The sequence below is a fragment of the Coffea arabica genome, chromosome 5e (genome assembly GCF_036785885.1).
Source record: "Coffea arabica cultivar ET-39 chromosome 5e, Coffea Arabica ET-39 HiFi, whole genome shotgun sequence".
Lineage (NCBI taxonomy): Eukaryota > Viridiplantae > Streptophyta > Magnoliopsida > Gentianales > Rubiaceae > Coffea > Coffea arabica.
In genome coordinates, this window is record NC_092318.1 from 35,219,382 (window position 1) to 35,291,470 (window position 72,089).

At 36.6% G+C, this 72,089-nt stretch overlaps 1 protein-coding gene and 1 pseudogene across 4 annotated transcripts; both read right to left on the reverse strand.

Annotated features, from left to right (window-relative positions):
* Positions 1-24,464: 24,464 nt before the first annotated feature.
* On the reverse strand, positions 24,465-31,673 carry LOC113743778 (triacylglycerol lipase 2-like). 4 transcript variants are annotated; one of them, XM_027271877.2, is made up of 9 exons: positions 31,472-31,673; positions 30,643-30,750; positions 30,033-30,173; positions 29,846-29,956; positions 27,861-28,004; positions 27,701-27,741; positions 26,873-26,952; positions 25,702-25,797; positions 24,465-24,874 (listed from the first exon to the last, which is right to left on the reverse strand). In XM_027271877.2, the coding sequence occupies exons 1-9, from the start codon at positions 31,655-31,657 to the stop codon at positions 24,555-24,557; spliced, it is 1,227 nt and encodes a 408-aa protein (XP_027127678.1). In that variant the 5' UTR covers positions 31,658-31,673; the 3' UTR covers positions 24,465-24,554. The 4 variants fall into 4 exon arrangements, with proteins under 4 accessions (XP_027127678.1, XP_071904607.1, XP_071904609.1 ...); XM_072048506.1 differs by having other exon boundaries at positions 27,701-27,759; XM_072048508.1 differs by lacking the exon at positions 30,643-30,750 and having other exon boundaries at positions 27,701-27,759.
* A 23,637-nt stretch (positions 31,674-55,310) lies between these two features.
* Positions 55,311-60,338, reverse strand: LOC113687242 (triacylglycerol lipase 2-like; annotated as a pseudogene).
* Between the last annotated feature and the right edge of the window lie 11,751 nt (positions 60,339-72,089).

Sequence of the window (72,089 nt, forward strand, 5' to 3'; positions counted from 1 at the left end):
TAGAGATTTTGGAAGTCTTCAAAAAGGAGAAGCTATACGCCAAAATTGGCAAGTATGAAATTTTGCTTAAAAATGTAGCCTTCTTAGGACATGTTGTATTTGAAGAGGGAGTTTGTGTAGATCTCAAGAAGATAGAAGCAATAGTAGATTGGTCAAGGTCGACTAGTATGACTACAGTAAGGAGCTTTCTCGATTTGTTCAGATATTATCATAAGTTTATTGAGGGATTTTCCCTGTTAGCCATACCATTGAGTAGGTTATGCAAAAATAGACTAAATTTGTTTAGATGCTTAAGTAAGAGAAAAGTTTTCAAGAGTTGAAACTGTTGGATTGTGGTGGGCTCTACTACCAAATTAATGGATTAAATCTACTAATAAAGGAGACAAACAAACAATTTTATTACACTTAAAGTGTATACAATAACAGCATTCGCAAAATAAACTTATATTAAGTACTACTAAATTGAGCCTCACTCTAAAAAATATCTACTCTAATTTTATCAGAGCCTCACTCTTGAAATATCTACTCAAACACTTACTCAACAATTGAGCTCATTTATTTCCTATGTTCTTTCAAGCTCTAGTGCATTTCAACTAAAGAAATGAACCCTATTTATATTAGTAAAGCCACGACATGCAGTTACAATTTTCCTTTTCTCATTAATGCGTAGCTCCCCAAAAATCTAATAAAGATAACAGCTAGAATGGCTTCTCTATTTGAGTGTGATACAGCAGCAAAATTTTCTTACATTCATGCCATAAGAATTGACTTTTACAGTTGTCTATTCTTCCATGTCAGACAACTACTACACTATTGTAGGTTGCTTGTGCTAAATAAATAAGGCTTAATGGTGGGTCTTGGCATTAAAGTCAGTGATGACTTTCAACACTCTTCCTTAGCACAGATTTTCTTTAGAGAGCAATAGCTGGCATTGACCTCCATTGGAGTTGAGATAGGCCTACCCTTAAGCATTCCAAATTTCTCCAACAAGTTTTTGGCATACTTCTTATGACACAAGAATAAACCTTCATTGGTCCTATCAACTTCAAGACCAAGAAAATGTTTTAGCTCCCTGAGCTCTTTCATTTGGAAGTGTACAGATAGGTTTTCTTTAGTTCATAGAATTTCTTCATTATCATCACTTGTAGTGATTAGATCATCGACATATACAAGAACAATAACTAATCTTCTACTACTCGCTTTCATGAATATATTGGAATTTGCAGGTGCTATAGAATATCCACTTTGAAGCAAAAAATTAGCTATCTTGCCATACCATGCCCTTGGTGCTTACTTTAATCCATGTAAAGTTTTCTTCAATTTGCATATCTAACCTAGTCAAACCATGTTTTCAAACCCATGTGGTTGATCCATAGAGAACTCTCGATCTAGCTCTCCATGAAAGAAAGCATTTTTTACATCCATCTACCAAAACTTCCATGACTTGCTAGCTGTAAGTGCAGATAGGACTCAAATTGTGGTCAGCTTTGCCGCTGAACTGAATATCATAATCTAGCCCATATTTGAGAAAATCCATGAGCAAATGAGGCATGACTTGTATCTCTCAGTTGAGCCATTTGGATGAATCTTAACCTTGTAGACTCATTTGCAAAATATACGTTTAACATCTCTTGGTTTTGGAACAAGATCCCAAGTCTTATTTTGCTTGAGTGTTTAAATCTCTTCCTCCATGGCTTTCTTCCACTTAGTGCTTTGAGTTGTCATCTAGTAAGTAGATGGTTCAACTACTTCATCACCTTCTGTCAAAGCAGCATTGGCATATCTGAAATTTGGCTTCCTTTGTTTGGTTGATCTGTGGAGTTGTACAGGAGAATTATCATTACCTTCAATCTTCTCTATTGGTTTGGCCTTTCATTTTCAGAGGTTGGAGCATGTACTCCTGTTCGCCAAGGACTTTTGCTCTTTTCAGGTGTAGAAACATTGGATATATCTTCGGATCCCTCTTGATTTGCATCTGGTTTATTGGTTTCAGGTTGATCATCAGATCTCTCCTATAGCTTCTATTCTAATTCCTGTGAGTCTGGTAATAACGTTGCCTAAGGTGAATATGAAGATGATATGTCATTGAATACCATATTTCATGAGACATAGCATTCTCTAGTTGTAGGGTCACAACATTTCTAACCTTTTCATTGATTATTATAACCAACAAATATACAATGAATGACCTTTTTTTTTGTATCAAACTTAGTTCGGAGATGATCTAGCACAAAAACATAACAAACATACCAAAATAGTTTAAAATGAGTAACATTAGGTTTAACATTTCATAACTTCTCAATGGGAGAAATAAAACCTTATTTGGACTGAGGTAGTCTATTAGTTATATGGACTATCATTTTCATGCACTCAGTCCAAAAATGCGAGGGTACATTTTTGGCATGTAGCGTATTCCTACAAATCTCTACAAGATGTTTGTTCTTTCGTTTAACAACTCCATTTTGCTGTGGTGTACTAGGATAAGTCAGCTGGAATTTTATCTTAGATTTCTGCAATAAGCAAGTGAACTTTTCTAATGTGCATTCACCTCCATTGTCTGTGTATAGGCATCTTATCTTGTGACCTATTTCTTTCTTGACTTTCTTCTTGAACTCTTTGAACTTATTTAAGGTTTTGATTTTTCCTTCATAAAGTCAATCGAAACACATTTAGAAAAATCATCAATAAAGTTAATCACGTACCTCATACCACTGATGGATGGTTCTTTCACTTGATCAAACACGTCTGAGTGAATTAGCTCTAGAGGCACATTGACTCTGAACTTTGACTTTTCGTATGGAAGTTGATGAGTCGTCAACCTACAAAAACACTGACTTCTTGTGACGCCCGAAAGAAGGAAAAAAATAAAATTTCTGGTGAACAGTGATTTTTGCAGAATCCGGCCGCATATCCGGCCAGTTCTTGGCCGGATACTTGGCTGGATTGGCAGGGCCATTTGAAAAAAAAATTGGAAAACCTACTGCCTTGAATCCGACCAGCAATCCGGCCAGATCTTGGCCGGATTGTGACGTGGCACCTCAGCAGCCAGGTTTGACCGGCTGTTTTCCTTCATTCTTATCTTGTTTCTTGATTGATATTTCTTCATTTCTTCCCCTTGCTTGGCCGGCCACTTTGAGAGGAAAAACCAAGAGAGTTTCCTCAACTTCAACTTCCATTTTTGCTCAAATCTTGAGTTTCAACCGTTAGTTTTGGAAACTAATCCATACAAGTGTGTACTAAGGAAGAATAAAGGCTTTGGTGGAGTCTTTGGTGAAGGGAAAGCACTAAGCTACCAATTTTCTTGAAGTTTGAAGGTATCTTGTTAAGAACTTCTTATCTACTTCAATTGATTGTTAATTGGTGGATTGGAAACGTTATAGATTCTATTTTGTGGATGATTTCATGATTTTAAGTAGACTTTGACAAATTTCTGATTTATTAGTGAATTTTCTGATTTTTATATGATAATTATTGGTTGGCCATGAATGTTAGCTTGATATGGTGTAATATGGAGCCTTTGTGTGTTAGTTGTGGTTGTTTGCGGAAAATTTCAGATTTGTGCGAAAAATTTCAATTTTAGGGTTTCAAATTTGGGGCTTTCTTATGGTTGGTTATTGAGCTCTTAATTGGTTAAGATTTAAGGGGTATTGTGACCTAATTAGGTGTGTTGTATGGCCTATGATTTGTACGTGTAATTATGATTGAATTGAGATGTTATTGGTAATGTATTGTAGGATGGGAAAATAAGGAAATTAAGAGGAAACGCTGTCCAATCTTTGAGGGCATTTGATTGCTTTGAGTTTGAGTTAACTCTTGATATTTGTGATCTAGGGCTTGGACTTGATCAAGAAAATTGTCTATGATGGATGAGGTTCATGAGCTGTGGTTGGTGAGTAATCCCAAACTATTTCCAAAGTTACTTATGAACTGTTTCTTGCACTGGTTACTCGATTGCATATCATGAGTGCTTGCATATGTACCATGACATGATTTGGCTCCAGTGAGTTCTTGGGAAGTCTTGTACTTAGACCCAACGTCTCCTCCATTGTTTATTTGGAGCACCGATGGCTCCCTTGTACTGTTTAACTTACTGGATCTATTTGAGCGTTGGAGTTCTAAGTACGGTGATTTCACTGGCTTAAGAGCAATAAACGTACATTTGATCATTGATTCATGATATCATTTAAATGCATTATTGTGAAACTGGTTGATTACTGATTTTACTGGACACTCGTTGAGCTTCTAGCTTACCCCAAAATATTTTTTCCTCCACAGGGCTCGAGACAAAGGAAACGCGTGTAATGAGTTATTAGTGTGTCTGAAGAGATATGTCATGTACAGTTTATTTTAGATTCATCTTGTGTAATAGTGGAGCTTGTATGAATGTTTGGAATTGGAACGAAGGTATATGTACATTCCACGCTTGGGAATTAGTATTCGCTTCGCTTGTGATATGTAATTTCATTGAATATTTGATATAATATTTGAGATGTGCATTGTAATTTAATTGAGGACTGTAGTGAGTGAGTGAGTCCTGGCGAGAGTTGGGCAGGCGGTCCGCCGAACCCTTTGGTTCGCCTTAAGAGGAGGTGGGGCTGTCACACTTCTCATGCATCTAATTGAGGAAGTTCTCTAAACATCAATTTCATCATCAAAATTTTTAACTTATGATAACTGACAAGCCCAAGTTTGGCATGCCATAAATCAACTGTCTCATTTTTTCTCGCCTTATCAACATAGGTCTTTTGAACTGACATTACGTATACTGACTCCACTAGTCTTCCTTGTATTATTAGTGTACCCATAACTTTTAGATGTTGATATATCTTGATATCATCAGGTCCGTACAACTCTTAGTTGCCAGATGCTGTTAGTTGAGAAACTGATAGTAAATTCTTCTTCATTCTAGGCACATGATACATGTACTGCAACTCTATCTACTAAGTAATGTATCGAGATAGTATCATTATATTACCAATGTGAGTAATTGGTAATCTGAAATTATCAGCTGTTAATATCACTCGACTGCCTTTGTACTCTGTCAAATCTTTTAACCTTTTTTTTGTCTCCAGTCATATGGTTAGAACAACTTGAGTCAATAATCCAATCATCAATGATGGATAGGTTTAGTACTCACTGCTGTAAAAGCGAGCTCTTATTGTAATTCAGAAGTGCAGCAAAATGTGAATTCTTCTATTGCAAAAGATACTTGAACATCCCAATTTTCATCATCTCCATTCACCTTTTTGAAAGATATAGCAACATTACCTTCTGCTGGTAGAGATCTACAAAATTTTGCATGGTGCCCTTTCTTACCATAGTTATAGCATCATTATTTCACCATTTCTGGTTGCTTTGCAACCATTGACACCTTCTATTTTGGCCATCTACTCCTTGACTTTGACTGGCTCTCCCTTGATTGTTGCTCTTCTATTTCTTCTGTTGTTATGGGACTCACTTGCTATTTGAGTTATTCTGATTATTCATTGGTCACCTATTTTCGACATGAGATCCTCCCTTTCTGGTAAAGAGAGTTTTTCTTCTTCTTTAGTAGATACTTTAGACACAGAACTGTCTAAAACTTCCTCTTTGGTAAAGTAAGCTTTCCAACTCATTTAAGGTTGGCTCCTTAGCCCAACCACAGGTGGCAGTAATAAACTCTTGTACTCTAGTCTTAAACCATGGACAATAATTCTCGACATTCTGATCTCTATAATTAGATTTTGGGAATCTTATTTGGATATTTTATAACAAATTGATTTTATCTTGGAGAAATATTGATCTACTATCATATTTTGTTAAGAAATAGACAGTAATTGATTTTTGAGCTTTTGAAGTTTTGCATCTTTAGTTTTTACAAAGAATGTCATGAGTGTGTCCCATGTTTCCTTTGGTGTTTTGGTATCTTTCATCTATTGTAATAAATCATCTTCTATAGCCATCATCAAAGCATACATAGATTTGTCAACTTTAATTTTTCACTTTTTAAGTGGCTTTGCCTCTGTTGGCAGTGTTGTGTCATCTCTATCAACAACGACTGACAAGTCTTATGCCAACAGGTAGAACTTCATACAAGTACTCCATGAGCCATAATTGTTGGAATTGATACTTAATTTATCAATATTTTCAATTGAAATAGCAACATCTACCATAAATAATTTTTATGATTCACATTTCAATAATTGTGTGATATTAAAAGATTTCACGATGTTTTACTGTGCTTTTGGAGCATCTACTCTCATATTAGCCCAACTAGTGTATTTGCAAATCTTGTTTGAATTCTAATTTTTTGCAAAACTTTTTACGTTTTTTGTGAACACATTTTTCAATCACCTTTTTACCTTACATACATTAACTCGTTACCTATATTTTTCCATAAAAATTCCTAAAACTAGCAATGAAAATGGGACCTTTAAATTTTATCAAGGGCAAGTCTAGGATAGATCTATTATGATACTAGTTTGTTGGATTGTGGTGGGCTCTAATACCAAATTAATGGATTAAGCAGACTAATAAAGGAGACAAACGAACAATTTTATTACACTCAAAGTGTATATAATACCAACACTCATAAAATCAACTTATATTAGACATTACTAAATTGAGTCTCACTTTTGAGAATATCTGCTCTAATTTTATTAGAGTCTCACTCTTGAAATATCTGCTCAAACACTTACTCAACAATTGAGTTCGTTTATTTTCTATCTTCTCTTGGGTTCTGGTGCATTTCAATTGAAGAAATGAACCTCTCTTTATACTAGTAAAGTTTCAAGATATTGTGAGGACCCGAAAATTATTTTAAATTTTCTCCTATTTTTGAAAATTTAATTTATATTTTTTTTATTTTACTTTACTTGCTTATTTGTCAGCCTTAATTTGATAGTGATTTTAAAGGTTAAGTTAAGAATTTTATCATTCCATTTTTATTATTTTAGTGTATGTTAAGTTTTGTAAAGTATTAAGGTAGTATGACCGACTAGTGAGATGTGTGCGTTATTTGGTGGACGAGAACGAGTGTGGTACTATAGGAATTATGTGATTAAAAGTGTTAAGAGTACATTAGAGAAACACAAGATAGATTGGTTATTAGAGACACAAGAGAGACAAAGGATAGACATGAAACCCTAAGTCGCCAAGTGTCAATGCTTGAAGCTTCCATTGACCAAAACTTTTCTCTAGTCCTTATATTACATATTAACCAAACTTTCCTCCATCCGAAAATTTGAGACCAAAAAGGGGAGTGGAAAGCCTTCAACTTCTATCTTGATTTCTTGCTTGATTCTTGAAAAAATCAACGTGAAACTCGAATCCACTCCGATCAATCTTGGGGAAAGCTTGGAGGTGAGCTTGATAGAACTTTCGGGAGGAAGAAAGTTCTTGTCTTGCAAATTATTTTGGGGGTTTTGAGGTATTATACTAGAAACTCTCTTTTTCTTTCTTATTTTTCCATTTAAATAACACATGACTTGATTGTGATGGATTTTATGGAAGGCTTTATGGTTTTGCTTAGTAGATTGAAATTTTCAACTTTGGAATGTGTTGGCAAGCCTTGATATGAATGGTTTAACTTTGATATGAGGTGGGATAAACCTATAAGGTTTGAATGAGATTTTCTAGCTTCTAGGTACAATTTTCCAGCTTTAGTAGTTAATTTCCAGCTTTGAGATAAAAATTTTCAGCTTGGATGTATGTTGAAGATATGCTTGGCACATGCCTACTTTAGTTGGTTTTATGGCTGAGAATAAGAATCTCTTGTATCTTATCACTTGTGGCCTTGATTGAGGTTTATTTACTATGAAATTAAGACTTGAATTGGATGATTAATTTAAAGAAGTTTAGGGACATATGTGGGATTTTTCTCCTTGTTGGTTAAGAGAAGGTTAAGGTGTGAATTTAGGGTATTTTGTCTTCCTCTTGCATATGATTTTACTCAAAACACTTGTTACAAGCTATTTCTTTGCATGTGTGTTAGTTTTGATCCAAAACAAAGAGATTTAAGAAAGGAAAGAACATAGTTTTCCAAACTATTAATGTGCTGAAAATTTTTCGCAAGAGGCTTTGCGCAGCTTTGAAAAATCTATCATATTTTGGTGTAGAAAAATCCAATTTGAGTTCTGTTTGTTGCGTTTGAAACCAAATTTAGAGTACTTTCTACCGTACAAATTTCAGAATTTTTTACAATTCCTATGAATATCTGTGATTTTCTAAAGTTGACTGAATTTCCATTCTTGTTCTATCTTTCTACTAGATAAAGCAGCCGTTTGAGATTAGATTTTGACTCACATGTGGACAGAATCTTGCAAAGGTGTCTTCTGAGAAATTGTAACTGTTTGAATATATTTTCCAACAGTATAAATTTTATAAATTTTGGATTTAAGAAACTTGAGATATGATTTTTCAAATAGCATCGCGCAAAACTGGAAAAAATTATATTTTCCTAAAACTATCCTGACTTTCAATTCCAACTTTAAGTTGGAGTTGTTAAACCATTTTGAACTTGGTTTTATGATTGGAATGAGGAAATTCTTGGTTACTCATGTCTCTTGGGTCTAAATGTTCTTTTTTCACTCCAAAACCATATTTGCATCTTTGCACTAGTAGTTACTCGAATTTTTTTTGGTTCACCTAAACTTTGGATGGTTGAACCATAATATTTTCTCTTGGTTATTCTTAGGTTTTGTCGGTGATCAAGAGCATAACCTGGGAGCGAACTTTTGACGTTATTTTGCTTAAACTGGTGAGTGTTCTTTGCATGTTGTGCTTCCAATGACTGTGAATGTTTGTTTGAATGTTAAACGGTTTTCAATGATTGATAAATGGATTTTCGATAGGCGAGTGTGTACTTTATCACACTTAATCTAAGTGAACGTGAAATTTTCAATGATTAAATGATTGAATGCTACTTGTGCATGAATGTAGGCCTTTTGGCTGAATTGGACCTTTGCCCTACGTTGCTAGTCGACTCGAGCTAGAAGTGTACTCGGTCGGGCGGCTGGTGACCCTGGGGCAATGTTTGGTATACTCGAGTATTACCACGAAGTCTGGTGGAGAACTGCCAGTGAATTTAATGTAATGATATCAATGAATGAATGACAAGATCACTGAAGGAGTTTTCAATTGCAAATATTTTCTAATGTTGGAGGGATAAGTAAAATGGTTAGCGAATGAATGAATGAATGAGTTGAATGAATGGTTCCAAGTAAGCACGTATCCTTCCAATGATTGAGTGTTTATTTCTTGAATAACTGGACATTACTGTGCAAAGTATGTAAATTATTAAATATAATGTTTCCATGGTTTTCCTACCTGATTGCTTGTTTAGGAACCTCACTGGGCTTTTAACTCATTACTTTAGTTTTTGTTTTCCTTACAGGACTGGAGTCCGAAGCAATTGAATGTGAATTAGAGTGTGTAACCCTCTTGTACTTATACTTTTGGTTGATAGGATGTATTTTGACACTTGATGTTGTATCATACGTTCGGCTTTTGGGTTGTAAATAAGTTTACATTTTGGTTGAATTGTAGAACTTAAATGTTATTTTGGAGGCATGAATGATTAATCTTGAGAGTTGATTAAGTGAGTGAGTGAGTCCTAGTGAGAATTAGGCAGGCGGTCCACCAAATCCTTGGGTACGCCCTAGGGGGAAGGTGGGGTTATTACAGGTGGTATCAGAACTCTTATTGAACTCATGCCGGGAGAGGGTTTTCGGACTGTAGGAATTGACTTGTAAGTGTGGAATGAATTTCTATTATTGAGGAAAATTAGATATGTATGTTGGGTAGGAATCTCAAATGTGGTTGAATTCCTCTTGAGACTGACCAGCTCGAGTGGTGAATTATCATATTTTCAGATTCTTGTACCTGAGTACCAAAGAGTTGATACCTTTTTAATAAGTCGATATCACGAGTATTATTGGGCTAAGTCTGGATGGCGAAAATCAAGGCACGGGGATGCGAATAGTCTGGATTTGGGATATATTTAAGATATTAATGAGATTTAGAACCCTTATTATTCAAGTGTATATACCTCGTTGTATTTTTTCGAGTTTTGATTAAGAGTAGTGCTTGAGCAATACTTAGGATCAATGTCAAATAGGGTAGAGACTTGAGAATTACGGACGTGAGTTTAGGTAGTCGAAAGGACACGTATTTCCTTGTTCTACCACTGTATGTATGCTACTAGTAACGTGTCAATGCTAATGTGTATAGTATCTGTTTTGTTTTACGCACTTGGTTTTGATCAATGAATGAATTTGGAATGTTATAAATATACTAAGTGTATTTTCATATCTTTGATTATGCAATTTAAAAATGTCTTTCTTTTACTGCCATAGTCAATTGATTTTGTTTATGTGCTACATATCCTTTTGAATAAAAAAAGAAAAAAAAGAAAAGAGAGAGAAGAGTATGGAGGGTAGAGGAAGTCAAGAACGAGGGGCTAGTCGGGGACGTGGGGTTAGCCATGGACGTGGCGGTAGGCAAGTACAAGAACCAAGAGAAACAAGAGACGCGGCGGCAGAGCAGCAACAGGAACCAAGGGTCGAAACAGGGGACCAAGTAGCAACGGCAATATAACAAATGACTAATATCTTAACAACAAGGCTGAGCTCTTGTGAATCAGTTTAGGAACCCTGAGATAGGAGAGGACAGGGCCTTAGAGCGTTTTCAAAAGTTTTCTCTACCGAAATTTTTTGGAAGGTCTGACCCGGAAGTAGCTGAAAACTGGTTGGAAACAATGATAAATATTTTTGTAACCTTGCATTATACGGAGGAAAGATAAGTGGCTTTCGACGTCTTTCAATTTGAAGGATCGGCTAAGGCATGGTGGAATGTTATTAGGGCAAAGTGGAAAAGAGAACAGATGGCATGGACTTGGGTAAAATTTATGAGAGAATTTAATGAGAAATACTTTCCACATTTGGTCCTAGAGAAAAGAGAGGATGATTTCATTAGGTTACGCCAAGGAACCCTAAGCATGGCCGAATATAAAACACAATTCACTAAACTGTCCAAATTTGCTCCTGAATTAGTAGTTATGGAGCAAAGGAGGATGAGGCGATTTGTACAGGGGTTAAATGTGAAAATGCAAGAGGCTTTGGTGGCTGCACAAATTAATACATTCACGGAAGCCCTTGAAAAAGCTCAAAGAATTGAAATTGCGATGGCGTAAGTAAATGCTTTTCATGCGAGAAAGAGGAGTACATCTACTAGTACACCTGAGGAACCTAAGGAAAATGTAACGCCCTTCAAAGTAAGAAGAATGGACTTTCCGTACTACCCACCCTGGACATTAGGACAATTAAAAGAAGGTTCTTCAAAAGGAATTAAAATAGGAAACGGGCAACAAGAGCGAATTCCTCGCGAAAGCCAAAAAGTGGCTCCTCGCTTGGCTTGTGGATATTGTGGGAAAACAAATCATACTAAGGATGAATGTTGGGTGAAGGGGCAAAAATGTCTGATTTGTAGGAGTACCGAGTATCAAATTAACAACTGCCCGAAGAAGCAGCCACGAGGGAATAGTGCTCAACAATTGGATAGAACCAAACCTAGACAAGTTAATGACAGAGAGAACCGACCAAAAGTACCAGCAAGAGTATATGCCTTGGACAAGCAACAGGCTCCGGAGTCATCTGAGGTGATGGAAGGTAAAAATTTTGAGAACGAAATTTTCTTATGGGGGAGAGAGTGGGAGGACCCGAAAATTATTTTGAATTTTCTCCTATTTTTGAAAATTTAATTTATATTTTTTTATTTTACTTTACTTGCTTATTTGCCAGCCTTAATTTGATAGTGATTTTGAAGGTTAAGTTAAGAATTTTATCATTCCATTTTTATTATTTTAGTGTATGTTAAGTTTTGTAAAGTATTAAGGTAGTATGACCGACTAGTGAGATGTGTGTGTTACTTGGTGGACGAGAACGAGTGTGGTACTATAGGAATTATGTGATTAAAAGTGTTAAGCGTGTATTAGAGAAACACAAGATAGATTGGTTATTAGAGACAGAAAAAAGACAAAGGGATAGACATGAAACCCTAAGTCGCCAAGTGTCAATGCTTGAAACTTCCATTGACCAAGACTTTTCTCTAGTCCTTATATTACATTAACCAAACTTTCCTCCATCTTTTTATCATCTTGGCTGAAAATTTGAGACCAAAAAGGGGAGAGGAAAGCCTTCAACTTCTATCTTGATTTCTTGCTTGATTCTTGAGAAAATCAACGTGAAACTTGAATTCACTCCAATCAATCTTGGGGAAAACTTAGAGGTGAGCTTGATAGAGCTTTTGGGAGGAAGAAAGTTCTTGTCTTGCAACTTATTTTGGGGGTTTTGAGGTATTATACTAGAAACCTCTCTTTTTCTTTCTTATTTTGCCATTTAAGCAACACATGACTTGATTGTGATGGATTTTATGGAAGGCTTCATGGTTTTGCTTAGTAGATTGAAATTTTCAGCTTTGGAATGTGTTGGCAAGCCTTGATATGAATGGTTTAGCTTTGATATGAGGTTGGATGAACTATAAGCTTTGGAATGAGATTTTTTAGCTTCTAGGTATGATTTTCCAGCTTTAGTAGTTAATTTCTAGCTTTGAGATGAAATTTTCCAGCTTGGATGTATGTTGAAGATATGCTTGGTACATGCCTACTTTAGTTGGTTTTATGGTTGAGAATAAGAATCTCTTGTATCTTATCACTTGTGGCCTTGATTGAGGTTTATTTACTATGAAATTAAGACTTGAATTGGATGATTAACTTGAAGAAGTTTGGGGACATATGCTGGATTTTTCTCCTTGTTGATTAAGTGAAGGTTAAGGTGTAAATTTAGGGTATTTTGCCTTCCTCTTGCATATGATTTTACTCAAAACACTTGTTACAAGCTATTTCTTTGCATGTATGTTAGTTTTGAGCCAAGACAAAGAGATTTAAGAAAGGAAAGAACCTAATTTTCCAAACTATTAGTGTGCTGAAAATTTTCCGCAAGAGGCTCTGCGCAGTTTTGGAAAATCTGTCATATTTTGGTGTGAAAAAATCCAAATTGAGTTCCGTTTGTTTCGTTTGAAATAAGATTCAGAGTAATTTCTATTATGTAAATTTCAGAATTTTTATCAATTCCTATGAATATCTGTGATTTTCTAAATTTGACTAAATTTTCATTCCTGTTCTGTCTTTCTACTGGATAAAGCAGTCGTTTGAGATTAGATTTTGACTCACATGTGGATAGAATCTTGCAAAGGTGTCTTCTGAGAAATTGTAACTCTTTGAATCTATTTTTCAATGGTATAAATTTTATAAATTTTGGACTTAAGAAACTTGAGATATAATTTTTCAAATAGCATCGCGCAAAATTGGAAAAAATTCCATTTTCCTAAAACTATCCTGACTTTCAATTCCAACTTTAAGTTGGAGTTGTTAAACCATTTTGAGTTTGGTTTTATGATTGGAATGAGGAAATTCTTGGTTACTCATGTCTCTTGGGTCTAAATGTTTTCTTTTCACTCCAAAACCATATTTGCATCTTTGCACTAGTAGTTACTCGGATTTTTTTTGGTTCACCTAAATTTTAGATGGTTGAACCATAATATTTTCTCTTGGTTATTCTTAGATTTTGTCGGTGATCAAAAGCATAACCTGAGAGCGAACTTTTGACGTTATTTTGCTTAAACTGGTGAGTGTTCTTTGCATGTTGTGCTTCCAATGACTATGTGAATTGTTGTGAATGTTTGCTTGAATGTTAAACGGTTTTCAATGATTGATAAATGGATTTTCGATAGGCGAGTGTGTACTTTATCGCACTTGACCTAAGTGAACATGAAATTTTCAATGATTAAATGATTGAATGCTACTTGTGCATGAATGTAAGCCTTTTGGCTGAACTGGACTCTTGCCCTTCGGTGCTAGTCGATTCAAGCTAGAAGCGGACACGGTCGGGCGGCTGGTGACCCTGGGACAATGTTTGGTATACTCGAGTATTACCACGAAGTCTGGTGAAGAACTGGCTAGTGAATTCAATGAATGAATGACAAGATCACTGAAAGAGTTTTCACTTGCAAATGTTTTCTAATGTCGAAGGGATAAGGAAAATGGTTGGGGAATGAATGAATGAATGACTCGAATGAATGGCTCCAAGTGAGCACGTATCCTTCCAATGATTGAGTGTTTATTTCTTGAATGATTGGATATTACTCTGCAAAGTATGCAAATTATTAAATGTAATGCTTCCATGGTTTCCCTACCTGATTGCTTGTTTAGGAACCTCACTGGACTTTTAACTCATTCCTTTAGTTTTTGTTTTCCTTACAGGACTGGAGGTCCGAAACAGTTGAATGTGAACTAGAGTGTGCAACTCTCTTGTACTTATACTTTTGGTTGATAGGATGTATTTTGACACTTGATGTTGTATCATACGTTCGGCTTTTGGGTTGTAAATAAGTTTACATTTTGGTTGAATTATAGAACTTAAATGTTATCTTGGAGACTTGAATGATTAATCTTGAGAGTTGATTGAGTGAGTGAGTGAGTCCTGACGAGAGTTGGGCAGACGGTCCACCAAACCCTTGGGTACGCCCTAGGGGAAAGGTGGGGTTGTCACAGATGTAGTTGCAATTTTCCTCTTCTCATTAATGCATAGCTCCGTAAAATCTGCTGAAGATCATAGTTAGAACGGCTTCTCAATTTGAGTGTGATACAGCAACAAAAGTTTCTCACGTTCACGCTATAAGAATAGACTTTTACAATTGCTTATTCTTCCATATCCGACAACTACTATACTATTGGAGGTTGCTTGTGATAAATATATATGGTTCAATGGTGGATCTTGACATTAAAATCAGTGAAGACTTTCAATAGAAACAAAGATTGGTTATTGCTTTGGTTTTGATTTTGCTTTCAGGATTAGATTGATTTGTGATGTATACTATAGTGATACATCTAAGAATGACTTAGTGAGTTTGTTGATACCAAATGATGGACTAATAGTCTAAGCATTGTGATAGTTGAAACCTTACAAGCAAAACTACTTTTTGCATGATTTAGAGCTAGCAGCTATAGTATTTGTCTTGAAAATATGGAGGCATTATTTGTATGGCGAACAATGTGAAGCGTTTACAAACTATAAGAGTTTGAAGTATTTGTCGAATAAAAAAAAGTTGAACATTTATTAAAGAAGATGGTTGGAGTTGATCAAGGATTATGACTTAAACCTTTAGTTGTCATCCCTACAAGGTTAATAAGGCTCATAAGGTACCTAGTGTTTGAGTAGGAAGAGTATGAGTATACCCAAAGGGAAGTTAGAGAAGTAAATAGAGTTTATTGGATCACTTAAGAGTGAATTGTCAATACTAATACTGCAGCCAGAATTAATGGATCGTATTGATAAAACTCAAAAATTAGACCCTAACTTGAAAAATATTAGGGAAAGGATAAAAATGACCCCTATTGATGACTTTCAACTAAGTAATGATGGAAGTATAAATATAAGAGTTAGACTTTGTGTACCTGTTAACAAGAAGTTGAAAAATAGTATTTTAAGAGAAGCACACAATACCAAATACTCAATTTATCCAAAAGTACAAAAATGTACTATAATTTCCAATGGCAGTTTTGATAAAAGAGAATGAAAAGAAAGATAGCTCAATTTGTACCTAAGTATTTGATGTGTCAAAAAAAAAATGAAAGTTGAGCATCAACAATCTGTAAGATTATTAAAAGCTTTAGATTTTTTAATAGAATTAGGAGCATATTATTATAAATTTTGTGGTTAGACTGTCTAGATATATTGACTAAGATAGCTCACTTCTTATTCACCAAAAATACGATTTCAATAGAGAAATTGGTAGAGATATATATTATTTCTACACAGAATACCTGTTAGCATTATGTCAAATAGAATTATGAGATTTACATCTAGATTTTGGATGATTTATCAAAGGGTGATGTGAATGGAACTAAGATTGAGTTTAAATTTTCACCCATAAATGGATGGATACTTAGAAAGTATAATTCAGATATTGGAGGATATGTTAAGAGCATATACACTAGATTTTAAGGATAATTAGGATGGAATGGTTAAATTGATAGAGTTTTTCTATAATAGTAGTTATCATAGCAGTATTGGTATGACTCCATTTGAAGTATTTTATGGGAGAAAGTGTAGGTCCTATGTGTATTAGGACGGTATTGGAGAAAATTTTGACTGGATCTGAGATCGTTCAACAAATGATTGAAAAAATTAAAGTCAGTAGAGGATTATTAAAATTCACTCAAAATCGAAACAAGAATTGGGTTAATGCAAAAAGAAAAAAGGCCTTTAGAGTTTCAAGTAGAGGATAAGGTATATTTATGAGTTTCACCCACCAAAAAGGTGGTATGATTCCACGGAGGAAGGTTGAGTCCATATTTCATTGGGTCATATGAAACGCTAGAGAGAGTTGGTTACGTAGCATACAAACTCGCATTACCTCCGAACTTGTCAAGAGTATATAATGTATTTCATGTGCCTCAGTTATGGAAGTACATGACAAATGAGAGCCATATATTGGGAGATAGTCCTATTGAATTGAGGAATAGTTTCAGTAATCTTGTAAAACTCTTAGAGATCATAGGATGTGAAGAAAAGGTATTAAAAAAATAAAACTGTAGCCATGGTAAAGATCAATGGTCTATCTTTGACCTGAAGAAAATTAAATGAGAGATAGAGACTGAGATGAACAAGAATCACTCTTAATTGTTTAACTGAAGTATGTAAGCTTTGAGGATGACCTGTACTTTTATTAGTCTTTAATGAATGGGAGAATTGGAGTTTTGATCCCAATTTATAACCCATGTACAAAATTAGTCCCTAATCTATTTTTAAAGACAAATGTAGTCCCCAATCTATCCAATTTTGCTCGAAAGTGAACAATTGATGGGTTTTCTTCAATTTTTGCCAGAAACAAGTCACGTGAGAGCACATGCCGGCAGTTAAGATCCCTTTCTCAATTTTTTAAATGTGAAAAATCGTAAAAAATTATTTCAAACTTTCTGGTCCCCCTTTTTCTTAACAAAGACAAAATCACAATTAGCAAATATATAACAAAAAAAAGGTAAAAAAAAATAAAACACCTCTTTCTTCTCTCATTTCGGTCTCCAGCAACAAGAACATAAAACCTTAATACCCTAAGTTCTGTGCATAAAACCAGCAAATCGGTGGAAAAATCTTAAAGAACTCAATGATAGTGGAGTTGTTCATGGATCTGTGAGGAAAAAATAGCACTAAGACCAAAAGATTTGAATGGAACACTGTCACCGAATTATGGTATTCAATTTTGACCTCATCTAGCATTATGCATACTTAATTCATGCTTATATTATAAGAATGTGATGATGAATGGTGATATTTTCATGTGGAAGAAAACAAATCTGTTAAAAATTGAATTTTAAATGAATCTGAGAAAAGTCCTAAAAACAAACTTGTCTACTGTTGTATGTGATCCCTGTGCGTCTTTCTGGTGTGGGTTGTCATGCTAGACAATGTTGGATTAAATGGGACTTTCTAACGTGCCTTTGTAGTCATTGTCTGAACTTTATATGACAATCATCCCATTATATATAATTATTGATTTGCTGATTGGGTGCAAATTATCTACTTATATAATTTGATTTGTCACTTGTGCTACTTGTTTATTGTGTTTGTTTTATTTTTTTATCCCTAAATTCAGACAGCAATAGCACTAAAGTGACTATGAATTGTTATATATGGAAAAAATATGAAACCGAACCTGATGTGCATTATGAGGAAGGAGAATTAAGAGTTTTTGATCATGTAGAGACTATAGGCATTAGTCTATTTGAGATGAATAAAATGCTAGAAAATCAACTTCAAGTTGTTGGTGACAAAAAAGTACCATATCCTAATGGAGGAATATGGATTTCGTTTGTTAAGGCATGATAGAGAATTACATACTTATTGTACTGATCATTTTGACTATGGTAGGATGGTTGATTTGTATGTAGAGGTTTCCTTTAGTGATCTGCTAGCATCACAATAGGGGGTTATGATGAATATATAGTTAGTTCAGACTTTGATTCGAGAGATCTCAGGAAAAGACTCAGATTATGATCAAAATTCAGATGATAATTATTATGATGAAAATATTGATGAAAATTCAGAATAGTTGGGGATAGAAAATAGAAAACAAGAGCAACTGAATAGGGATCTAAAAAAGAAGTTTGCAGATGCTAGGATGAGACACATGCCTAGGACACAAATGCCTAGTGATACTAAAAGTGATGCTGACAACTATGACATAGATGTTGCCCCAAATTTAGGTACTGATATTGGTAGTATTAGAGGATTGGATGAAGAGGATAGATTGAGACCCCTTATATTTGATTCCAAGGATGAAAATAACCCTAAAATTAAACTTGGACAACGTTGTTCCTCCTTCAAGGAGTTGAAAGAAGTAATTAGAATCTAGAACATCAGAAGAGGGAGACCATTCAAATTTATCAAGAGTGATAGCATAAGAGTTAGAGCAATATGTCCCAAAAATTGGTTTGATTGGTGCATATATGCTAAAAGGATGAAAGGGGATGGCAGATTGGAGGTTAGAACATTTCAAAAGAACCACAAGTGTGGATTTTCATTCCACAACAAGAGTGTGAAATCTAGGTGGGTAGAAAGAAAATATATTGGCACATTTAGGGAGAATCCAAGGCTGGACTATGTTAGTTTCAAAATTTTGATAATAAAGGAGAACAAATGTTATCTTAGTAGACATCAAGGCTATAGAGCTAAGAAAATTGTAGAGAGTTTGGCCAAAGATAGTGAGATAGATCAATGTAATAAACCGTCTCAATATATCAATGAAACTGAGAGAATTAATCTAGCAGCACAGTAATTATGAAACTAGTAGATGACTATTGTGATGCAGTAACTAGGCAAGGCAAATTTTAGAGATTATACATGTGCTTTGCTGGGGTAAAATAGGGGTTTTTAGTAGCTTGTAGTCGTGTGTTTGGATTGGATGGAACTTTTCTCAAAGGTTCAACAGGAGGTGTATAATTGCTAATAGTTAGAGTTGATCCAAATAATGGAATGTATCCTATAATTTATGCAGCAACTGAGGGAGAAACCAAAGACTCTTGGATTTGGTTTCTAGCATTGCTCAGAGAAGATTTGAAAATTGAAAGGGACTATGAATGGACAATAATGAGTGATAAGCAAAAGGGAATAATCCGAGCATGTGATAGTTTTTCCTAATGCAACTCACAGATTCTGTGTTAAACATATGCACAACAACATGTCATCAGCTGGGTTCAAAGGGACAGCAATGAGGAAAACTCTTTAAAAAGCAGCCAAGGCAACTACTCCAATGTCATTCATAAGAAGAATAGAGGCAATTGCAAAACTTGATGCTGAAACTGCTAAGTGGTTGGATGACAAAAATCTAGTAGAGTGGAGTAGATCACACTTTAGCACTTACCCAAAGTGTGATATGTTGCTAAATAACATATGTGAATCCTTCAACAACAAGATCTTAGATGCTAGAGAAAAGTCAATTGTTGCAATGATGGAGTCATTGAGATTTTTTATGATGTCAAGAATGCAGGAAAACATAGACAAAGCCGGGGAAAAATGGAGCAAATATGCAATCTGCCCAAAAATCAGGAAAGGAAAGAAGGAGAACATAGATAAAGTAACTTACCGTGTGCGTTACGAATCCAACAAAGTTAACTAAGAAGTTGTTGATCTCTATAGTGAAAAGTATGCAGTTAATATTGAAGAGAAGACATGCTCATGTAGAAAATGGGACTTGACAAGAATACAATGCTATCATGCAATTTTAGCACTTTGGATTGCAATGAAGGATCCAATGGAGTATGTTGATGACTGCTACAATATGAAAACTTATCTCACGTGTTATGAGCCATGCATACTACCTCTTAATGGAGAGCAAGATTAGGCAGAGATGAATGTCCAGCCACCACTCCCACCAACATATGGAAGGGCACCAGGAAAACCCAAGAAACAGAGGTGGAAATTTGTTGATGAGGTGCAAGTAATGAAAGATAAAAGAGTAAAAGTAAGAAGATTTGGGCAAATTTGTAAATGTACATACTGTGGGCAAAAGGGTCATAACACAAGAACATGCAAACTTAGGCAAGAAAAATATGGTATATCTAGTTAAAGAAGTGCAAATGTTCATGAGAGTGAAGATGCAAGTCTTTCACAAATTCATGATGGATTGCATGAAGTACAATGTGTAGGTGACTTGTCACAAATGGATACAAACCATAGCATCTCTATAAGTGATAACATCTAATATATTTAAATTCAAGTACTATGATTTTCTATTTGCTTAATGATAATGATTTTATTGTCATGTTCTAGGTTGAAAATATTAGCTCTAATGCTAAGAAGATAGTAAGAAGAGCAGTTAAAAAAGCTGTACAATTTTCTTATATCTTGAAATTGATTTCATATTCTTACCAAATTGATACTGCACATACTCATTCCTCATACTACTATTGTGTAGGGAAAAGGCACTAGACATGCAGAAAAGAACGCAGCTTTATCACAAAATAGCCAACAACCTACTGAGAACAACTTAATTTCTTCTGCTCCTGTTGCTGAACCAAACTTATATGAGGTTTTTGGAATTTCAGGTTCACATGTGGCACATATTAGTCAACTAGTTGCTCCTATTGTTTCTGTGCCACTTAGAATCAGGGATGTTCAACTTCATCTCGGACTCCCAAGGACCTCTTGGCTAGCTTCTAGCAGTGAATGTGGTGACAAGTCCAATGTTAAAGGAAAAACAAAAGTGAATTAATTATGTATTTCTTTTGTTGGTGACTGTGTTGTATGTATGGGTACACTTGTACTTCTTTTGTTTTGTTGGAAGTAATGCAACCAGAATTTATGGCAATATAACCATGTCTATTTATATTTTGTAATGCAGCCAATTGGTGCTTTTTTGATGGTTATAATAATTGAATTCCAAGATTATGTTATGTTTCCATAGTTATTAGTGACTTCTGGGCAGAATTGTTGCAATTTCCTTTTTCAATTGAGTTGTGAATATCTAGACATCATTTTATGATTTAGCATTGGTGTTTTACAAGGATAATTTCTAAATAATGCCTTTGTTTGGCCTCTAAATTGCCGTCACTTTACATGTGTAATGAGATGCTAGACAGATATTTACTAATCCGAATGTTAAATCACAGTTAAACAGAGACTCAAAAGATCCTAAAAGGCTGATCATTTTGGCATCAAGAAATGTCTATTATAGTTTACAATACATCCTAGCAAGATAATACATCCCAACCTACACATTCACCCACTCCAAGCAAAAACTATAAAATTCTGAATGAATGTGTTCTAGCTATTAGCTTGAACCACACAATGATCACTAGCTGCTTGTCACAATTAGCTAAAACATAGCTATTCCATCCTAATTTCTGGTCATTTACAGCAACAAAACAAACGACAACAACAGTACCAACAACACAATTGCACTGACTAATTTTCTTTCCCTTGCTCTTAACTTTTCAATTGTGGCATCCTTAGCATTCATGCTTTGCAGCAAACCAGGTATCAAAGGAGTGGATCTTTGGCACATTACCGGATCATACCATTCAAAATATTTACAACCTTGTTCATCTCTTTTGCCTTTCACGGTCAAGAAAATAATGCTTCAGAAAAAACTTCAAATTTGAAAGCTAAAGCAAGAATTTGAGATAGCCTATGCCTTCTTTCATGCCGTACTTGAAATACCTTCTTTCAAGGTTGCTGTGTGTCCAAGATGTAATCATCATTGCTTGCACCTTATAGTGACAAAATTTTTCTGGTATCATGACTACATAAAATTAGATATTGGACAAATCTGTCAAAATTTTGCCACAAGTGTGAATGGATGAAGGAAACCCGAAACTCTTCAATCCTGATCTCTACAAGTCTTTGTCACTGCCTGATAGAATTCGGCTACAAGGGTTTTTTCTTTAGTTGGAGAAGAATAGAGAGAATGAAAGAGAGAGAAAGTCTTGGTTGATTTTGTTCTTTCACACACCAATCGCCTAATTATATAGTAGACTAATACTAATTAATATAATTAACTCCATTTGCTGATTGTGTTTTGTCTTCATTAATAAAAAAGGGGACCAGATAGCTGGAAATAAACTTTTTACGAGTTTCCACGTTCAAAAAATTGAGAAAGGGGTTTTAATCGCCGACACGTGCTCTCACGTGGCTTGTTTCTAGCAAATATTCAAAAAAAAAAAACCCGTCAATTATTCACTTTCGAGCAAAATTGGATAGATTGAAGACCACATTTAGATTGGAGACTAATTTCGTGCATGGGTTATAAATTGGGACCAAAACTCCCATTCTCCCAACCGAAATAACTATAAAAACTATACAATATTTAGGAACAAAGTTTTTGAATCTTGAGACAAGCTAGCCGGTAGACATTTAGTATTAAATCGAAAGGGAGAATTGCATCAATTATCCCTCACATATTGCAAATGTAAAAATTTAGTCCTTCAGAACGGAAATGATCAGTTTTAGTTCTTAACAAATAAAAAATGATCAATTTTAGTCCCTTTGCACTTTTCCAAGCAATTTTGGCTGGAATGTGTCACATGCGCATCACGTGCCCAATGTATAAAGGCTAAAAATGGTAGACCACTTTAATGTTAATCAAAAAAATGTGAGGGACTTTTGATGAGGAACTTTTGTTTCCTTAGTGGTTAAATGACCGCTTGTATAGTTTCATCGAGCCTTTGCTCGTACTTGTACATCTTTTGAAAAGAAATACAACCATATATCGTTTCGGAAAAAAAAAAATGTGAGGGACCATTACTGCTCAACATCCTTCAACTCTTCCAAACCCTAAATCTAAGCTTTATCACCAATGGCAGAAGCATGAAAAATTTGCTAGTTCAGTAGTTTGAAAGGAAGGAAAAAAATGCTTGTTCATTTTTGATCCTCTCACGTCTTCTGGTGTTAATTAACTAGACTTAAACAGAGGGCTTTCCTCTTCATATGTGGAAAGGAAGAATTTGGATGAAAAGAATTGCAACATTTGAGATATAAATAAGGACCCAGAAAACCAAGATGCAGAACATCATGCAAGAATCTTAGACCCCAACCTTTTTTCTTCCAAAAATTGGAGGAAAAGAATTCCAACATTCCAGATATGAACAAGAACCTAGAAATCAAGATGTAGAATATCAAGCAAGAATCTTAGACCCAACCTTTTTTCTTCCAAAATTTGGAGGAAAAGAATTGCAACATCCCAAATATGAACAAGAACCCAGGAATCAAAATGCAGAAAATCAAGTAAGAATCTTAGACCCCAACCTTTTTCTTCCAAAAAAAGGGATAAAACAAAGAAAGGGGATCCCAATTAACTCTTGCTGCTAGCATCCTCCCATAGCTTATCCAATATCCAACAATAGCTTCTGAAGATCTCCCATAGGCCACCAAATATTCAACATCATTAAAAAAAAAAATTTCTCAATGTCTCCATAGTTTCGTATGCTTTTAACTCTTTCCCCACCTCTAGCAGAACATCCACCATTTATTATTCATTATTGGATAAGGTGAAAATCTATCCATGAAGAGCAACTCAATTTTACAATAGAAAATAACCATTAAAAAGTAGTACTTCTCGCTTGAAGTCTTCAGCATAAATTGTATCAATGAAAGTGCCTGAATGCCCCCAATTTCAGATATGAAGATAAGAATCATCCTTGATATAAGACGAAATAGCAGGAAAAAATTAATTAAAAGAGTTAAAAGCAAAATCAAGATCTGGAGAGGGATGTTTCTTGGATTCACTCTATCTCACTTCAATCTCCTAGCCTTTTATTCTCCTTGGGTTCAAACTCATCTTTTCTTCCCTAGGCCTTCTCTTCATCCCTTCCTGAATCCAGATGGTCTAGAGACTGAACAATTATTGCTTGAAAGTTTTTTGATCGTACATTTGATTTCTTTAGTCAAACTCCTTTTACTTTCATTTAATCAAGAGTCCAGGTTGATCATAACTTTTGAAGACTTTTTGAATATTATTATATGCAAAGTGTGATGTGGCTATTTTCTGTCTAAGGGAGGTACAATCTAGGTGGTCGACCAAGTTCATGCAAGCATTTGCCTACACTTTTTGGTCAATATTGAAGTGGTCTGCCATTTTTACCCTTTAAAATTTGGGCACATAATGTGTGCATGACACATTCCGGCCAAAAATCATTTGGAAAAGTACAAAAGGACTAAAATGAATCTTTTTTTATTTGCTAGGGATTGAAACTGATCATTTTCATTCTAAGGGACTGAATTTTCACATTTACAATATGTGAGGGATGACTGATCCAATTCTTGCTCACAAAAAAATTAAACTATCTTCCGATGTTGACATAACTCAATTAAATTGGATCAAAATATTTACAAAAAAGTTTAGATAAAAGTTAGAATTTTGACTACTAGAACTTAGAGAAAGAAAAGATATTGCTTAACATAGTATAATCATATGGAACGTTATACAATACAAGTACATCCATTTCCTTTTTCTTTTCACAATCATTGAAGCATAAAAAATGCCATGAGTGGATCATACACAACTTGCTTAGCATTCTCACCAAAAACAAAGTCAGCATGTGCATAATCCTCCCTATATTGGGTTAAAAGTTTGTCAGCATCATGATCCTTGAGAGCGTTTAGCAGAGTTTTTACATCATCAACATCCGAGAGATAATCTTGGCCACCATAGCTCAGGAAAAGAGGAAGATTTTTTGGAATACTACTCATATTATATACAGGAGGAGTGGGCTGTCCATAATGTTTGTTATTCTCATCTGCGCTGCCATAGTCATACATGGCTATAGTTCCTTGTCTAATCACTGCATGAAAACCATGATGTAAGATATGTTTGCCTAGAAGAAAATGAATGATATCAACTGAAATTACAATGTTATGATAGACGGATCAATTTGTCTTTTCTCGTATACTCTTTACACATCTATATTTATATATTAATGCATAGTCAGAAATAAGATTCCTGATATCTCTTCATGCATGAATAGAAACTTTTCCTTGGTTGTGTGTCAACTATATATTTACTGTGATGTGTAATGTGTGCATGGAAAATTAATTGATTTCCTAGTTGGTAATTAGGTATATATTACATGTTTGACATTTTTAAACTTTTGCTTTTTTTTTTTAATGTAATTACACTCATCTTTGAAATTAACATTAAAACAATTTATACATAAACTTTTAAATGATTAAAGCTTTGAAAACCATAAAATATTCTTTTGGTAAGAAATTTTTTGGAATTTTTTCTGGTTAAAATCTTCTCTAACGTCTTTAACTGCACTTACACACTTTTTGAAAAATTTCTATAGTAACATTTAAAATTAAAAAGTTGCAGAAAATGCAAGTTTTCCATGTGTTGCCTCTACCACTATTCACTAATCCATATAAACAACTTTTCACATCTTGATTATATTGAAAAAAGTCATTCAAGAAGTTCTTAAAGTTTAGAAGTAAGTTCTGAGAAAAACAGGATGAAATCCAAAATAGGTCTTTCTAATTCTCCCTTTTAACTATTTTACTAGAAACTGCAGTGTAAAATGGCTTAAACTTTTTCTGGGGAGTTGTATTGTACTTCCCTAGTTTTGGTGACAACATGTATATTCTCGTGTCATTTCTGGTGAAAAATACTTACTCTGAGCTAGATGGATCATGTTCTTCGTTGCTGTTGACTGAGGTTCGTGATCAAGAAAATCATTGGTCTTAGAAGAGTTCACACAACAATTCGGGCCTACGAAGAAAGAAGTTTAATGATTGATTATAAAACTATACAGGCCTTAATCATTTGTGAAGAACCCAAGGACACATGATAGAAAGAGAGGGTTTCGGCAATAAAAATTCAACGCACCTATTAATAGAATATAAAATGTTTTACATGCACATACACACATATACATACACATATATCCATACGCACATATATACACCTATACATGCACAAATATGTATACACACATATACATATGTATGTATGCACACACACACACACACAAGCATATATGTATGTGTACACACATACATATGCATATATGCATATATACACATATACATATACATATACATATATATACACATATACATACATGTAAAATGTTTTACATGCACATACACACATATACATACACATATATCCATACGCACATATATACACCTATACATGCACAAATATGTATACACACATATACATATGTATGTATGCACACACACACACACACAAGCATATATGTATGTGTACACACATACATATGCATATATGCATATATACACATATACATATACATATACATATATATACACATATACATACATATACACATATACATACATATACATACATATACACATACATGTGTGTATGTGTGTGTTTTGTATATTTTCTGCTTTAAAACTGTTCGCACAAACTACATTTTTAAATTGACATTTTATAACTGTGGATTAGGGTGCAAATGGGTTCAAAAAACAAAATTTATTAGTCATAATGGAGAGTGGATATATTTTAAATTGACAATTTTATGTGTGTGGGTATGCGTATATATATTGCTTTACTAGAGAGTGGATAGAGCACCAAAAGGCAAAAACCAAAATATATCGAGCATTAAAAGGGTACAGAAATAGGTACAACTATCCTGATGTACTTTGAACTTATATTCATATACTAAAAAGGATGCATAATTTTTTTTTTAAACTATCACAGGAAGAAGATAAGAAAACAATTTTTCTAACTTTAGGTGATAACCGAATTCGACAAGTTTTCCATCAAACCTCAGTGGATTCAAAGACGGGAAAGGAAAAGGAAAGTCAGATACCTGTAAAAGAAGTCATTAAGTCGGAGCAATTGTTTTCTGGATTTTTGCAAATATCTTCCAAAAGTTTGACAGCTGCCTCCCTATTTAACTTGAAAAGAAATGTCACGATGAGTAAATTCAGTTTTATGCATACAAGGGGAACACAACAAGAAACTTTAGAATATAAAGAACAAAGACAAAGAACAAAGAATATAAAGACAAAGGCTTTGTTCCCTAGGAAAGATAAGCACAAAGACAGAGAACAAAGAATATAAAGAGGGCAATAAAAAAAACGCAGAATGGAGAATAAAACCAGATTATATATAATTATTAGGAGCTCAAATGTCTTTTTTAAGTTCTGGTTTTTGATGTTTGAATGGCATAGGTAAACCAGGAGTAGACAAGTGATCAAAATAAACCAGTTAAAATATAGCCAGTAATATAGGTGGAATTAGTAAAATTTGGAAAAATAATAACCAAAAAAAAAAAAGAGAAGTCGATGGAAAACTGATCATGATACAATTATTTTTTCCTTCTCAAACCATCTTATACTTTGAGACTTATTAACTTCATATTATTCAGTCTCAGAATTCCATTTAGAAACATTGATTCCCATCCTGATTAAAGCTACACTTATTTGATATCACTGGCAATGGTTATGTATACAAAATTTTAACAAAGTGACCAAAACAATGTCTTTTGGACAAACATAGATTGTCTAATTGTCCAGAAATTTTCTACTTTCTTGATTTTCCAAAATTTGACTAATTACCAGGTTAATTATGCTAAAATTTAGAAGTTGTTCTATTAAATGGTATTCTCTTGTCGAATCTTCAAGTTGATACTCACCCTCTTGGAGCGAATTCCTTAATTCCCAACCAGTATAAGTCCTGGAAAATGATAAGAAACTTTGGGTTCCCAGACCAAAAATAAACAGAAAAATCAATTAATGAATACAACATTGCGAAAACGAAGGCTTTAAGAAAATAAGAGATTTTTTGTCCACTACTTCAGCTATAAACGCATCAGCAGCTGTTTTTGCAAGAAATGAAGACATTTGAGCCAAATAAGCAATAGGGCTAAGCAGAGCAGCAGATCTTATGGAGTTCAATAACTTCTCTTGAGAAAATGCGGCAAAAGCAATCAATGTTCCCTGCAAAATAGCGTATTAATTATGTAAAACAATACTAGGATAGGAATTACTCTGATCTAAGATAGAATTATGCCTAACTATTTGAATGTTTTATTTAAAATTCATGAACTTAAGTATGATGTTGGATTGAAACGATGCTGATTAGGATTCGGACTAGATTGAGCTTTCGTGTTTCAAGAGTTGATTAATGAGCTTTAACACAAAATAAGTTGTTCTTCGATTCTGTAGGTCCAGTACTATTTTGTCGTATTACACTCTACGTTGAAACAATTTAAGGAGTAGATAATACGGGAAAATGACTCGTTTCATCTCTCACATATTACAAAAATATTATTTTCATCATTCACTTTTAAAATGAAACAAATTAGCCCTTGACATTTAAAAATTAAAACTATTATATTCCCGAACTCAACTTTCAATATGAATTAAACCATCCAATAACCCAATAACAAATTTCGGGGGCAAAATTGATGGATCAATTGGTCAATTCCATCACATTTACGTGACATTTATTGAAAAAAAGGAAAAAAATAAAAAATTATAACATAAAAAGGCTATTCCTTTGTCCTGAAATAGTAGGGTTTCTTTTGTGAATAAATCTTTTCGTGCACCAATAGTGTATACACTTGTGAATCTAGATGTGTACCATACATACAAGTTTGGTATATAAATTGAAATTGAAATGATGTGATAGGTGTCTAGACCCGTTAGTATATACAATGACAATATAGGAAAGATTCATCCTTCTTTTTTATGTTATAATATTTTATTTTTCCTTTTTGGGTTCATTAGCTTTCACGTGAACATTAGATTTAGTTAGCGAAATGATCAACCAATTAAAACCCCAAAAATTGACAATCGGGTTGTTGTGTGGTTGAATTCAGATTTACAGTTGAGTTTATGGATATAATAGCTTCAAATTTTAAATGTCCAAGATGAATTCATTTCGTTTTAAAAATGAGGGACAAAAAGAATATTTTTGTGAAATATGAATGATGAAAATAGTCATTTTCTTAGATAATAATGTCAGAATTTTGTGACGGACCCATCCCCTATTTTTATTGTGCTTATCTTACACTATTTGGGAACAAATTTATTAAGAAAAAAAAGTAAAGTCCAGACTAGATTCATTACTTGTATATACAACCCCATAATTGCTAATTAATGAAATGTAGCGAGTTCTAGAGATTGAATTATTGTTGGACTTCAATTCCATGCCCTTGAAGAATTTAAAAAATTTTGTAATTTACCTCTAAGGCTTTTGAAATTTTCATTTATGGATTAATCTTTCCAACACTAGATTTAGATGCATGTCACATCATTTTAATTTAAATTTAAGCACCAAAAAAATTATAGTTCATCATCTAACATTTGGAATGCAATATACATGCAACGCAAGTCTTATGTGGCCCAAGCCACATTTCCAGTTTCTGCTCGTGCCAAATTTGATCAATGAGTAGAAAAAAACCGAATTCCATGTGTTATATATATGCATAAAAGTTTTAATAAGAAAGTTTAAGGGTAGAATGTGTGAATATAAGGTAAATTAGTGGAGCAATATGTAATTTGACTTTCTTTTAGAACAATGGGAGGAGTAAAGTTGAACAGATTTTCTTAATATTCTAAACTTTCTTTAATTTTCTTAATGTGGTTAATAGTTCAACTAAAGTCGGACATATTTGAAAGTCTAGAGCATAAGACATTCAAAATTGGAATTCAGGCGCAAAATAAGAAATGATTCAGAAGTTAGTGGCGCAAAGTTTAAAGTAGTTATAGATTTTTAAGATGAGTTCTTATGTATTTGATTAATGTGGGAATGCAAAATTTGATGGACAAATTACCAAGGAATGGCCAACATAGTGCAGTTTCTGCCCTGTTTGGTCATGAACATACTGGACGGTAGCTGGCAGATCATAGGCAACCAATTCATCCCAAGACCAATCCCAATAAGACTGCAAAAACTTGCAAAAATATTAGAGGACTAGAATCTAATGTCAGGAAGTAAAAAATGCTTAGAGATTGTAAAACCGGATCATTTGGGTCAACTGATGTGTGTCCGCGGCTATAATTAGTGCCTCGAGTGTTAGCCAGCCAAACATCAAACCCGTTATCAGCCAAAATAAATGCTAGAGATTCATCTGGTGAATTTATCATCCATGAAACTGCATCCTGAAAAGAATACCAGCATTTTTCTAACTGAATTTTACATAATATACAGTTGTTCACAACCTAATAACATGAAGAGCAAATTGAAAGATGGTCATTAAACAGTTTAAAATTCCTTGTTTTGTTCATTAAACTTTTTTATTTTACCAAAATGACTCACTTATCTAATAAAAATGCATACCTATTAGTCTCGAAATACAGTTTTAGTTAGTTAAATGACCATTTCAGATAAATAAAAAGTTCAGTCACCAGAATATGAAATTTGAAATAGTTTAGTGACAATTTGTGGTCTTTGCCCAATAATGAAAGTTTTTTGACTAAGCATGCATCAGCAAATAATTGTGCAAATTTTGATTTTAATCAGTTATTTGGAATCATTTTTTTGTCAGTGACAAAGATTACAAAATTCAGCACACTAGTTATCCAAAACTTAATTTGACAATGTAAATTTTCAACTTGGCAAAGCAATGACCATCAGAAGCCCATGTTGTAGAAGCACTGGTATCTTATTGGCTGCCTTGCCAGCCCGTCCCTCAGGGATCCTTTGCAGACTTAAGATATAACCATCTTTCGTTATCACCTGAATCATTTCCAAATAAGTTAAATTATGAGTCACCAATATCTAGACAAAGGGCCTACCTTTTTTTTTTTTTTTTTTAAAGGGCCTACTTTATATTACCCAATTTGTCTTCTAGAGAACTGTCATGTGAAATGGTGGCTTACAACATTAATTTATATACTCTTAAAGTTTCAAAATGTATCCACGGACAGAATTTCGTATAACCTTAAAATAATCTTACCAAAAAAAAAAGTATAATTTTAAAACAGGTTCAAAATCTTTTGCATAAAACTATTATTGGATTTACAAATCCATTTTTCAATTTTATCACAAGCAAGAATCAATTTATTACTGCCTAATAAGCAGCAGCAGACTGAAAAGCTAAGAAAGAATTTCAGTTGTATATATTACGTGGGACTCCTCATATTTTCCAAAGTCGCCTTATAAGGTTATAACTGTACCTTTAAAATTTTTACCTCCTCTCAAATTGCTTGCAAATTTTACCTTATGTATATCCTCATGTCATCCAAAACTACATTGCTATTGTAAAACTAACCATGTACATAATATAAAGGAGATAAATTCATGAAAATTGAAGTATAGGGGGAAAAAACTAACAGGGAGATGACTGTAATTACTAAAAGCGGGAGGGGGATCTGCCCCACGATTTAGTAAAACATGACCATATTTTTTTGTTTATTAATAATCAGTAGCATCCTGGACTGCAATTTCATAGACATACCTTATGCTCTTGGCAGACATAGCCTTGTTTCTCCACCACTAAATTACATATACCATCTTCATCGAACAAGGGTAATATTTTAGATAGGTTGAAATCACTAGATTGCTTGTCCAAGTTGGTTCTTGCTACTACTGCCAAAACACATAATAGCACAGCTAAGACTGTGTGAGTTATTGTGCTAGCCATCGACAAGAAAGGTGAAAACTTGTTTCTTGCTTAGACAAATTAACCATTTAACGTCCATTTTATAAGGGATGAAGTCCAAATAATGACAGAATTGAGCATAGTTTGTCACATAGTAACATTTGGTCGGCTGTCTTTTTATGAGGGCATCTTCTAGGCTACTTAGGTAATTAATCCATAATGAGGGAATTAGACTTTCAGGGCAAAATTTTTGTGACAGTTGGATTATCGTTTCTGCTACGGTCCTCCGTTTGATTATGAATTCTTAATGTGTTCATACAGAGTGATTAGACAACTGAGTTGGACATTAAATGTATTTGGATCCAGATTCGGATTAAGATGAGGATCATATGTCAATAGGGTGTAAAATGAAGCTGAATATGCCTACAGAATTGGTGCAAAAATTGGGAAATTTAAACAAGGAAAGGACCTGAAATTATAATTTGATTTAACATTTTAATATTTGTTTAAGTAATCATCTCTGCATCTTTTGTAATACGAGTAAATTATAGTGGGCACTAAGCCATTTCATCGTGTTGGAGAACTATCATGAGGTTGTTGATGATGCAGAAACCTGCTTTTAATAACTATCATGAGGTTGTTGATGATGCATAAACCAGCTTTTAATATAAAGTTAAGGATTAACAATCATTAGCTTAAAATCTTAATTCAGTCAGCATAAACTTTGTGTTTCTTTTGTGGTTTATTTTATGTTTTCTCCCTTACAAGGCTCTTGCAAGTTACTTTGTACTTTCTTACACCTGCTGTAACTAAATTTAAAGGACAAGTTATATATCTGAGAAAAGTTTAGAAATGAAACTTGTACTTTAGTATATTATTGGAGACAAAAACTGTGTGATGATTAAAATAGTTGACACAGGTTTAATTATAAACAAACTCACCTCTATAAAGGTTAGAGGTTGCTAAGAATGGTCTCTTTTAAAAGGATTGTACTATGCAGGAATTGTATGCAAGCGTTTAAAGATTCAAACTTAAGGAAGTGCTTAAGTGGTCAAGGTGAATAACTTTTTCTATCTTAGGTTTCTCTTTTATGATTATTGTACTCAAGGACATGTGGAAATGAAATTAGTTTGTGAAGTTTGTAGTTTCTCTAGTTAACACTTTGCCATGAAAATTTGGACCAAATATGCATTTTTTTTGCTTGTATTTTGTTATAATAAGGAAGTTGATGTGAGGGATTGGCTTTCAATAAGAAGTGTGTATATGTTGATATGTATGTTTTCTAAGTAACTCAATCATATTCAAGTCCAAATTGTCGATTTATACTTCACTCGAGGTTATGAATGAAAGAACGATTGTAATATATGTACGGGTTAGGGAGTTGTGAATCAAGTTTTTTTGTCAACCCTATAATGGGGCTTATTCGTTTGGTTGATTACTCAATATCAAGTGAAAATATGATTCACATTCTTAAGCTACAAGGATAAGATTAAAATGAAAATAAAGTTCTCATGGTGCAAACTTTGAATAAAATTTAAAGTTTTACCCCACTCAAATATATAACTATATATATGTACAAGCATGTGTTATTAGAACCTTTTTTTCTTGCTTCCTGCGATGCTATGGACAAAGTTTATTTATGATTCCGCAAGACATATATCTACTGGTAATTGGTGAAAGAAAAACTATTCGTAAATAGCTACTGGTAATCAATATACGTTAAACGTTACGTAACCGATGATACATGTTAATCGTTAATATCCTGCGATGCTATCGGTTACGTACGTATTGGTGAATCAATTACGTTCCCCATCAGCTGACAAACTATTTTTTTGTCAGATTCCAGGTGTTGATTATTTGATCAAGCCACTTATTGGTGGTTGCAAAAGGTTGAAACTTGTGATTTTGGGATATGCTGGTAAGACTTTTTTTTTTTTTGGGTTAGCAATGACAATTATTTGATCTACTCCTACTCTACTGGGGAGCTAAAAAGGCTTGTATAGGGGTTGGGGGTGAACCACTAGACTAGAGTCACTAGACAAATGCACCATTGCACCCACTAGTGTATGGAAGAATTTTAAGGGTTCTTCCTGACCATTGGACCAGGGCCTAATGGTTGGGACGTGCAGGTAAGACAGCTTATGACTTTTACTTTATTGGTGTTTGGGAGGAAATAAATTAGAGTAGAGTATGTTTTCTTTACTTTATTTTTTCACCTTTGAGGGCCCTATAAGGCATTGAATGGGTAAGAAGGTTGCTATTTTGCTGCAATTTGATTATTTCTAATAATTCATTCATGCTTCATTCCGATTATTTTCTTTTCATTGACCTTGCAAAGCCATTTAGATGAATGCAAGAACTGATGATTTGGTAAAGTCTTGTCTGGAGAAGGGTTGGATCGGATAGTGAGACTCCGATTGTAAGTAAGAGATCCTCGATTCAATACCTCTCACTTACCAAAAAAGGAGAAAAAAAGTGCCGACGGTTAATGGGTTAGAAGGTTCCTACTTATTGCTCCTTCATTGTTTCAGATCATTCGTCATGAACTGCTATATTGTCATAATATTTTTGCATGACAACGATTCAAGTGATCATCCTTTTTATTTTTCTTCTTGTAGTCATCAATTACAACTAATTAATATTAACACATTTACAATTTTTTCCTTTCATTTGCTCAGCAGGTTTATCAAGAAGGGAGATCATGTAAAATATACACACACATATATATATACATACCTCGCCCCACTCTAGTATCAGAGCCAGAGGGGGAAGTAAGATGATGAGTGTGTTACTTAATATGTTACGATGCTATTAGTATGTATCTACGAGTTCAGATCTTGCCGACAAACAGCAAGCTTTTGGAACCTTTGAGAGAGGTCCTAGCAGTAAGACTTGTAGATTTAAGGAGGTTCTTAGAGAATGATAGTAACCAAGGCGATGAGTTGTTTTATAGTTCAAATCTGATCTCTTAAATCCATACTATCTATATTATAAATTGTCTAAATGATACATTTTCCCTCATGGATCCCAAAGGATTTGTACCAAGCGGAAGGGAAATCCTACTTATATGTGATTATTCTCTATTAATTAACTTTGTTTTCTGCTTACCTGTTTAATTTTTATTAATCTATTTTTACAGCCTCTTTCTTTAGATTTAGCTCTAAAAACTCTATTTCTTCAAACATCTCTTCTTCAAACACTTGTTTAAAGGAAGAAATAAACATACAAGATATTAATCAAGAAATAGATAACTAGGAAATTCCTAGGTATCAAGAACATGAAATATATCAAAGTAGTAAACGATGGAAAATCACGTCTGATTATACAATTAAAATAGTTGAACAAACAATTGCTCTAAATGTTGACCATGAAGAAATCAAACTTTTATCAAAGAAAACCATTGAAAGACATCAACAAAAATACAACTATATCCATTTTGGACTTGTACAAATTGCAGCTAAACCATTGACAAGGGGAGGGACTCGACACATCCTTACTCCTTTGTCTCCAAGACTACAGATTCCTAAACTTCAATGACTCCTTGCTGGGAATCGCTGAGATAAGCCTATGCGAAGGATCAGTATATTTTGATTGCTTCCCAAACTTCACAGTATCTCTCCGTAATAGAAACATTTTAGATGCACTAACTTTAAACATCAAAACAGCTAACTATAAAACAAAATTTGGAACTCTTCCTATTGCTATTATTTACAGGATCCAATACAAGGTGATGAGCTCAACATTCAGCACTGGAGCCTTGAAAGCAACCAAAAAAGAAGAAAAAGTCCTTTTCCAAACAGACTAGGATATCTATTTCTAGAACAATCACTTGGGATGAAGTATCCCTTGCAGATGATTGGATGTTGCCGGAGATGGTTCTTAACATACCAAGTCAAAATACAATAGTTTCAAGGACAGTTCAAATTAAATTTGACAGATCAGGGAGTTTTAGGGTATCTTTCTCGACCAGTACCAGTATGGACATTCCAAACACTGGAAGATGCTCAACTTCTTCCATCTCTACCAGATTCCACAACTTGGATCTATCTTCAAAGATCCCTCAAGCAAGATATACAGTCCAAATTGAAGCTGCTTTAGAAGATCAATGTGAATCCTCTGAAGAAAATATAGTCCAACGAGATCTCCTTGTATCTGTCACATATTCAACCATGACAAGTAATCCACTACTAGAACTAAGAGTTCTTACTTCTGAGTATCATATCGACAAAGAGTCTCAGAAGACAATTCTATACATAAAAAAATCAAGTCAAGAGATAGTGGTTCTTCGACAACTTCGAAGGAGAACCACGAAAGGCAATCTAGGAAGCTTTCTACAGTTTCCTAGAAAGAACAAAACAACATATCCAATTCTTTGACTGGTTCGAGATCTATGCTCTGAGAAATGAAATGGAGTATTCTTTCTCGTCATCAGTTTATGTTTCAAAAAAATGACAAACATCAGAAGGAGAATTTCAAGCTGAACTTCCTCCATCAAAATCCATTACCTTTTCAGACAAATCCATAGAAATTAGTGCCAAACCCTTTAAACTCAAAAATGCCCAAGAAGAGGATCTTGTAGATGCGGAGGATATACATGGGCTCTATGAGCAAAACAACTATACCAATAAATACCTACAAGCCCTAGGAGAATACCTGAAGATATTCCACTAAGGTTAAGGTATGTACTGTAAACATAATTTTTTTTTTCGAGTTACCATGTTCTCTCTTGATGTAGGCAAATAATTTTTAAAGTTACACCCACATGCATTTGTGAAGCCAGAGAACACAAAATTTTGAGGAAATTGTTTGTTTGACTCTTGACTACTATGATAAGAACAAATTAAAATGAAATTAGGGTTAGTTTCACTTTACACCTTTTAACTATGTCTAAATTCTCACTTTGGTTTATAAACTTTAAAATTAGATAATTTAGTCCCTAAAATATAAAATTTGTCCCATTTAAAATACAATCTTTGAAGAAAGTCAGACAGATTTTATACTTAAGTGGGATAACTTTTATAATTTACAAACTAAAGTGTGATACATTTTATATTTTGGGGACTGAATTAGGATATATTTTTATTTTAGGAACTCAAGTAGAATAAATTTTATACTTTAAAAATTAAAGTATCCTGTTTTAAAGTTTATAGACTAAAGTAGATTCCACTGTCAAGTTGTCTCTACATTCCTGAGTTTACTTTGTTGGTGTAATTTGCTTTAGCTTTTAAGTTATCCCTCATTTACAATTGTTATTTCCAAAATATGAAATGACAGACACTGTGATCTAGGAGTTACAGACAACTCTCTAACCATTAAATTTGTTAAGCATTATCTTATCTATTTATTCCTATCTTTTAAGTATTTCCACCTCCTGATTTGTAGATATTTGCGTAATTATTTAAAAGGAAAAATCATTCAAAACGTCCCTCACATTTTACAAGATGACTTTTTTTGTCCCTTACTTTTAAAAGTGTAATTTTACGTCCCTTACAAATTCACATTAATCAAATTTAGTTCCTACCTAGGTTTTCGACTAATTTTTAACCGGAATCTACTATATGCCTTGCATGTGATCATTTTTAAGGCAAAATTGTCATATCAAATTTTACATAATCTGATTCATAATCCCTCACATTTTGCAAAATAAATTTTTTTGTCCATAACATTTTACAAAATGAATTATTTCGTCCCTTACATTTTCAAAATGAATTTTTTCAACTCTCATTGATCATGTGTACGAATAGCTTTTTTTCTTTAAATCCATGTATATATCTATTTGATTTCACCTGAACAGTACGAATAGCATATAATATATCTTTATTTGATTTCATTTAAACAGGTTAATCGTAATTGTACATATGCTATTCAACATATATATACAGGGGTTTAAAACTAATAATTTTGTTTTAAACCATATATATATCTAGATGATTTCACCATGTGAACCTATTCAATATTTGTGACGTTTTTCTTTTGGTAATAATTTATTTATTGAGTTGTATAATAAGGCCATTTAATTAATTGATCCTAACTTAAATTCTATAGTCGTGCTAACAAATTGCAATTTAAATCTGAAATTTTACTCACCACTTTAAGACCAACAGTTGAATTACTTGCCTTGTGATTGTTTTCATATTTAAAAGTGCTAATCACTTACTTCTTTTTATCATACTTTTCCTTTGTTTATTTTTTCTATCCAAATTTAATTCGATATAAACGCTCGATAATGTTTAGGCTTAAATGTCTTCTTTGTTTTCAATTTTTGAGTAATGAAATGAATATGAGTGAAAAACTAATAATTTTTTTTAAAATCCATGTATATATCTATTTGATTTCACCTGAATAATATGAATAGCACATAATATATCTCTATTCAAATAGAGATATATTATGTGCTATTCGTACTACTTAGGTGAAATCAAACATATATATAATGTTTAGGCTTAAATGTCTTCTTTGTTTTCAATTTTTGAGTAATGAAATGAATATGCCCCATTTAGAGCATTTCATTAGGAACTTTGCTATTTTTTCGGACAAAACTGCATCTCTCTCGGCTGCCTCGCTAGGGTAGCCGCCCATGGCTGTTCTTCAGCCCCCGGAAGAGGGGGCTTCACCAACAAAGAAGAAATCTTTCTCCCAACTATTCACACAACCAGATACATCTCCAATTCAGATTCGGCAAAACACCACATACAAGGGTGAAGCGGCTGTGGTTTTCTCCAGGGAAGAGGCGGACAGATTGGCAGCACCATACCGCCTGGCTTTGGTGGGTAAGTTCTCCCATGGCAGACCACCATTGGAAGACATCAGAAAATTCTTCATGTCACTAAATCTCAGAGACCAGGTTTCTGTGGGACTACTGGACTACCGTCACGTCCTCCTCAAGTGTGCAGCAGAAGCAGACTTCAACCGCATCTGGACACGAGGGCTATGGCAGCTTGTAGGAACACCTCTTTTTGTGGACTCAGCCACGGCATCAGGAACAAGGCCAAGTGTAGCTAGAGCTTGTGTAGAGGTTGATCTGCTGAAACCGATATGTTCACGGGTGTGGGTAGCTGTGGCAGGGGAACAAGGCTTCTGGCAGAAGGTTGCGGTGGATGATTTGCCAAAATATTGTTCCACCTGCTGGCGGCTGGGGCATGCGGTGGACGAATGCAAAAAACCTGCGGAGGACCTGGGTACGATGGCACAAAGGAATGCACGAGAGTATAAGCAGGTGGAGCAGGGAACGGCGTTGGAAGGAAAAACAAGGGCAGCAATTGCGGTGGAGCAGAATACGCAAGTGGAGAGACAGCAAGCAGCATTGGCAGTTGACGTACGGGACGCAGGAGCTGGTGCCATATCTGCCCGGGACAGTGCTGCGCGATGTCTGGGTGCGGAGGTGCGGCAGCAAGTGATGGTTGCTGATGCAAGAGACGGTGGGCAGGTGTTGGGGACCCAACGTGCAGCAGATATTTTTGCTGCAACAATGCAGACAGCGATGGCAGATGATGATCCTAACTGTGGGCAGACGTTAGGAGTCCAAAAGGCAGCAGAGGCTGTTGCCGCACCTGGGGCATCAGGGAATGCAGTAACAGTCACCGCTCCAGCATCTGGGTTGACAGAATCTGCTGCCGCAACTGGAGTAAGTGAGGATCGAGCAACAATGGGGACGGTGGATGTTGCAGCTGCTAATTTGGCAGTGGTGGAGTTGGTTCCAAATGGGGGAAGAGAGCAGGCAGCGGAACTTGGAGAGAAGAGGGCGATGGACACCAGCGGCACTAGCAGCAACTCTGCTCCAAAGGACTTGAACGAAGCAGTTGCGGGTATCCCAAGTGAGCCGCAATGGCAGGAGCAAGATATAGGGGATGGGGCTATGGTGCCAGCTGAACAAGGGTCTTTAAGTGCAGCTGAGGAGGAGGACTTAATCGGCGCTGCACATCCGGTATCCGCCATAATGGTGGAGCTCAACATCGATCAAGCCGACGTACTGGACCAACGGGATAGGCGAACAAGGAAAAAAGGCGCTCGGGCTCAATTCCCATCAGATAGGCAACTGCGGTCATCGGTAACATTATCTCAAAACTCTTTCCAACCTTTATCCCATGATTAGTGGGATATTTTGGAATATTAGAGGGGCCTCCAAACCCCCCAACCTGCGTCGTCTGATTAAGCTAGTTCGTTTGCATAACTTGAAATTTGTTGCTATTTGTGAACCGAAGCTAGCAATATCCCAAATAGATTCTATTAAAATGCGGTTACCATTTGATTCTGTAGTGGTTAACTTGTCTGCAGACATATGGGTGCTGTTTAGTGCTCCGATTGCATGTACTATAATAGGTAATTCTTCACAGCACATTACGTTACTGGTGCATCACCCGTGGCTACCAAGGTCGCTGTGCTTCTCGTTTGTGCATGCCCGGTGCACGATGGAGGAGCGGCGAATTTTATGGCAAGACCTGTTGACTGACAAACCCACATCACTTCCGTGGTGTGTCTGTGGTGATTTTAATGTGATCATAAACCCTCACGAGAAGCGAGGGGGGAGACCATTTGCTAGAGCAGAGGGTATGGAGCTACTGTCATTCATGGAGGAGGCGGAGGTCTTTGACGCGGGATTCTCTGGATCCAGCTACACGTGGTGTAATAATCGGAGAGGCCGCGAACGAATTTGGAAGCGTCTAGACAGGCTACTAATTAATGGAGCTTTCTCAGATGCCGTTTCATCTGTGTCAGTAGCCCATCTGGCTAGACATCCGTCAGATCATGCCCCGCTGAGGATTGGTTTGGCATCACGCATGGATAACAAGCCTAGGCCGTTCCGCTTTTTGAATCTCTGGACAGACAGAAAGGATCTGCTGGAGGTTATTCGAAATGCATGGCAGTTAGAGTGTACGGGTTCCCCCCTACGGAAGTTATGTTCCAAATTAGTAAAGGCCCGACGGGTGATACAGGAGTGGAATAAGGAGGCTTTTGGAAATATTTTTATTGCTGTTCATAGGGCAGAATCGGACTTGTTAGCAGCGGAAAATCGAGTGGAGGAGGATGAATCGGGGGATGCTCAAGTTGAGCTGCAAAAGGCTCAAGCAAAATTGCGGCTGGCGTTGTCCAACGAAGAGCGATTTTGGAGTCAAAAGGCTCGCGTCAAATGGCTCCGGCACGGGGATAGGAACTCTAAGTATTTTCATGCTACCGTACAGCAACGAAGGGTGCAAGGGGCGATTCATAGGATGCAGAATGAGAGTGGAGCATGGGTTGAGGACGATGAGGGGATTGCCTCCATGGCAGTCCGGTATTTCTCGGAGCTGTTCTCGGAGCCAGGAGGGGCATCAGGGGACTTATTGCACCTGATTCCGCGTATTGTCACGGGGGATGATAATGAGACACTTGAAACATGTCTATCCCTTGAGGAGGTGAAAAGAGTGATCTTTGCTATGGATGGGGACAGTTCGGCAGGCCCAGACGGCTTTACAGGTAAGTTTTTCACTTTTGCATGGGAGGTTATTGCACATGATGTCTATCAAGCAGTGCTGAGTTTTTTCTGTGGGGCGGAGCTGCCTAGATTTATTACTTCTACATCTATTGTTCTAATCCCGAAGGTATCAAATCCTCAGGACTTTTCGAAATATCGGCCTATTAGCCTTTGCAATTTTATTAATAAATTGTTATCTAGAATTTTGGCGGATAGGCTTGCGGGGATATTGCCAAAACTGGTGTCATCGCAACAGACGGGTTTTGTCAAGGGTAGGAATATAACTGAGAACTATCTACTGGCCCAGGAGTTGATGTCGGGTTTTAGACACCGGGCTAGAGGGGGAAATGTAATTTTCAAGTTAGACATGGCTAAAGCGTATGACAGAGTCTCGTGGGGTTTCACTGTCGGTGTCTTGCGCAAATTTGGGTTTGGGGAACGATTCATTGACATGGTCTGGAGGTTGGTCTCAAACGTGTGGTTTTCAGTGATTATTAATGGGGCATCACATGGGTTTTTTAAATCTAGTAGAGGTATCCGTCAGGGAGACCCTTTGTCTCCGGCTTTATTCGTTATTGGAGCGGAGGTATTGTCAAGGGGGCTGAACAGTCTCGCAGCTCAATCTGGCTTTTTGGGTTACACAGTACCCAGGGGATGTCCCCCTGTGACACACCTGGCGTTTGCCGACGATGTTCTGGTCTTTGCGAATGGCTCGGCTACATCCTTGAAGAAAGTCATGCAGATTTTAGAGCAGTACCAGCAAGCTTCTGGCCAGCTGGTGAATGTCCAGAAGTGTAGTTACTTAGTTCACCCATCTATGTCACCATCGCGCCGGAGGGTAATAGAGCGGATAACGGGATTCTCCCGCCAGCAGTTCCCCGTTCGATATCTAGGTTTCCCTCTATATCTGGGAAGGTGCAAATCGGCCTATTATGGGGAGATGTATCATAAGATTGCCGCCCGAATTATATCATGGAAGTCGAAACTATTATCCCCAGGAGGGAGGCTGGTGTTGATCAAGCACGTCCTAACATCCATGCCCATTCATCTCTTATCTGCTGCAGTGGTCCCTGGTGTAGTATTTAAAAGCATTGAGAAGCTGTGTTCCAATTTCTTGTGGGGCTCATCGCACGAGCAAGTGAAGCACCACTGGATCCGGTGGTCCAATCTATGTTATCCGGTGGAAGAGGGGGGGTGGGGTTTCGGCAAGTGAGGGAGGTGTACAACGCATTCTCGTGTAAGTTATGGTGGTGTTTGCGCACAGGATCATCTTTGTGGTCTCAGTTCATGCGGGCAAAGTATTGTAACGGGATCCACCCCTGTCAAGCAACCATCGCTCCGTCTGCGTCGGCAACGTGGCGCCGTATGGTAAGTGTGAGTCGGCATGTAGAATTATCTATATTATGGTTGGTGAATGAGGGGGAGTGCAGTTTCTGGTACGATAACTGGTTGGGGAGTGGGGCACTTTTCCTTACAGTGGCAGATACGCCGCATGTGTCCTTTGCGGAATTGGTGTGCAATGGGAGCTGGAATATCTATCGGCTGACACAAATATTACCGCCGGAGTGTGTTGCTAATGTGGTACGGCTCCCGGTGCCTCGCAGGGGGTTCCCTGACGAAGCTGTTTGGATGCCTACGACGTCAGGGAAATTTTCTTTAGCATCGGCCTACCAAGAGGTCCGCCAGGTTCGGAATAACTCAATGGCTTTCTCCCGAATCTGGCAATCTAGCATTCCATTGAAAATCTCCTTTTTCATGCACCGAATGCTACTGAGAAGATTGCCCCTAGATGACATTCTGGGACGGATGGGGTTTCAGTTACCGTCCAAATGTTTCTGCTGTGTGCCTGCCACAGGAGAGGAACTTGAGCATGTCTTTTCCACGGGACATCTGGCCTCCCAGGTCTGGAGTTACTTCCAAAACATGTGCGGTGTAGTCGTACAGGGCTCCGAAGTACATGCACGTTTGATTACGTGGTGGCTTTCCCCGGCGTTGTCTCGGCAGCAGAGGTTTGTGTTGGATGTGCTCCCTAGTCTCATTTGCTGGAATATTTGGAAGGCCAGGAATAGAGCGGTCTTTGATGGTATCCAGCCGCAAGGCCAAGGTATTTGTAATATGGTCGCTCAGGATGTCAAAGCTGCGTTTGAGATTCGGTTTCAGAAGGAGTTGGGTATGCTGACTTTCCCCCAATTTTATGAGAAGATCTCTTACCCATCCTATGTTTACAATATCAGCGTTGTCCGATGGAAGGGGGGAGGCCAAGGGGTGCTGACACTCAATACCGATGGATGCTCTAAGGGGAATCCGGGTGTGTGTGGAGGAGGGGGGGTGGTCAGGGATTCGAATGGGCATGCTGTGTTTGCGTTCTCGGCGTTCCTTGGAGAGGGCACGAGTCTACGAGCAGAGGCATTGGCTGCCTTGGTTGGCATCCGATTATGTCGTGCGAAGGGAGTTGAACGTCTGGCTATACAAGCTGATTCATTACTGTTGATTGGGATATTACAAGGGCGGCTACATTGCCCCTGGCACATTAAGAGAGAGGTGCAGCAAATATTGAGCCTGGCGGGGGACCGTCCTATTTTCATGCACTGTTATAGGGAATCGAACAAGGTTGCTGACATCTTGTCCAATGAGGGGGTTTCTCACCCGCTAGAAGAGGTTAGGATTTATGACAGTTGGTACACGATTCCGATGCTGGCCAGGGGGGAAATTAGGCTTAACAGATTAGGAGTGCCTTCCATTAGAAGAATAAAGGGAACTAGGGATTTGGTGTGAAACACATGGGCATTGCCCTGTAAGCGACGTAGAAGATAATATTCATTGCTGGCTCAAAAAAAAAAAAAAAAAAAACATCTTGGGGTCATTAAAGCAGCTATACATTTTGATAGTAGGGAATTTTCTTTTGTTCGTATGGAAGTTGAAAGGGTGTAGCTTTTGTTATTTCTAGATTGCATTAGATCTTTGTAACGTGGCTTTTTATTAATAAAATGGGGGCTAGCATCCCCACCCCCGGGACGGGGTTTGCCAAAAAAAAAAAAAAAAAAATGAATATGAGTGAAAAACTAATAATTTTTTTTTAAAAATCCATGTATATATCTATTTGATTTTACCTGAATAATATGAATAGCACATAATATATCTCTATTCAAATAGAGATATATTATGTGCTATTCGTACTACTTAGGTGAAATCAAACATATATATACATGTGTTTAAAAAAATTATTCGCAGACATGATCAATAGGGCTAACCTAAACTTAGTTAATTAAAGGGGGAACAAAAAAAGTTACCAAAGTTAGCCGCAATTCTCTCTTCGGCTCTGCGTTGTGCGACTAGGGTTTCAACCATGGCAACTTCGGTTGCCCTTCAGCCGCAGGCTGGAGGGCATCCAAGCACTTCGGTGCGGCCTTCGTTTAATACCAAATCTTTCTCGTCACTTTTCTCTTCAGCGAAGGAACCACGTCTACAATTGCAGGTAGATAAGACGACGCGAAGAGGGGAGCCAGCAGTGGTCGATCTTCTCTCCGATGGATGTGTCGAAAATTGCAGACGCCTTTCAGCTAGCTCTGGTTGGGAAGTTCTCAAAAGGGCGCCCATCCATGGAGGACATTCAAAGGTTTTTCAAGGCGTTGGATTTGAGAGGGGAAATTTCAGTGGGTCTCTTAGACCAGAGACATGTGCTGATTCGCCTTGCTAATGAGACGGATTTTCACAGACTTTGGGGAAGAAATGTCTGGTATGCGTTTGGGTGCCCAATGCGGGTATTCAAATGGACTTTATCGTTCCATGTCGATAAAGAGCCATCAATAGTTCCAGTTTGGTTTTCTCTCCCGAAGCTTCCAATTCACTTCTTCAAGAAGGAATGTTTGTTTCATGTAGTTTCTTGCTTGGGTAGGCCTCTATTCATGGACGCTGCAACAACGTCGCTGGCTCGACCAAGTGTAGCCCGTGTATGTGTGGAGGTTGACCTGATGCAGCCTCTTCCCAAACGTGTATGGGTTGGAGTTGGGACTGGTGAATCCGAGAGGTTTTGGCAAGTGCTGCAGCCTGAAAACTTGCCGCTGTATTGTTCCTTCTGCTTCCGTCAGGGCAATGACATGGGTGGGTGTCATATGAAACATCCAGAGTTGCGGGTAGCTGTGCAGAAGGAAAGCAATGTTAGCCATGAGCCGCAACGACATGAGGTGAAGAGACGGGCTGTGATCTTTCGCCCCAAGCAGGTTGGTAACGTCAGAGTTGATGGAGGTAGTGACACGGGATTGGCTGGGGTGGCCTTGTCCGAGGACCCTGCTTTGTCTGATGGCCCGTCGGCGGTAGCTACCAGGCCAACAGCAGCAGCGACGGATGAGGCGCTGGACATGCACTCGGCTCATCAACGGTAGCAGAGGAGAGCGCTGCTTTGGCTGGGCAGTCTGACGCACAGGCTGAGGGAGTCATGCTTGCTCCTGTGGTGGAGGCAGAGAGGGAGAAGTATGACGGACAGGAGGCGCTGGTGGTTAGGCCCTCATCCACATCACCATGCGAAGAGGCTACAGGTATGGCGGGGAATGCACCAGATTTTCAAGTGGCAGAGACAGCCGAGAATGATTAGAATGGGGGGGAGTGTCACGGACCGGATGAGCTTGCGTGGGGTCAGAGGGGGAGGAGGAGGAGGTTCAGCATGTAGAGCAAGTAGTAGGGAATTTGTCACCGCGGAGCCGAGTGATGGATGGGCAGAGGGAGGTGGGGTCGTTGGTTATTGATATTTTTAACCTGGATCCTTTAGTTCAGCAAGTTCAGGAGAAGGCGCACACGGTGGGGGGGTGGAATGCAATTGTGAAGTTTAAACACAAAGGTACGCGTGCTACGGCTCCTACTGACCGCGCATTACGGTCTAAAACAAAAGTATCTTCAAGCTCTTCTGTAGCATTATGCAATGATTAATTTCATTTTTTGAAATATTCGGGGTATCTCTCGTGCCCCAAATCTTCGTCGATTAAAAAGACTTATTGCTGATTTTTCGATTCAAATAATTGCGATTTGTGAGCCTAAGCTACCTGTGGTAGAGGCCCAGCGGTTTAGGGTCAAACTGAAGATGGATGGTTGTATTGTTAATAGTGACGGCTCTCTTTGGGTGTTTTTTCAAAGGCCTTATAGCTGTGAACATATTGGAGAATCTAATCAACACGTGTCTATTAGACTACAGACTCCGTTGTCTTCTGAGTCTCTGGTTTTCTCTTTTGTACATGCTAAGTGCACTGAACAAGATAGAGATTCACTTTGGGCGGCGCTTTTGGCGGACAACCCTATGGTTTGCCCGTGGTTCGTCGTAGGGGACTTTAATGTCATTGTTAGTGAGGAGGAGAAAAGAGGTGGCTTATCCTTTCGCCCGGAGGAGGGGTTGGATTTTCTGTCGTTTATGGCGATGGCAGGTGTACAGGATGCTGGTTTCTCGGGTTCTCGGTTTACATGGTGCAATATTAGAGGGGGGAGAGCCCGAATTTGGAAGAGGTTGGATCGGATGCTTTTTAATCAAGCGGCGGCTACCTTACCTTTGAATTTTCAGGTGCAACATCTAGGGAGAGACCCATCGGATCATGCACCCCTTCTGTTGTCTGCTGCGACTAGGTTGGATAATAAACCAAAACCTTTTAGGATTCTCAATATTTGGACGTCTAACCCAGAACTGCTGGAAATAATTCGGAGAGGCTGGGATGGGTCTTTTGTAGGGCCCCCGATGCAGCGGTTGGCGGCCAAGTTGCGATAGGTGAAAAAACACATTCAAAGCTGGTCCCGGGAGCAGTTTGGAAATATTTTTGATGCGGTGCGGAAGGCTGAGTAGGTGGTGTTAGGGGTAGAAGCGCGGTACGATATGGACCCATCTGAATCCAATATGATTGCTCTGCAAGAGGCTCGTGCGGTACTAAGAAATGCTCTTTTTGTAGAGGAGGGTTTTTGGAAGCAAAAGGCGCGGGCTAAGTGGCTAGAGGATGGAGATAGGAATAAAGCATACTTCCACTCGATGGTTGCAGAAAAGAGAGCCAAGTCGATTATTCATCGCATTAAAAACTCACATGGAGTTTGGCTAGAAGAGGAGAGTCAGATTGCTACAAAAGCGGCCCAGTTCTTTGAGCAATTGTTCTCAGCTGAGCCTTGTGCGGGGTCATGGGGCATATTGGATGTAATTCCTAAAATGTTGTCTCATGAGCAAAACGAGGACCTGGTGCGTCTCCCATCCTTGGAGGAGGTGCAAGGAGTTGTGTTTGCGATGGATGGGGAGAGTGCTGGTGGACCAGATGGTTTTACAGGAAAATTCTTCACCTTTGCCTGGGATGTGGTGGCCAAAGATGTCTATGAAGCGGTGGCCAGTTTTTTCTGTGGAGCTGGGGTGCCTAAGAGTATTACCTCGACACTTATTGTGCTCATTCCCAAGGTCGGTGCCCCCCAGGACTTTAGTCAGTTTCGGTCAATAAGTTTGTGTAATTTTATTAACAAGGTTTTGTCAAAAGTGCTGGCAGGTAGATTGGCGAAGGTGTTGCCTTGTTTTATTTCACCTCAGTAAAGCGGGTTCGTTAAGGGGCGCCAGATGGTCGACAATTTCCTGCTAACTCAGGAGTTAGTATCAGATATTGGAAGGTCTACTAGGGGGGAACATTGTCCTAAAGTTAGACATGGCCAAGGCGTATGATAGGGTGTCCTGGCTTTTCTTGTTGCAAGTGCTCAGACGCTTTGGGTTTAGTGAGGTTTGGATAGATATGGTTTGGAGGTTGATTTCGAATGTCTGGTTCTCAGTTATTGTTAATGGGACGCCTTAGGGTTTTTTTTAAATCTAGTCGGGGACTTCGCCAAGGGGATCCATTGTCTCCATCTCTCTTTGTTATAGGTGCCGAAATCTTGTCTCGGCTCCTAAACTCATTGGTGGGGCAGCGGGGTTTTGCTCCTTTTAAGATTCCCCGAGGGTGCCCGGTGGTTACACATTTAGCATATGCTGATGATGTCATTATTTTTTCGAGTGGCCTGAAAAGGTCGTTGCAGCTGATTATGAAGAGGCTAAAGGAATACGAGATGATTTCGAGCCAGAAGGTCAATCATAGTAAGAGTTGTTTTTTGGCTCATACTAGCCTCTTGGGTGCGCGAAGGCGTATTGTCACACAAATCACGGGTTTCTATGCACAATCCTTCCCAGTAAAGTATCTTGGGTGCCCGTTATACTCAGGGAGGCGGAAGAAGAGTCATTTTTCAGCTCTATGTACTTCAGTCGTGAATAGGGTGGCTCTCGTGGAAAGAGAAGTTATTATCATATAGTGGCAAGTTGGTTTTGATAAGAAATGTGTTGTCGGCGATGACTACCCATATTCTTGCGGCATCCAACCCACCTAAGGGGATATTTCACCTTTTAGAGAGTATATTTGCAGGCTTCTTATGGGGCGAGACGAATTTTGGGCCGTGGCTTCATTAGATTAGATGGGACCAATTATGTAAACCTTATGGGCAAGGTGGTGTGGGACTTCGGTCGTTGCAGCATGTCTTTGATGCATTTTCTCTGAAGTTGTGATGGAAGTTCAGACAAGGGCAATCGCTATGGGCAGAGTTCATGCGTTCGAAATATACCTTGAACTTGCACCCCTGCTACGCAGAGGCGTGTCCAGGGCACTCTGCTACTTGGAGGAGGATGTTGGATGCTCATGTGGTGGCTGAGAGGCATATAAGATGGATAGTGGGTAGTGGCAACTCAAGTTTTTGGCACGATAATTGGTTAGGATCAGGGCCACTATGCCGGCAAGTGGATGTCTTTCAAGAACAACCAATTGCAGAGTTCGGAGTTCAGGGTCACTGGAATGTGCAGAGGTTACATCAGGTGTTGCCTATGCACTGGGTGCAGCGGGTCTTGGAGGCTGATCCTCCAGTTTCAGGTCAGGCAGACAAAATGGTTTGGGCTCCGAGTATCTCGGGTGAGTTTTCTACTACTTCGGCCTATCAGGTGGTGCAGCAAGGTGATAACACTTCCAGAGTCTTCTCGTGCCTCTGGCATCGGGTCTTACCTTTGAAGATCTCATTTTTTATGGTGCGGCCAGTGAGGGGCAGGCTTCCAGTTATGGATGTATTGAATAGGTTTGGTGTCGTAGACCCGTCTCGGTGTTTCTGTTGTCGGTCCCCATCTCAAGAAACGGTTAATCATATTTTCTGCACTGGTGAGGTTGCTAGACAGGTCTGGAGCTTCTTTGAAGTGTCGGTTGGCGGGGTTGGTGCAGCGCTCACGATAAGATATAAGGTGATGAGTTGGTGGCTAACATCATGTAGAGGCCCCTATGTTAGCTTTGTATATCGGCTTTTGCCCTCACTGATTTGTTGGAATTTATGGAATGCGAGAAACAAGTTTACTTTTGAGGGGAAGCTGCTGACTGTGAGACATGTCTGTGACTGAGTTTTTATTGAGCTCCGAGAGAGATTCAGCATTCAGTTCCAGGAGATTAGCCTTCCCTGCTCGTCGTGGCCTATTTTCTTTGATGCAGTAGCTAGGTGGAGAAGTGTTGTGCATGTGGTGCAGGTTAGATGGTGGCACCCGGTGCAAGTGGTTGTGAAGTTAAACTCAGATGGTTGTTCAAGGGGCAACCCTGGGAGGAGTGGAGGGGGAGGTTTGTTTAGGGATAGCGATGGGAGGGTCCTGGTGGCATTCTCCTGTTACTTTGGGGAGATGACCAGCTTACAAGCGGAGGTGAAAGCGTTGCTTCATGGGGTACGATTAGGTGTCGCGCGAGGACTGGCCAATTTTCATGTGGAGTCTGACTCGTTAGTTCTTATCCAGATGTTGCAGGGGAGAGCCAAGTGGCCGTGGGTGGTGCAGAGGGAGTTACAAGAATTGGCGGGTTATAGTCATCTCTTCACCGAGATATCACACTGCTTTCGAGAAGCGAATAAACCAGCGGATAGGCTTGCTAAGCTTGGGGCGGATTCTGGGGAGTCAGTAGTGTATGACTCCGTCCTTGACCTTCCCCGTATGGTTAGAGGAGATGTTACGTTGGATAGGTGGGGTAGTCCTAGTTTCCGTAGGGGTAGAATTAAAGGGTAACTTTGGCTGTTCGGGCACGCAGGCGCAAGTTGGGAGGGGTGCCTCTCTCTATGTATTTTGACTCCTTTTAATAATACATTTTAAAAAAAAGATCAATAGGGATGAAAAAATCCAATTTGAAAAATGTGAAGGATGAAAAAAAATTCATTTTGTAAAATGTGAGGAACTATGAATGGAATTATGTAAAATTTGATTTGATAATTTTGCCCTTAAAAAATGATCACATTCAAGGCACGTGGTGGATTCCAACCAAAAACTAGTCGAAAACCTAGATAGGGACCAAATTTGACCAATGTAACTTTGTAAGGGACGTAAAATTACACTTTTAAAAGTGAGGGACGAAAAAAGTTATTTTGTAAAATGTAATAGACGTTTTGAACGATTTTCTCTATTTAAAATGCCAAGCAATACAAGTAACTTTGAAGGGAGTATTATATTCATTTGTAATTTTGAAAGTTACGCGCATGTATCACCTAACTATTGTTCTTTGTTATTTTACGTTGCATGCTTCTGTACCTTGCAATCAATCGTATACTATGCCTTTCAATCGTATAAACGGTCAGAATTAGGGAAGGGGCAGCTCCCCTCCCCAGGAATTCCACCAAATTTCGCTAGGATTTTTTTTAATTATTTTTATTTTGTAACTAATTCTATTCCTTCTTACTTCTTTATTTATGGTAAATTTTATTCAATGTATTAATTTCATACTTTATATACATTTATATTAATTAATGATATTTTACTTGATTTTATCATCAAACAACCCATAGCTTTTATTTTTTTAATTCTCTCCCATCACATTTGCTATCCATATCATTTGGCTTGATCATTTATTACTATTGCTAAAATTTGGACTATTTTCATTTTTTGTCGTCATATACTTTATTATTTGTAGTAGATACCATTCAACTTTTTAATTCTTTACTTTATATATGTTTAATTTGATCATCTCTTTCTTGATTTTTTATCAACCAAACTATGGCTTTCGTTTTTATTTAATTTTCTCCTATCACATTCTCTAATGTTATTATTTGGCTTGGTTATTTATTAATACTTTTAAAATTTTTCCAGTATTTTTATTTCAATCATTTTATATTCCAAATGTAGAGCATATTACTCATGTTATCTTAAAATTGTTTCAATAATTATAGTTATGTTTTCTCTATTGCAGTCCAATTCATTTGCAACTTATTATATGGATTTTAATTATTTGAAAAATTATAAAAATCTATAGAGAATTTTTGAAATTATTGCTTTTGTATTTTTAATTAATTTTTAAGACTATTAATACCTTTTTATCGCCTTAGTGACTTGAATCTTGACCTACTAGTTAGAGGTAAAGGATTTTACCTACAGTTCATTGTCAAGTCCTTGCTTATATGGATCCAACTTTGGTAGATTGCTAAGTTGGACGGATTCATGTTTTTTCATGTGGATAGCCTCCCTTACACTCAAAATCAGCAAGGTAACATAAATGCTCAAGAGAACCCAAACCCTCAACCCCAAGGACCCCTTGACAGTCATGTTCATTACAAAAGGATGAAAAAGATTCATGTACCCACTTTTGGTGGATTGATCTAGACAAAATTGAAAACTAGTTAGAAACAATCGAGAATAAATATATGAATTTGCAAGTGTCGGTAGAAGTAAACAAAGGTCCAACTAAAAAGTGAGAAGAGAGAAAGAGGGAAAAAAGTGTATTATTATCTTCTTATTGACTATAGTTTAAACTCAAATAAAGGCAGAATTTAAAAACATAATAAAAAGAGACAACTTCCTTTCTATTGTGAGAAACTCTCAAATAATTCAAAAAAGATTAGTAAAACAATTTACTATATCTTTGTATATTAATTTAATTTCTTTCAATATCTTAGTAATATTTTCTTAGTTTTATAGTAATTTTGTAATTTTAATTTGTTGACTTTGATTTAATCTATTGATTTAATTTTCATCTTTGACAAAGAACTTTTGTAATTTATGTATTAATGTCAAAGGAGTTTATTTTTGTTTGTTTTAGAATTGGATTAATATTGCATTTAGTGTTAACATTTTTCTCTGGTGCATAACATTTGCCTTTTATTTAAATCATATTGCTTATCTGTTATTTAATTTAATTATCACTATGCTTAAAAAAAATTGGGTTAATTACATTTACCTCCCCTAAGCTTTGACCAAACTACCAAACAAACCCCGAGATTTAACCAAATAACGAATACCCCCTTTTAAGTAACGTCTGTTTAATATCTTGGATAGAAATGGCGTCAAGACTAAATGCCCAACTAGTATCAACTGGACTATTATATATATATTTTTAATTCCATGACGAAAGAATTTGACAATACGTAAATATTGTTTTCTACTTTCAAGAAATCCATTTAATTCTTTTTTTTTAATTTTATATTAATCTTCTTCCTCACTAAATTTTAAAATATTTTAAAGTAGCAGCCATGGAAGTGGTAGTTCCCTGCCACAACTGCCACCTCCACCTCCGGCTATCACCACCGAATAGCGAAATCTTGCCAAAGTTATAGGATGAGTTCAGTTTTTAGAGTAGATCATAATTTGAACCCCAAGTTTCACAAAAATTGATTGAAAAGTTACGAAATAAGAGTAACCAGTTGTGGGCTTGTTGCGCTCTTCTCCACTCGCACCCAAATCCATCAAAATTCATGAACTTCATACGAAAATAATGCCTACAAATAACAAACCGGCTTATAGATATAGAAGGAGACGTCAATGATTCTCTAATCAAGAGCCAAGTACCAAAAACCTCAAAACTCACTCCATTTCAAAAAATCCCTGAAAATTGAAAATCCATTTTCCTTTCAAACCACAAGCTCCTAAACTAAAATTGTTATAGAGCATATAACATAAAAAAATGACTCTAAACTAGAATTGGACCTTGATTCGAAGCAAAACTTGTCATCCTGTGCACCACTATTGCAGCAGAACAATGGAGTCATGGGAAAAGTGAGCATGGAATAGGACCTTATCTCCCCGTCTGTTTTCGTGGAAACCTAAATCACGAACCCATCAACAGGCAATCTCCATGTTACGACCGACCCAGGAATAAACAAACTAAAGTTAGAACAAAATAGGCGGTATAACCGACCATATAATGGATAGGCGGTAGACACCAGCCATATAATAATTAGGCGGTAAAACCGACCATATAAAAGGGTTGTGGCAACCCAATAAAGACAAATAACAAAGCAAAATAAAAGACACCAAAATTTACGTGGTTCGGTCAAATTGACCTACGTCCACGGACGAGAGAGGAGCAATATTTCTACTATGAAGAAGAAATACAAAAGCCGTAGGAAAGTGGTTCCTAGGCCAAAATGGCACTTACAAAAGGTTTAGGAAATATTCCTAAACTCAAAACAAGAGAGCCTAAAATATTTGACTATAAATGGGCTAGATGACCCAAGAAACTAATAGCCCATATAATGCTCTCTTGAGTGGTGCAATTGATTCCTTCATAGGAAGCATTTATTTATAGGTATCAAGAGGGAAGGCTTCTGTTGCTGGTCTTCGATGTGGGATGAAGAATTTTGCCACCAAAGTCAAACCTTGCAGCTCAACACTCCAAATAGCTAGATGCTTTGTTCGAGTCACTTAATCACTAGTATAAGAAGGTAATTCATGGAAACGGATGCCACAAGAGGATCTAGTTGAGTAGAATATGTGTTCAAAGGCCACTTTGCAGGCAGGGTTAAGAAGACGGAGTTTTGTATTGGCAAATTTTTTCACGGGATCTTTTTTCTAGATTTTGTTTTACTCCTTCCTTTTTTCCTTGCCATTTTTTCCTTTTCGTTCCTTTTTTTTGACAATTTTTTGTTAATTTGCCCATTTTCTTTTAACAATTGCGGTTTCAAAATACAGCATTACAACAAAGTCCTTTTTTTCTCCCTTCAAGGTGTAGCATTTCTATTGGTATACCATAGAGAAATGGAAAAAAGAAAAAGCTTTTTATTACTTCAAAAATAAAGAAGTTAAGAGTTTGTCTTAATAAATGGGCACCAGAAGGATATATTTGGGTTAACACAATAGCTTTGTGCTGACATCAGCAGTTTCTCTAACACCTTAGGACGTTAGGGAGGTTTTTGATAAACATCTGTTTATTGCAAGGGGTGGACTGTTATTTCATCAAACCTCAACGTTTAGTTGGTAATTTGCCCAAACCTAAAGGGAGGTAAATGTAATTAACCCAAAAAATTTCAATGCTCGAACTTTGCCTCCCTAGCCCAATGTCCTCTGTGTTTTTTAACTCGGACCGGACCGGCCGGTCCGACCGGTCGAACCGGGAACCGGCCAAGTGTCCGGTCCGAGTTGCTCTAAAAAACCGGATGTTTAAAACTCGGTCAAATCCTGTCAAAAAACGAATTTGACCGGGTTTGACTGGCAAACCGGATGAACCGGTTTGATACAAAGCCTTCTCTTTTTTGCTCTTCTTTCTTACAAACCAGCGATGGGATCTTGGTGGGCCCGATGCAAAGATATAATGGGACCTTCTTAATTGAAGCAGGGATCTGACATGACATGCGCAGTAGAGTTGGAGACCTCAGCCACTAAGTCCTGCCGCCCAAATTTTTTTTTGAAAGGTCAAAGCAATTTGAATATTATGTTTTGGCTCCTAAGTTGTTAAAAATTATTAATATATCTCAAATATTTCATACTTTATAAATGTGGTCCTAAAGTTTGATATTATTTTTCAATCAAATTCATAATTTTAATTATAAACTTGTTAATGTTCATTGAATAATATAAATTGCTACTTGATTATTCTAATTTTTTTATATTTTCTTATTAAATATATTTGAATCATCAAATATATATGAATATACATGTATTAATATTAACATGTTCTTAAGTATTTTACATACAATATTTTCATTTTAAAATAATTTTTATTTATGACGTCATCCGATTCAACCCCGATCGAACCCGGTCGAACCCATTGACCCCTGACTCCTGAGAACGACCAAGTCGATACCCGGTCCGAGTCTGAAAACATAGAAGGTCCTACCTCTGCTATTGGTGGAAAGTTTTGCTTGGTGAAGAAAGGATAGAGAAGAGAGAACAAATTCTGCAGGAGTAAGAAAAGAGATTGCTTAATATGGTACAATCGTACAGAACGATAAATAACACAAGTACATCCACTTCTTTTGTTTTGACTTTTTACAACGTTGATCTCATTGAAGCTTGAAAAAAGCCATGAGAGAATTATACATAACTTGCTCAGCATTCTCACAAAAATAAAGTCAAGATGTGCATAATCCTCCCTATGTTGGCTTACAAGTTTGTCAGCATCATGATTTTTGAGACTGTTTAGTAAAGTTTTTACATCATCAACATCAGAGAGATAATCTTGGCTAACAAAACTCAGGAAAAGAGGAAGAATGTTTGTTATTCTCATCTGGGTTGCCATAATTATACATGGCTATTGTTCCCTGTCTAATCAGTGCATGAAAGCCATGATAGAAGGTATGTTTTTTTTCAGAAAAAAATGAAGGATCAATTGAAACTACAAATTGTAATAGATAGATAACATCGATTTATCTTTTTTTATAGGTATTATTTATATATTAATGCATAGTTAGAAATAAGATTTCAAGATATATATGTCTTCATACATGAGATGCAAATTTATCCCAGGTTGCGTTTCAACTATGTATCACTGTGATGTGTGCATGAAAATTTAATTGTTTCCGTAGTTGGTAAGATGTATATTACATGTTTGACATTTTTAAATTTTTGGATATCATTATATATACTCATCTAAAAAAATAAGATTAAAATAAATTGTATATAAAGTTTTGGATAATAAAAGCTATGAAAAACATAGATTTTCTTTTTGCTAAGCAATTTTGGAAATTTTTTTTTCTCAAATCTTCTCAACACTCTATAACCATCTTCAACTACAAATACACATTTTATTAGAAAGTGCAACAATAACTTTAATATAAAAATTTACAGAAAATACAAACCAAATGGAAAAATAATCCATGTGTCGCTATGCTTATGACTGGGGTACACAACTTTTTACAGTTTGGTTATATTTAAGAGAAAAGTCATTCTAGAAGTTCTTGAAGTTTCAAAATAAGTTCTTTCAAGGTGAGAAAAACAGGACAAAATCCAAATCGGTCCTTCGAATTTTCCCTTTTAACTAGTGTAATAAAAACTCCTACTTAAAAAGGGCTGAACTTTTCGTGGGAGTCCAAGTGAACTTCCCTAGTTTTGGTGAAACAATGTGCATTCTTGGAGATGAATACTTACTCTGGGCTAGATGGATCAAATTCTTTGTAACCGTTGCCTGAGGTTCATGATCAAGAAAATCATTGGTCTTAGAAGAGTTCAAACAACAATTTGGGTGTGCAAAGAAATCAAGCCTTAACCACTTGTGAAAAAGCAAGAACACCATCAAAGATAGAGACGCTTTCGGGGAATATTGGGGTTTAGGGCTCCTATTGATAGGGTATAAAATGTTCTACATGCAAAAATTATGACATTGGATTTACATAGTAAAAATTATTTTGTAAGATTTATAATGTTTAGATACAAACAGAAATGGTTTTATCAATTTTTTTGTCTATTCTAATTTTAAATTGCTCGTGCAAATTGCATTTTTAATTTGCCATATTTATAACTGTGGATTAGGGTACAATTGGGTTTAAAAACGAGATTAATTAGTCAAAATGGAATACAGCCATATCTATTGCTTTACTAGGAAGAGGAAATATATATTGCTATCTTGATGTTGCTTTGAAGTTATATTCATATACTAAAAAACATACTAATTCTTTGTTTTCTTTTTTTTTTTAAATTTATTATTTTTAACAATGACCTGAAGAAAAGAAAACTTAACCAACTTTCGATGGCAAATGATTGGGTAAATTTTTGAATCAAAACTAAATGGATTCTAAGAAAGGAAGGGGAAACGTAAATTAGATACCTGTAATAGGTGTCAATAAGTTGGAGAAATTGTTGTTTGGATTTTTGCAAATCTCTTTCACAAGTTTGAGTAAATTCAGTTTTAAGCATACAAGGGGAAAAATATGAGAACCTTAGAAATTTTATAAAGGCAGATGGGCACAAAGACAAAGAATTTACAAAAAATATAAAGGAGACAAAAAGTTAAGAAAAAAAACATGAAATTGGAGATCAAACCAGATTGTATATAACTTATTAGGAGCCCAAATGTCTTTTTATGTTCTAGCTTTGCATGTTCGAATCACGTTGATAAACCAGGACTAGACGAGTGGTCAAAATAATCCAGTTAAAGATAGCCAATGACACATGTGGAATTAGTAAATTTGACAAAAATAATGAAACAAAGAAGTGGGTGGAAAACTGTTCAGGATACTATTCTTTTTCTTTTAACCATTTTATACTTTGAGACTCATTATCTTCATATTATAAATTGAGTCTCAGAATTCTATTTAGAACCATTGGTTTCATCTTGATTAAAGCCATATAGAAACGTCCATATTATTGCTAATGTTTAGGTATAAACAATTTTAACATGTTCAGAACAAAAACTTTTTAACAAAAAAGATTGTCAAATTGTACAGAGATTTTCTACTTTCATGATTTTCCAAAGTTTGACCCAATTACCGGGTTAATAAGCTCTTAGTGGTATTCTCTTGTACCATCTACAAGTTGTTACTCACCCTCTTGGAGCGAATTTCTTAATTCCAAGCCAGTATACATCCTGGAAAACTTAAAAAAAAAAAAAAACTTTGAGTTCCTAGCCCAAAAAAAATCAAAAAAATGAATAAAAAATAAACTACATTGTGAAAATGAAGGGCTGAAGAGAGAGAGAGAGAGAGAGAGAGATTGTTTGTCCATTACGTCAGCTATGAAAGCATCAGCAGCTGTTTTTGCAAGAAATGAAGAGATTTTTTTTTTTTGGTCAAAGAAATGGAGAGATCTGAGCCAAAAAAGCAATAGGGCTAAGCAAAGCAGCCGATCTTATGGAGTTCAATAGTTTCTCTTGAGAAAATGCGGCAAAAGCAATCAAAGTTCCCCGCAAAGTAGTGTATTAATTATGCAAAACAATATTAGGATAGGAATTACTTTGCCAAAATAAATTGAGATACAATTATATGTCAAACTAATTATTTGAATGTTTATTTAAAACACATTAACTTAAGAGAATTGATATTCGCATTCTTCATTTAATCTCTTACCCTTCAATTCACTCATTAAAAATATACCCTTCAAAGAGTGCTAGAAACTAATTGGAGAGTGCAAATATCACTTTCCCAACTTAAGGATCCTATTAGGTTTTGAACTATCCTGATTAGCATTTAAACTAGAATGAGCTTTCGATTTTCAAGAATTGATAAATTTGCGAGGAGCGTTGATACAAAATAAATATTCTTCTGCCTAAAAAATTAATAAATGGTTCTTCTATCCTGTGCCAAGTGGGCCCAGTACGTCTTGTCATATTACACGGCCAATTTAAACAATTTAGGGATGAGTAATAGTTTTATAATTTTATGGAAAACTCGCCCTCCGTTTTCATTGTGCTTATACTACATCGTTAGGGCACAAAATTTAAAAAAAGAAAATAAATAAATCTTAGACTAGACTCGCTATTTATATATACAACCCCCAGATTTCTTGTAGAGAGTTCTTGAAATTGAAAATTATGTTAGACTTCCATGGCATGCCTTAGAAGACTTTAAACTTTTCTAATTTATCTCTAGAGTATTTGAGACTTTCATTTATACCTTTATGAAAATTGCAGTTGATCGTCCAATATTTGAAATACAATATACATGCTATGCAAATCTTATGCCCAAGCTACATTTCCAGTGTTCGCTGATGCCAAGTTTGATCAATCAGCAGTAAAAACCGAATTCCATATATGTTATAAACATATAAAGTTCTAATAAGAGAGTTTACGGGTGCAATGTGTGAATATGTGGTAAATTAGTGGAGAAATATGAAATTTGACATGCTTATGAACAAGGAAGGAGCAAAGTTGGACAAATTTTCTTAATATTCTAAAGTTTCTTTAATTTTCCAAATGTGGTTAATAATTCAATTAAAATTGAACATATTTGAGAGTCTAGACTCTAGAGTGTAAGACGTCCAAAATTGGAATTCAAGATCAAAACTGAAACCGTCCATAAGTTAGTGGGTGCAAACTTAAAGGTAGTTTTAGATTTTCAAGATGAGTACTTATGTATCTAAAGTAATTAACCATTATAGAAGTATGAAAACTTTTTCCTTGGTATTTGATTAATGAGGGAAACGCAAAATTTGGTGGGCAAAGTTAACTTACCAGGGAATGGCCAACATAGTGCAGTTTCTGCCCTGTTTGGTCATGGACATAGTGCATGGCAGCTGGGAGATCAAAGGCAGCCAATTCATCCCAAGACCAATCCCGATAAGACTGCAAAATATTGCAAAATTACTAGAGGACTAGAATCAAATTTCAGGAAGTAAAAAATGCCTAGAGATTATAAAACCGGATCATTTGGGTCAATTGATATATGCCCACTGCTGAAATTGGTGCCTCGAGTGTTAGCCAGCCAAACATCAAACCCGTTGAAATGAATGAAAGAGATTTATCTGGCGAATTTATCATCCATGACACTGCATCCTGAAAAGAATACCAGCACTAGTCTAACTGAAGTTCACATAATGTACAGTTGTTCACAACACAATAAAATGAAGAGAAAATTGAAAAATGGTCATTAAACAGTTTAAAATTCCTTGTTTAGGTCAGCAAACATTTTATTTAGTCGAATATTTTGATCATTTAACTAACTACAACGTACATGTTTTGTCACTTATATAATGAAAATGTATACCTATTGATATCAAAACACATGTTTTATTAGTTAAATGACCGTTTCGGACAAAATAAAAAGTTTAGTCACAAAACATGAAATTCAAAATAGTTTAGTGACATTACTCAATAATGAAAGTTTTTTTTGACTAAGAAAGCATCAGAAAACAATTGTGCAAAATTTGATTTTAATAAATTATTTGGAGTCATTTTTTTGACATTGGCAAAAATTATAGAGTGCAGCATAACATTTATCCAAAAAATGTTGATAATGTAAATTTCAACTTGAAGAAGGAGTGACCAGTAGAAGCCCATGTTGTAGAAGCACTGGTATCTTATTTTTTGCCTTGCCCGATCGTTCCTCAGGGATCCTTTGCAGACTTAGGATATAACCATCTTTAGTTATCACCGGAATCATTTCCAAATGAGTTAAATTATGAATCGCCAATTTTTAGGCAAAGGGCCTACTTGATATTTACCCAATTTATCTTCTAGAAAACCGTCATGTGAGAAACAAATGATTTTAAACCTGGACTAGAAAGTGAACCAAAAGAGCTTTCAGTTTGCGGTTCAATTGGTTCAACCCTGGTTCAATAGTTTAATCATTATTTTATTTTAGTATTAACAGTTTTTAATAAAGCTAAAATTCTTGTTTTGAAAAAAATAAAAAATTAGTGAATTTCATTCAAACCTCCTAGATTTGATCAATTTTTACCAATTCAACTGATTCTTAATTACATTTGACCGATTTAATCGAACTTTTGGATCAAATAGTCATCTTAACCGGAAGTATGGTTGGTTTGCAGTTTTATTTCCAGAAACACTGGTGAATTGTGACTTACAACATTATTTTTTATGCCATTAAAGTTTCAAAATGTATTCACAGATAAAATTTTTTTAAATCTTTAAATAATTTCAAAATCTTCTACATAAAACTATTGCAATACTAGACCAAAAAGTTAAGAATTTCAGTTTTATATACTATGTGGGACTTCTCATATTTTCCAAGTGATAAGTGCATATTTTGTGTGTTTTATTTATTTTTACAACTAATTAACTAAGTTTCAACTGAAAATTGACATTTTGTGGTTCAAAGTGTAAAAATTGCATTTCTATGGACTAAGGTGGAGAAAACTTCATGTTTATGTAGATTTAATGATTCAATCATCAAATGAAAAAAATAGAGAAGATAATTGGATGATTATTGATAATTTGAATTAATTTAAAAAAAATATGAAGGGCAAAGATGGAATGCAATTAAGTTCTAAAGAAGAAATGTTTGACAGCTTTGCCATCTGTTAGTATTTCGACTATATCTTGAGCTACAAGCATCGGATTGATGTGATTTTTAAGCTATTTTGAAGCTCTAAATTTTGTATAAGACATCGAAATCCAATTCATGAGTTCTTCTAGTCAAAAATCAAAATACAGTCAGCCATTTTTGTTGTCAAAAGCTGAAATAAGGGATTAATCATTCAAACGTATTTTGGTCATTTCTTAGTCTACAGATCTCCAAATTAGATGATTCTTGATGCATTGGAAAGATAACACAAAGGACTATAATTTTTATGTTTTGCACAAGAGCTAGTTCAGCTTTCATAATCGAGAAAATATCAATAGAAATTGATACAAAACCATAACAAAGTTGAAGACTGACCAGAATTGAGAAAACCTGCAAAAGAGGCAAAATGTGGGATAATATGCGGCCTAAGCCTGTATTTTCGGAGGTCACGTATTTTTCAAATGAAGCTGAAACTTGCATATCAACTTGTTCTACATTCACACAACTTTTCCAGCTATTTGCCAACTCAGAATTTCGACTGTAGCTGTAAAGAAGAGTGTGGAAACTTGGAAAAACAACTTTTGATGATTCCAAGAGCCAACTAGCACCAACCTTAACATGATTCCGTGGAGCTTTAATCCTCTAAAAATAGGGGCCTTGGAGAACATTTTTGACAACTTTGCAGCCTAGAGAAACTACACAAAAATGTAGACTTTCACTAGAATTTCCTTAGTTCATTAGTTAAGATAGTATAGAATAGTGTAGTTTATATAGGAATGTATGCTATCCAGTCTTATATATTGGTTAGATTAGGATGAGAATGGAGATGAAGAAGGAGGGGTTGAAACCCATGTGACAAGAGTTATCTCTTTTCTAACTCTTTATCTTTTGTATTACATTTTTAAGTATGGTTAATATGCAAGTTTTGGATTTGTGTTTCAATGTGTCTTTCTAAACTTTATGCCTTGGGTTTTGATTGAACTTTCTATGAATGTATTGTGTTGATTTCTTGACTATTTGATGGTTTTATTTTGAGCAAGTTATTTAGCACTTTTGCTCCTCTAAATCGTGATTAACTTGGTACCAGTAATTGTGATTATCTAAAGGTTGTGACGACCACACTTCTCCCTAAGGCGAACCAAAGGGAATCCGCGGGACGCCTGCCCAGCTCTCGCCAGGACTCAAGACAAATCCCGTTCAAACTTAATGAAATACCAGCCATCACGATGGTATAAGTAAGAAAGTGCGGAAAACTTTCAAACTTAACAATATATAACAATTATCCAATCCTTACATCGGATCCAAAAGTTACATCAAATCCCCAAAATATGCAATAATCCAGAATCTAGCCAAGTACATTGAAAACTCTAATACAAAAGTTCATTCAAATGGGGTTTCTCCGAGGTGCATTTCCGATCTTTTCCTGTTAAGGAAAACAAAACTACAGGGTGAGCAAAACGCTCGTGAGGCCAAGAACACACATGCAGGCACGTTATTCAAGTAACAATCCCAATTTAACAAGTAGAGCAATAATATTGCAATAAATAATAATTCGAGCGAGAAAAATAAACAGAAACAATTCAAGGATATTGTAGCTCTCAAGAGCTAATTTCCACTTGCTTTGCAAATTTCATTCGTATATCTTCCCGTGATGACTCTTCGTTAACCGGGTCGATATTTCCAATCCGTAGAACTCCACTTACTTCTCATGTCCGTCCACCTTCCAAACCCCCACCGGGCCCGAATGACGATAAAGGCGCTACTGCACGAGTAGGCCAAGCAAGATCTCTTCAATAGATCAAGCTTATCATGTTATTCTCATGCCTCACCGAGGTTCCCGACCAAGTCCATGTCGGCTCGAGTCCCAAGGTCGGCCTATGAGTTTGGGCGTCCCCCATGTACATTTGAGAGTCGAGGAGATTCACTCCAACGACGTATGCAGCCATAGCATACAATTTCATTTCATTCAAGCATTTAATCATTTCATTCCATTCAATCAAGTCATTAATAATTCATTTATTTCATGTCAATCATGAGTCATTCTTTTCAAATAAGAACGAGTGCAGTAAAGTACACATTCACCTCCATTTTCAAAATCTCCAATCAATTATAGCAATTAAGCATGTATCAAGTATTCAGGAGTTCAAGTAATCATGCACTTGACACTCACCAAGTAAACAAGGAAGAAATGTCACTTGAAGTTCAGGCGTTCACCGTGGGATTCTCTTGAAGGTCCTCGTGTGAGCCTGAGCAATTAATAGTGAACTATTATGTATAAACCCCAATTATCACGAATGATTGTACACTTGTACAATCTAAGAAAATTTCACGAAAGCGGGCCTAAATTACTCGCGAATCAAGGCTCAAAAGTGGGGTTTTTAAAGCACAAGAGAAATCGAGTTTTCATCTTCGAAATCAAATATAAAATGTTTAAGTGATATCGAGGGGAAAAGGAGAATTCGAAAAACTCCATTTCGTTAACTTTCGAAAATTTCAGCTTTGATACGAGATTTTTGAAAAATCGTATCTCACTCATTACAAGTCCAAAATTGGGAAGATTGGTACCGTTGAAAACTTCTTCCAAAGTACTAAAAGTTCCTAGAATGCACTTTCCCATGATTCCCAACGGAAGGCATTCAAAATTTGGTTCAAAGTTACTGTTTTAGGCTTGCGAGACAGTTTTGAGGTTGGTTTTTTGCCAATTTTGAAAATTCGGTAAAATTCACAGAATTTGAACTAGTCTCTCAGATTTGAAACTCAATTAGATTTGCAATCAAAGTTTAAAAAAAAATAAGCAGAACAAGAATCGGAGTTTTGAGCACCAAGATATAGTTGGTCAATGTTGCTGAAAATTTGAGACAGTTAGGCAAATTTTCAGGTTCAATTTACAAACTTTGCGACTTTGTTTGAACATCGAAATGAACTCGGAATAGCACCAAATTTGGCAGTATTATACTAACATATGAGAGCTATTCCTCTATCAATTTTCATGAAAAAATACGCACAGAAAATTGGTTAACCAGATCACCAAAGTTTCCAAATTTTCGAGGCAAATCTGCCTTGTACATGAGTTTTCCATTTTCAAAACGTTTGGCCAACAAAAATGCCTCAAACATGGTCCCTTTGTATAGGTAATGTCTAAGAAACATCCAAGATGCATTTGGTAGGAGATTAACACCAAGAATTTCGAAACAACAAGTCCCAATCAAGATTTAGACATTTACTAGCCAAAAAGAGGGTTTCAAATATTGAGTCAGTTTCGGATTTTAGCCACAACTCACTCAATTCAACTTGGAATTGAGCGTGGTCAGTGGCATTGAAAACTAGATTCATAAAGCTACAATTTATTAGAAAAAATCATTTTCAAAATCTATCCACAGCTAGCTCATATTTGAGCATCAATTCGCTGGTCAAAACAGAGCTCCCAGTGTAGACGCGAAACAGGATAGTCATGCTCAAACAATTGGTATGGACTACTTAGGTAGAATCAGAACATGCATTTTATACCGTTGGAAAGGTGAGAATGTCTAGTTTCTAGTGCCACAAATGGCACTCAATTTTGACATCGGAACAAAAAGTTATAGCCGTTTGAAAAACACTGCCAGAGCAGTTTCAAAAAAATTCCAGTTTTACTAGACTTTCGAAAACTCAACATCTACCTATCCAAATCCCGAAATTTTTTGAATGAAACTTTCTACACAACTCACACAACATGTATACATCATAAACAAGTCATTAGAACCACAAAAAATTGCTCTAAGGGCCACGGCATGTGCAGGGACAGAAATGGAAAAATTCTCCCCTTCACTTCCTTTGAGCTTTCCTTCAACAATACAACCTATTTCCACTAGATTAAACACTAATCCAACATTAATAATATCAAAACACAATATATCAGTCCATCAAGCCATAGTGGAAGTTCATAGAACCCACACACCAAATTTCCTTCATAAATAAATCTACCCACATGATTATATAAGTTTATAAGTGCAAGATAGTCTTCATAAACTAAGATTCTTGTAGTTGATCGTGGTTTACCTATCTTGATGAACAAAGCAGAAATTTTCGGCCTCTTGAAACTCAACAAAACCGTGGAAAGCAAGCTCTCTTCCTAGCTTGAGGTGGTCTCCAAGTGGTTAGCTAAGTGTAGGTGAAATTTGCGATGAAATTTGTGAAGATTTGATGAAGGAAAAGTTGAAGAACTTGGTTGTTTTCTTCTTGAGGGTGGCCGGCCAGAAGAGAGCAAGAGAGAGAGAGAGGTTTTGGTCTGAAATGAAGCTTCCAAGAAAAGCTTTAATGTGTGGCTACGATTCGTTCAAAAGTCAACCCTCTCCCCATGTGCGTACGCGCGCGATTCGTGCTCGATTTCTCTCGAGTTTGTTTCACTTGTGCACTATACCTCTAATGCACTTATTTTCATACTATTATTATTCACTCTCAATGGCCTAAAAATAATGGTCTTAAATCCCTCAATTAATCGCGCGCGTAAAAACGCGTACTTCTGAATTGTGCGCGATAAAGTGAAATTTTCAAGAAATTCTTATAACAATAGTATAACTAACTAACACTTGGACACTTAAACATAAAAATACCTATTTTAAGGATAATGTACAAGTTTCCAATTTTCCAAATTTATTGTATTCTCGAATCGATTACTGACTCCAATCGCGTATTCATTATTTTCACTTAACGAGCTTTCAAAAAATTAAATTTTGAAACAAGTCACTTTAAAAATATAACTAAACTATAGATCCATATAATTAGATCTAAAAAGGTTAGAAAATAATATTCGGAGCAATTGGCCAAATAAATAATTAAATGAGCTAGAATTAGGAGTTTAAAATAGATAAATTTTGTGAGTCTTCACATCCTCTCCCCCATAAGAAAATTTCGTCCTCGAAATTTACCTTCATCTACGAACAGGTCTGGATACTTTCCTCGAATTACTTCTTCAACTTCCCAAGTCGCTTCCTTTAACCCGTGGTTCCTCCAAAGAACTTTTATCAACGGTATATGTTTATTTCTCAATTCTTTCACCTTCCTATCCAGAAGTTTTACCGGTTTCTCCTCATAGGTCAAAATCTCATCAATCTCTATACTTTCCGGTTGTAAAATATGTGAAGGGTCTGGATGATACTTCTTAAGTATGGACACGTGGAAAATATCATGAATTCGAGACAAACTCGGTGGCAATTCCAACTTATACGCTACCTTTCCCACGCGCTGGATAACCTTATAAGATCCTACAAATCTCGGTTGTAACTTCGTTCCCTTCCCAGACATTAAACTTGCTTTCAGAGGTGTAATCTTAAGAAATACTAGATCTCCAACTGCAAATTCTAAATCCTTCTTCCGATTATCTGCATAACTCTTTTGATGACTTTGTGCAGTTTGAATTTTATTTTCTCATTAGCCTCCTCGATCCAAGACACTGTAGTTGGGTCTAAAATCTTTCGTTCACCTACTTCATCCCAACAAATCGGAGACCTACACTTCCGACCATAAAGTGCTTCATATGGAGCCATTTGAATCGAAGAGTGAAAACTATTATTATAGGCAAATTCCGCCAATGTCAAAAACTTACTCCAGCTTTCCCCAAAATCCAGAACACAAGTCCTCAACATGTTCTCAAGGGTTTGAATTGTCCTCTCAGATTGGCCATCGATTTGAGGATGATAAGTGGTACTAAAGTTCAATTTAGTCCCCAACAACTCTTGCATCTTTTGTCAGAATCTTGAAACAAATCTTGGATCTCTATCGGATACAATACTTACAGGTATTTCATGTAACCTGATAATCTCATCCAAGTACAATTTAGCTAACTTCTCCAATGGGTATTTCATATTAATTGGCAAAAAATGAGCCGATTTGATCAATCTATCCACTATCACCCAAATAGCATCGTGGCCTCCTTGTGTCCTTGGTAATCCCGATACAAAATTCATAGTGATATTCTCTCACTTCCACTCAGGTATCTCCAAAGGTTGCAAAAGTCCCGATGGTTTCTGATGTTCAACTTTTACTTGTTGACAAGTCAAACAAGTCTGGACAAATTGAGCAATTTCCTTTTTCATGCTCTCCCACCAATACAGACTCTTCAAATCTTGGTACATTTTATTCCCTCCAGGGTGTACCGTAAACTTCGATCGATGTGCCTCTTCTAAGATTTCCTTCTTAAGTCCCTCATATTTTGGCACCACTATCCGATTTCGAAACTTCAAAATACCAGTTGATCCCAAGATAAAATTCAACTTTTCTCCCTTTTTGACTTTCTCCACCCACTTTTGCACTTCAGGGTCCTTTTCTTGAGTTTCTTTAATACGTTCCAACAAAGTGAAATTTACTACAATATTTTCAAGAATTACTTTTCTCGGCTCAAGTTTAGGGTTCCAATAACTAACTTCCTCTAATAAGTGTAATTCCTTGATCATCAATCCGGCCAGTTGTACTTGGCGACTTAGAGCATCGGCCACTACATTAACCTTCCCTGGATGGTACTTTATCGTGCAATCATAATTTTTCAAAAATTTCATCCACCTACGTTGCCTTAAATTCAGTTCCTTTTGAGAAAACAAATACTTAAGGCTTTTGTGGTCAGTAAAAACCTCAAATGTTGCTCCATACAGATAATGCCTCCATTTCTTTAAAACAAACACTACCGCCGCTAACTCCAAATCATGAGTCGAGTAGTTTCTTTCATGAGGTTTCAATTTTCTAGAGGCATATGTTATCACTTTGTCATTTTGCATTAAAACACATCCCAAGCCTTCTTTAGAAGCATCTGTGTAGATCACAAAACTATCCTTCCCATTTGGTAGAGCTAGTACAGGCGCTCGTGTCAAACGTCTTTTCAATTCTTGAAAACTCTCTTCACACTTAGGACTCCATATAAACTTTTCACTTTTCTTAGTCAACTCAGTTATGGGTCTAGTAATTCTAGAAAAATCCTGGATAAATCTCCGGTAATACCCTGCTAATCCAATAAAACTTCGAACCTCAGTAGGGTTTTCCGGTCGTTTCCACTTTGAAACAGTTTCAAACTTTACTTGGATCTACTTTAATCCCATCCTTAGAAATTATGTGTCCTAAGAAAGTCAATTCTTTTAATCAAAACTCACACTTGCTAAACTTAGCATACAATTGGTGTTCCCTCAAAGTTTGCAAAATAATTTTCAAGTATTTCTCGTGATCCTACACATTCTTAGAGTACACTAGAATATCATCAATAAACACCACCATAAATTGGTTTAGTTAAGGCTTAAATACCCTGTGCATCAAATCCATAAAAGCTGCAGGTGCATTGGTCAATTCAAATGGCATTACTGCAAACTTAAAATGTCCATAACTCGAGTTAAAAACAGATTTGGGTATATCTTTCTCCAAAATCCTCAATTGATAGTATCCCTGTCTCAAATCCAATTTCGAGAATACTACCGCCCTTTACAATTGGTCAAACAATTCATCAATGTGGGGCAACGGATATTTATTTTTAATAGTAACATCATTTAAGCCTTTGTAATCTATACACAACTTCAAACTCCCATCTTTCTTCTTAATGAATAAGACTGAGGCTCCCCACGGTGAATCACTCTTTTTTATAAAGTCCCGTTCCAACAGGTCCTATAATTGCAATTTCAATTCCTTCAATTCGGCTGGAGCCATCCGATACGGCGTCTTAGTGATAGGTGCTACTCCCGGAATCACATTAATTTTAAAACTTATGCCCCTTTCCGGGAGTAAGAATTCTAACTCTTCGAAAAAAATATCCGGGTAATGTTTCACTACAGGCATATCCTCCAATCTCACTTTATCACTAGGAGTGTTGATTAGAAAAGTCAAATATCCCTGAACTCTTTTACTTAACATTTTCCTAACCTGGATTCCTGAGATAAGTGCAGATGAGGCTAATCTACCCTTTACATCCAATTTCAGGGTTGCCTCTCTCGGAATACACAATTCTACTATCTTCGTCTTACAATTCAACTGAGCATTGAAACGGGCTAACCAGTCCATTTCTAGGATCACATCATACCCTTTAATTGCTAAACCTATCAAATCGCCAGTAATTTACGTTCTCCAATCCAGATCTCACAATTTTTATATACCAAATTAGCGATTAAACTTTGGTCTCCAGTAGGCGTTCTAACCTCCAAGTCATAAGGTAACTTAATTGATTTCAAGTCTATTCCACTCATGGAAATTAGGGTTTACAAAAAAATATGTCGCACCCGGATAAATTAAAATCTTAGCTAAACGGTGGAAGACAGGAACCGTATCTTCAACCACCTCAGTCACATTAGGTATCTGTTGATGATCCAGTGCATAAACCCTAGCAGGTACCTTTGGTCGGCATCCTTCAACACTGGTTTGTTTAGAGGTTGACTTTTCGGGTCTTTGGGTGCTACCTCCCACCTTCAGCTTATTTGGACAAGTCGCGAGTTGGTGCTCGGTACTACCACAAGCCAAACATTTCCCAGATTTTCTCCAACAATCGTTCTCAGAGTGGTTGGATTTTTCGTAGTACCCACAAATGACTTGAGAGGTCACAGCCGAACCAGTAGAAGGCACTTCCCTCGTTCGAACCGGTCCATTACGTCCTCCTCTGGATAAAGCTCCCCTAGAAACTCCAGCAGTCCTTATTCCACCCATACCTTTTCCAATTTTGGAAGGTTGTGAACTCTTACTAGTCTGTCGAAAAGTACAACTAGAAAAGTTTCTCTTCCTATTTTGAAAGTCCTGAACTTGCATCCTTGCACTTTCAACCTTTTGCGCTTTTTCTAAAGTCTCAGTAAATGTAGAGATTTGGGCTGCAGCCAAACCCTCCTGAATTTTCACATTAAGCCCCTGTACAAACCGTCTGATCCTCCTTCGTTCATTGATCACCAATTCAGGAGCATATTTGGAAAGTTTAGTAAATTTCCCTTCATACTCTGCTACACTAAAGCATCCTTGTTTCAATTTGATAAACTCATCCTCACTCTTTTCTTGGATCAAAGGTGGAAGAAATTTTTCATTAAACTCCTTCGAAAAATTCTCTCAAGTCCAAAGGGTTTGAGCTCTCTCCCATTTTTCCTTTATCACATCCCACCAGGCACGCGCCACTCTCTCAAATTAGAATGCAGTAAAATTCACTCGCCTATTCTCAGAATAGTCTAGAGCGGCAAATATATTGGTCATTCTCTCCAACTAATTCTCCGCTACTTCAAGGTCGGGTTCACCAGTAAACTTAAGCGGGTTGAATTTTAAGAACCTTTCTAAGCCTCTATCCTCTCATCTATCCTGTCCCCCAGGTTGGTTAAGTGGTCCAGAACCTTGCCTATCAGCTAAGCGTTCTAGGATGTCAATCATCCTATTGATGGCAGTAGCCACTTGATTTTCCTCTACATTTTCCTTTCCCTGAGTCGGTCTAGTTGCTGATCCCTGGTCATCCCCATGGGGTTGGACCTGTCTAGTCCCTCGCCCACGGTCTCGACCACTTCTTAGTCATTCCATTATTCTAGACGTGTCTAGTGCAAGAAATAAATCAATTATGCAAGAAAAGTCGAAAACAAGAACCAATCAAGAAAACATTGAAAATACAATGATTTACATTCATTAGCATGTCAAGATCCATACAATTAATAAGTCATGGGAAAATCACAAAAATATAGCACACAGGTGCCACAAGAGTACTTTTAGTCACAGAAGACTAAAGCAAAAGCAAGCGCCTCAAAAGAAGGCTACACAGTCATGCAAAATACAATGGTCTCAGCACTCGCGTCACCCCAACTAATCGTAACTATACCAGTCAAAAGGGTCAAAAGAGTCAAAAGAGGGTCAATCACTATGGCCTAGTCCACAGTAGGACTACCAGGGAGGATCTCCTCCTCAGGATCCTCCTCCTGATCGGGGCTCTGGACTACATCCATCACCTCATCTACCAACCTAGTAGCATCAGCCAGAATCCCGGAAGCCCAATCACGGATCTCCTCTATTAATCTAGTAAGTCGAGCCCTAGTACTCTGGAACTCCTCACAAACAACTGCAGCTGTAGCCACCTTGCCCTCTACTACCTCCTCAAGTTTAGCGATCCTCTCGCCCTGAGCATTAACTATCTGTCTCAACTCATCTACCTCTACCTGTAAATCCTAGTTAAAGTTCACCAACTGACGATGCTCGTCGTCCAAGGCAAGTACTAGGTGGTTCGGGTAGGCAAAGGTCAACCTACACGGACACCGAGGATACCTATTAGCAGGCGAGTAGCGTACACAAGCTCCCCCACCTAGAGCTCGGTAGTAAATAGGCCTAGGAGGCTCTACATGACCATTAGCAAGGCCATTCCCATTCGTCGCGGGGGTCCTATCTCCATTTTTCATCCCTGCAAAACAATTACACTTTTCGCGTTAAAAACATAATCACTTCGCACGGATGTCACATACGACATACCTAACTTAGTCACTAACTTGCCCAAGTATCACTTGAAGTATGATTTAGTCATTCTATCTCAAGTCTTCACGGTAAGGTTTCTAGTATAACTCCCAAATAGATCTCTAACCTAGCGCTCTGATACCAACTACGACGCCTCCACTTCTCCCTAAGGCGAACCAAAGGGTATCCGCAGGACGCCTGCCCAACTCTCGTCAGGACTGAAGATAAATCCCGTTCAAATTTAATGAAATACCAGCCATCACGATGGTATAAGTAAGAATGTGCGAAAAACTTTCAAATTTAACAATATATAACAATTATCCAATCTTTACATCGGATCCAAAAGTTACATCAAATCCCCAAAATATGCAATAATCCAGAGTCTAGCCAAGTACATTGAAAACCCTAATACAAAAGTTCATTCAAAAGGGGTTTCTCCGAGATTCACTTCCGATCCTTTCCTGTTAAGGAAAACAAAAT

Bases quoted from the DNA above. Each gene is read 5' to 3' on its own strand.
- LOC113743778 (XM_072048506.1), bottom strand. From the start codon at position 31,657: ATGGCTAGCACAATAACTCACACAGTCTTAGCTGTGCTATTATGTGTT. The intron at 27,760-27,860 runs GTAGTGGACAAA...GGGAACCCAAAG, and splicing joins CTGATGCGTTTATAGCTGAA to TTTCTTATCATTTTCCAGGA. The intron at 24,875-25,701 runs GTAAGTATTTTT...GTTTTCATGCAG, and splicing joins CATGATCCATCTAGCTCAGA to TGATTAGACAAGGAACTATA.